Here is a 72,089-nt window from a genome sequence, read left to right as displayed (position 1 = left end):
TCAGAGATTTTTTTTCACAATGTTCCCATCTGTAGTACAGCAAATTTGAGCCATATCATAGAGGATGGGACACATAGATGCCAATGTAATTTCCTTAATTAAATATACTAATAGAATGTAAACATCTGTTTAAACAAATGCTGTTTATAGCATTATAGAAAGGAATTGTGAACCTTTTAACCGAGTATACGTAGTGTTCCTTTTATACTGGTCATTGGTCTTTTGTTTTTTCTGGTTACAACTTTCTTTGTTTTATTTATTTATTTTTTTAAATAATTTTTATTTGTTTTATTTTGAGATTATAATATAATTACTCTCCCTCACCTTTTCTCTATTGAATCCCTCCAATAAACCCCTCCTTGCTCTATGCACATCCATGATCTCATTTTTATTAATTATTTTTGCATGCATATATGCATACACACATATATATGTATATATTCCTAAATATAACCTGCTCTGTCTGTTATAAGGTTAGATGTATGTGTTTCTAGGGCTGAGCATTGGTATTGGATAACAAGTTGATGTCCTCTTCCCTGGGGAAGACTATTTCTCCAAACACTTGTCATTCATCTTAAAGCTTAATCATCACTTTTGAAAGTTTTGAATCCAAGTAACAGTTTTTACTACAGCACCAAAATGATGAAGAATTTTGTTCTGTTTTTGAAATGGATTATTTACCTGCTGTTGCTGATTTTTTACAAAGCTTGTCTATGCCAACAACTTCTGTAACAAGAGAAAAATTCCCAATAATGCATATTAAAACCTTTTGCAGTAGTGGTGCTGTCTTAGATTTCCCTAAGCCCTTCATCTCCATCTCAATGTTAAGTTAGTTTATTGCAGGAAATTGCCGTTTTATTGTAGAATTTTGTGTGCAGTTTTCCAAGACTATTTATTTATTGCAATGTATTATTGGCCCTTCCATATCATAAACAAAGTGCTTACACTTTGAAGCACAAACTGTACATTTTATTCCTTACAAAATGAATCTAACAACCACATTAATTGTTGTATGGTCAGGAAGCAAAGTTGTTTTTCCTTTTTTTTTTTTTTTACCATTTTTACATTCAAACGTGATGGCTTCTATCTTTAGATCACTGTTATTGCATTTATTATATTTAGTCATGATTGAGAAAATAACAGTTTGGGCTGACATATAATATGTTATACTTTTTCCTCTTTGTCTGATTGAGAAATGATTTCCTCACAGTTTTATAGCTATTTCTATTTAGAATTCTAAAGACTTCAATATATATATAACATCTCACATGGAAGTAGGAAATAAAACATCACAACATTTATATGCATTGTTCCATATATTTTTTTAGTATATAGTGGGAGTTTGTAATCTTGATTTTCAGGTAGAGTTAGTATGTCAGTGTCCCTGAGAATATTGTTTTCTTGTTGATATTAAGTGCACCCTTTCTTTGTGGTCTAAGAGTTCAGAGCTATGGTAAATAGGAGGTAGGAATTTGATTCAATATAGCAGAGGATAGTTTTTCATTTAGTGCACATTCACCTTTCATATTAATTATTAAGCTCTATTGTTTAGTAATATTTACATTTATAGCATAAATTCCCAGTACCATTCTAAAGAGAATTCATGATCAAAACATAAAATTTAGCCTGTGTGGTTATTATGTATACCAGAATGTATTTTCTACCATTTCCTCTGTTTCTATCAGAGAACTCATGGCTCAGCAATCATTTTCAGTTAGGTAGCCTTAATTATAAACACAATGTCTTAAAATTGACGCTGTAAATACAGGAGAATATTGAGTCCATAATGAACATGAGATTGTAATATTTGGCCTGAGGGAACTGTTTTCAATTTTACTTTACATGAGAGAAAACTTTATCTGAATTATTTTTGTGTGAGAGAGCAATTGCTATTCTGAGTTTTTTCTGTAATTTAACTCTGAAGTGAGTTTACACTGATATAAATATGAGATTCCCAAATAAATCCAGGATTCTCAAAACAGAAAGGAAATTCCTTCTCAAGACAAGAGAATAAACCTAGTTAGATCTTAATTCAGAGTAAGATTTTAAACATAATAGAAATAAAATATTTTAAAGATAAAGTGATTATTATAAACAGAGAAAAAACCCAGAACAGTTTTCTACATAACCTCTAGTAAGGACAATTATTGACCACAGGAGGTGGGGGTGAATCTGAGCTGCTACTGATAAAATATATTCAGGATAACTTATAAACCAGTGAATTATTTTTCTACAGGTGATTTTACTTATTCATTTTTCAGGTGAGGGGGTCAGGCGGAATGAGAATAAACAAGTAAAACATCAGTCTTCATTTATAAGAATACTTGTTCTAATTTTTCTGCAAATGAATAGTATGCATAGCAATTTTATTTATACATTTTTCCATTTGTAAACTTTTTGCTCTTTTTTTTTTTCTTTGAGACAGGGTTTCTCTGTAGCTTTGGAGCCTGTCCTGGAACTAGCTCTTTTAAACCAAGTTGACTCAAACTCAGAGATCTGCCTGCCTCTGCCTCCTGAGTGCTGGGATTAAAGGCGTGCGCCACCACTGCCAGCCCATTTGTAAACTTTTATTCCACTTACGTGAACTTTAATACATGAGTTCTTACCAATTATGTCTGGATTGTTCATGAAAATTTTATAAGACATTAAAAAAAGCTAGCCGTTGTCTCAAGTTATTTTCTTGTTAACTATTTTTACAGCTGGTGCTTTTAGGCAAGTATCAAAAGGATTAAAAAAAAAAGCAAATCAAAACAAAGTATTTTTTTTTACTTATTTATTTATTTTTATTCTTTTTTAATTAAAATTTCCACCTGCTCCCCATTTCCCATTTCCCTCCCCTCCTCCCAAATATTGCCCTCCCCCACTTCCCTCCCCCTATCCCCACTCCTCTTCTCCTCCCCCCACTCCATTCCCCCTCCCTCTCGATACTGAAGAGCAGTCCAAATTCCCTGCCCTATTTTTAAAGAAGTGAAATACATGAGATTTTGTTTATTTCTGTGCCTGATAAACGTGGAACAATGTACACCAAACAATTCATTTTTATTGCATCTTTGCTTTTGCAGTTGCTCTTAGACATTGAGAACATATAAATAAAAATAAATTGTGAGGCAAAAATAATGAAAGAAAACATCTGATCCACGTAATCTTCGTTTCTACCAGACTTACAGTTGTTACAAACCTCACAGTAACCACCATAACTATAGTTAAAACTGAAGCCAACTCTCTTTTTCATTCCCAACAAGCCAATGTGTAGGCAGTTTTTCTTGCTTAGATATGGAAGCAGTTTTAATAGGGGTTCTTCTGAAGCCACAATGTACCCAAAGTACTGTCCAAAACATATAACTTGTATAAAATTTCACATCTCCCTATTTGCCACCTCAAGGTGAAAGTCAGTAACTCCCTAAATTTAATTGGATCTTTTCTTCTAATATTAAAACATAAAAGCCAACCTGTAGAAAAAATCCACAGTTTTTCTAAAGTTATTTCCTCCTCAATACTATACCTACTTTAATTTTAACACTTAGACCATGATATATAAAGGTGATTAAAGAGAGAAAGTTTACTTGGAATTAATTCTTTGAATGTAGTCCATACAAATTTAGTCCTTACTTGCATATAAGAAGCTTTAAAAATATTAATGTTCACAACTTCCTAAAATACCACCATAAACTTAGTATTCAACTCATGAGTCATCTCGCAGTTCCCATCTTTAGTTTTTTGGATAGTTTCTAAGTAAAGATGATTCCTTTTTTTTGGTTTGATTTTGAGACAAGGTTCTTTGCATAGCTCTGTCTATCCTGGAACTCACTCTGTAGACTGGTCTTACCCCAAACTCTGAAATTCACCTGTCACTGCTTCCAGAGTGCAGAGATTAAAGTGTGCACCACAATGGCCAGTAAACCAGACATTTCTAATGAAGTCAATTTTATTTTTTCTTTCCTAGTCCCTAAACTGATGAAGACCTCTCTCCCACATACCTTTGTGATCATATTGTTTACTACAGACTTGAAAGATAGCAAACAGCACCTTTGCTTACAGCAAGGAAAAGCCAAACCTGAAGACAAAAATAGGAAAAATCATTCCTTCCTACCAGTGGGTAGTCCCAGTAGAACAGTGGTGACTACCCAAATAATGGAATGTAAAAAACTAATAGATGTCAGTTAATGCTATATCTGTATTTTCATCATTCCCAAAATATTTGTTAAAGGTGGAATTTTACAGCTGGGTTTTGGAAATTACAGTAAGGTCACCATATTAGTTATTATTCTCTAAGAATTTACTTTTTACTATAAATATCTATATTTTTGAAATACAAATATCTAAATCTATAAAATACAAATTTAATTGAGGCTGTGTTATATAGAGGTATGTGGCTGTCATGAGATTACCATTACAGGATGGTTATGAATTACTTTCATTTTATTTATTGTTAATGTTATTATTTGTAAAATAAACACTAAAAATCTAACCATGTGCCTAGGGAAAGCTAAGTACATTCACTACCATTAGCATCCCCTCTGTCTCCCAAATTCATTTCAGAGGTTGAGTTTATTTAAAAACTTTCTGTATAAAATATAGTGACATATATGAGTGATGTCCCATAGTTTATCCTTTCATTGTTCACCTGCAAGTTTCAGAACAGCAATAGTGCAAAAATTGTGAACTGAAAGTTTTAGGCAATAGAATCTGGCAGTTCAGCCAATGGAAGATCCTAACAATCACTGAGCCTGAGAATGTCAGGTAGATAAGGGTGGGGAAAGGAGAGGAAGGAAGGCAAGTTGAGATGCTTCCCTGCGTTTTGTTATTCCTCTCTTCTCCCTTGAGAAAGGCTTCACCATATACAGCTACATGGTCTTTATTTTTAGATTTCTTTTTCCATTCCTATTAATTTAATCTCAGTAAGTTGTATAAAACACTACTATATAATAGCAAAGCTACTCTTTGTAAATAATCCATTTATCAATCCAATGTACTAATTTCTGGTTTAATTATCATCTTGTCTATGTGTGTAACTTAGTATTGTTGTTCTTTTGGATAGAAAGTGGATGAAAACATAATTACAATAAATGACTTTATCTTGTCTTCTGTTATGTTCTACCACAAAGAGTGGCAAAATAAACAAACAAAAATAAGAGCAAACCAACAACCACAATAAGAAATAATGGAAATAAATAAATGAACCTTCCTGCAGGAGGTTGATTTTGAGAACCAGTATTAAGAAAACATGAATTGAAAGGGTTCATAAGTCACTACTCTCTGAAATTTTTTATATTTATTTTTTTATTGAAAAAAAATTTCTGCCTTCTCCCAGCCTCCCATTTCCCTCCCCCTCCTCCCACTCCTCTCCACCTCCCCCCACTCCTCCCCCCCCCCCCTCCAGTCCAAAGAGCAGTCAGGGTTCCCTGCCCTGTGGAAAGTCCAAGGTCCTCCCCCCGCCATCCAGGTCTAGGAAGGTGAGCATCCAAACAGCCTAGGCTCCCACAAAGTCAGTACATGCAGTAGGGTCAAAACCCAGTGCCATTTCCTTGGCTTCTCATCAGCCCTCATTGTCCGCCATGTTCAGAGAGTCCTAAAGAAGCTAAATAAGAAGGTGAACCCAAAGAAAAACATATAGTTATCCTCCTGGATATTGGAAGTAGACAAGATTGCCAGGCAAAAAAAAAATGGGATCTTGGGGGTAGGGTGGGATGGGGGTAAGGGGAGATGGGGAGAGAAAAGTGAGAAGGGGAGGATGGGGGGAACTTGGGGGAATGGGATGGTTGGGATAAAGGAAGGGTGGATATGAGAGCAAGGAAGTATATATCTTTATTAAGGGAGGCATCTTAGGGTTGGCAAGAGACTTGAACCTAGAGGGGCTCCCAGGTGCCCACGGCGATGTCTGCAGTTAGTTCCTTGGGCAGCTGAGGATAGGGAACCTGAAATGGCCCTGTCCTATAGCCATACTGATGAATATCTTGCATATCACCATAGAACCTTCATCTGGCGATGGATGGAGATAGAGACAGAGACCCACACTGGAGCACCGGACTGAGCTCCCAAGGTCCTAACGAGGAGCAGAAGGAGGGAGAACATGAGCAATGAGGTCAGGACCGCGAGGGGTTCACCCACCCACTGAGACAGTGGGTCTGATCTATTGGGAGCTCACCAAGGCCAGCTGGACTGGGACTGAAAAAACATGGGATAAAACCGGACTCTCTGAAATTCTTATTTAGTGTGTGTTGAAATTTTTATTTATTTATTTAGAGAATGTTTGATTGTTTGTGTGTGTGTTCATTGTTTGTTTGCTTAATCACATTTTTAGGAAAAGGGTCCAGAGGTTTTGCTGGGATTACATCCTTAATCACTTCAATCTTTTTTTTTCTTTTATTTTTGAAATAGGGTACCTCTTTGAAGCTGGAAATTGTATCTTTAATAGACTCTCTGACCAGAGTCCTCATGGTATGTGTCAGTTTCCACCTCTTCCTCCAATGTTGAGGCAGATCACAGGTGTGTGCTGTTATGCCCATCTTGTGTGGTGTTGGAATTTCAACTGTTGTCTTCATAACTGCACAACCAACACTTTACCCACTGAGCAATATCCCCAACTCTAACACATAAACATTCTTACAAACATTTCTGTCAAATTTTACAGCACTATTCATCAATACACCACCACATTATATGAAACTTAAGATAACAAAAATTTTTACATATTTGAGATTTATACTTCACAAATAGCCTTTGTAGCTATTTCTACTATTAATATCCAGGTTATGACTATCAATAGATGACAATAATTAAAGCTCTAATTAAATAACACTGCAATAAACATTGGTTTCAGGTTCTCTTAATAATATTTATCTATTAAGAAAAATGTGCTCCAAAGTAAATGCTGGTTTTATTTTTCAATGATCTGTAAGTTCAGTATGATGTCTTTAGTAGGAACTTCTGTCAAATTCTGGATAGTAATTTATAATATTGTCAATAGTGAATAATGTTTGGGGTATTAGAACCCTGTTTGCAAAAAAATATTCATAAGGAGTTAATCCATTTTATCTGCTAGGATGTCTTTTTGATGAGCTGTTCCCCTTTATAGGCTAACTTCAATAAAACTTATTAAATATACATATATATATATATATATTTTAAGAAAATTTTATAGTAGTAGACTTCAATGTAGCTTTTTCCAAGGGTTTTTGTTTTGTTTTCGAGACACTGTTTCTCTCTCCTGGAACTTGATGTGGGATTCCCCTCTGGATGCTGTGAATATGTTTTATTACCATTGGTTGATAAAGAAGTTGTTTTGGTCTATAGCAAAATAGGCAGAACAGAGCTAGGCAAGAAAACTAAATTGAATGCAGGTAGAAAGAAGGTAGAGTTAGAGAGATGCCATGTAGCTATCAAAGGAGCAAGGCACTGGAACATTATCGATAGCCAGAGCTTCATGGTGATACACAGATTAATGGAAATGGATTCATTTGAGATTTAAAAACTAGGTAAGAATATGCCTAAACTATGGGCCAAACAATTGCAATTAATATAGTTTCTGTGTGATTATTCAGGTTTGGGTGGCCAGCAAATGACTGAGCAGTCTCCATTTACAGGAACTACCTCTTGTAGACCAGGCTGGCCTTGAACTCCCAGAGATCCACAGCCTCTGCTGTAGTAGGAGCTGTGGGCTGTGTTCCTGCCGCCCCAGCTCCTGGTCGCCTGGCTAGCTTATGCCCCAAAATAACGACATACAAACTGTATTCTTTTAAACACTGCTTGGCCCATTAGCTCTAGCCCTTACTGGCTAATTCTCATATCCCGATCAACCCATCTCTAATAATCTGTGTAGCACTTGTCTTACCGGGAAAGATTCAGCATGTCTGTCCTGGCGGCTGGCTGCACTCTGTCTCCAGAGTACTAGGATTATAGGTGTGCACTACTACCAAAGGGTTTTTAGTAGTAGTCATCCCTCCTGTACTTCTTTTTCTGGCTGTGGTGATATTTTGTTTATGCTCTAACAAAAAAAAAAAAAAAAAAAACTTGTCTAGACATCAGAGTGCAGAGCTAGCCACTCCTTAGCCATAGAGGCCAGGGAGTCAGGACAGACACCTTTAATCCCAGCACCTAGGAGGAGGTAAAAGGAAGTAATATGGCTGAGCATAGAGAGGAAGTGATAAGGTAGGGCAGAGACAGGAGGTTAGTGCCCTTGGGCTGAGATATTGGTGAGGTAAGAGGTGGCTGTGCCTTGTTCCTTGTCTCTCTGATCTTTCAGAATTTGCCTTGCTGACTCCAGGTTTTTAAAATTAAGATCAATTAGAATTTGTGTTCCATCTAGCCTTCCCTCTAATCTTCTTCCTCAAGTTATCTCCCTCCCCTCCCCTCCACTTCTATATCCCTTCTTGTTCCACTGTTCTCTGTTAATCCTGATTACACTGGTGCTTTGTCCCCCTTTGTTGGAACATACGTATCTGAAGATTCAAACCTAACGTCCACAAATGGAAGGAAACATTTTTCTGAAATCGACTTCTAACATTCTTCAAGTTATTTAATCTACCATAACCCTACTATATTTGTCATCAGCATATTCAATATATATTATATCATCCAACAGACCATATTTTGCAGTCACCTTCTATATTTCAATATTATTTCATCTTTCAATAATTGTGTCTCTGTTTGCATCTCAGGTGTTTCTCACTTTGGAGTAAGTTCAATACTCAAAGTCATTGGCATGCTGGATAGGGTCCCATCTATCCAGATATAGTAGAGTGAAATGAGAGCTATATGGCAGCATTAAAAGTAATTTGATTTGTCAGCTCTCCCCTACCCAATCTTTTCTGCATGTTCTGGTACTATGTACTCTCATAGGACAGAAAGCTGGGGATTTTGCTATCGACTCTGTTTCTTATATACATCTATATCTCTACCTGTAGTCGCTAAGGGAAAACAGAAAGAAGTTTGACGATCATGTGTCTATCCCCATTTTCTTGGGACTAAAGCTTTTCTGAGTAGAGAGACGAGAAACTTGTGGTCACTCTCAAGTCCAGAAGAAGCTGACAGTCATTTCTAGTTCCAGACAGAAGTGTTTGGTGTCTGGGTCATAAAAATATAATGAACATAGAAAGTGGCACACATATGAGGAGGTTTCCACAAGAATCTGATCATTAACAGGGCATGCTCTACTGCCTTTAGCCTGATCCATGGCTCTTCTTGTGTAATTCCATCTGTGCCTTATTCGCTTATGAACATTTGAAACACTGATTTCAACTAAGTGATGGCAGAAGAAATGAAAAATGACAAATTCATCAGTTGGTGACTGGTAGTTCGAAATCTTGTTTCTCCGCAGTCCTCTCTATTACTCCTTTGATGGCTATTTTGTGTGCTCTACCCAGCATTTATGGCTATAGTGGACGGAGCTGGATAGAGTGTACTTACTTTATCTTATCCTGAATTAGAGCAGGAACTGTCAGCTTTAAAGTGTATATATAACTGAGTTGCAATCTTATATCATGTGGGACTGAAATAGGCGAGTCACAGCTTCAATAGGATTATACATTTTAGGGGAAGCCTGTTTCAGGGCTTTGAACTAAAATGCATCTTGGACTAATACATCCCCATGGAGGGGAGCCAACAGCACAGTTTTACTAATGCAGCCAGTGAGTTGTAGCCATGGATCAAAGGACCAGGGCCTAACTCAATCTTAAATAAAATGATACCCAGCATCCAAAGTAGTCCCAGTAAACTCACAGTTTCGAGTTGTCCTCTTGACCTTCTGCCTTGGAAGTTCTGGTAAAGAACACAATAAATACAGGAATATTTGTTTGTTAAATTGGAAAAGGACATTTTACAAAAAAAAAATTCAGACAGAGCATGAGTTTCACTGTTTTCTGCCAACACGCAGTTTCTTGAGACACCAGATTCCTTCGGATGATATATACGACTAAACAAGAAATAAAAACTCATAAAAAATTTTATGCTGTGTTATTCTAATGAAGAATGTTTTGCGTATATCGTGATAAATAAAGGCTTTACTTTGTAAAAGTATTTGAGATCTACATCAGATTCTATTATGTAAGCTTTTTAAAGGTGCAGCCCTGGACACATAAAATAGCACTGAGTTACGTTTCAAGCATATGCTTGCCGGAGAGATCTGGATGCAGAGATACCAATGAATGAGCAATGCAAAGGACATTATTGTTGCTGCTGTCACTTTGTCATTGTGTTTCTGCATGTCTCTGTGGGTCCATGACTTCACAAAATCAAATTGAATTTTGTTTTCTAACAAATCACAGGGAAGGACAAAATCTGTCAACTTCCAAGTTTTAATTCCTTTGTATTTATTTGAGTATTTTCCCCACTGAAAATATCTTTGTGTTTTACTACAAAAAAGTAAAAATTAAATACTGAGTAAAACAAAATTTGAGTTCATTTTGTTTAGTTTGCACATACTTTTTCATCAGATTCTGTAGATGGATCTGTGTGGGGAGAAAAAAATTATTTTTGATGTTTATTTCTTTATCCATCCTACCAAGAACCTTCCTATTGTTATCTTTACAAGTAAAGAGTTTGTCATAGAAAACAAATCAACTTTCAGGGTAAAACACTTGTCTGAAATAAAATGTCATATTGTAACTTGCAGATGTATTGTCAAATTGAAATATAATGAAGCAATTAAAATAAGACAATGTGATATATGTTGTTATTTGATCCAAAATCAAATATTTATTTCTATAACTTGCAGTTCAAATTACCACATCGTGAAGTTTTTCACACAATAAAATAGTTTGTTACAGAATGAAAAATTGGGTGAAAAATATGTGTGGAAAGCATGAGTAGTGTAGAGGGGAAAACTTTTTTCAAGTAACCAGGGAAACGGTAACTGCAAAGATTGCAAATATCTTAAACTTTAAAATTTTTAAGCAAGAAATTGAAACGGGAAGCTTTCGTTGCACTTGTTAAGCTCAACAAATGTTCCAGGTGATTTCTGACAAATATGTGAGAAAGCATTTCACTGAATGAGTAAATCAACAAGAATAGGTTTTCCACTTTTGTTTCTGATTCTTTATAATAAAATTAAACAAGTTCCTGTTTCTCTCGGGTGACTGTCAAGATATTTATCTTGAAATTCACCTAAAAAGAAAAACAGCTTAAAATGTAGGTATATACCTTGCAAACATTGCTATTCTGTTTGGTTTAAGGATCATGTGTCAGTATAGGTGGAAAAGTAGACACCCCTGGAGGTGATATTTCTACAACAATAAAGAATAAAAAGAAAGCCCCTCTAATGACCACTTACTGAGAGAACTCCTCTTTGCAGAAAAATCCACATGTGGATTCTCTGCACAAGTTGAAGCTGCTAGTTAATGTGAATAATCCATTTCAAATTAGGACTGTATAAACTATAACCATCACAACAGAAAGATAAAATTCTTTTAAAAGTACAATTTCCAAATACCATATCATATATGATTCACCTCAAGGATGCTTATACTAGATTTATCTCTATCATAATTAAAGTATATTTAAGTAATCATTACTTATTTTCCTATTTAGTACTCTCCATTAGCGTCAGAGGTTCCCACGGAACATGTACAGCTACATTGATTTCCTGGAGTTATCATGTAGCAATTTTGCATTTATAATTCCATTAAGTTTTTCTCAGATATAATTGGTGCAGTTTTGAGAGTCTGTGCCTCTGTATCTACCCATGATGCCATCACCATAGCTGAATTAGTGAAGATGTCGTATATTTCTGATAGTGCTGTTGGGTCTCTAAGTGTTAGTGTCATTGTTGGTGGGTCTGTGTTTAAGTGTGATAACCAAGTGAAATGATAAGGTCCCTTTTAACATAAAGTAAAGCTTATATCTCTAATGTAAACTTTAGTTATTAAAATATTTCACAAAACCCGGCTTCCCTCATAGACTATCAATGTACAATCATGTATCCACCATAAAAAAATATGGTGTTTCTTCAGATAGAAATAGGAAAAATGTTGAATTGTTGCATGACCTAGAGATTCCACTACTAGATTTATGTCAGATCTGGTCCTCACAGTTTCACTCACAACATCCAGATTGTGTAAGTAGCCTAAGTCCCCATTGGGAGGTGAATGGGTGAAGAAAATGTAGTTTGTACACGCAGCGATTATTCAGGTTTGTAAAATTATAACAGAAATTGATAGTGTGGATAACTCTTGAGATCAATAAGCTCTGTGAAATAAAGCAGCTGAGGTTATGACTACTTACAGTAAAGGAAGCCAGAGATATGCCAAGGATGATAAAGACAGTTGAGGCAGTGTCTGGATGGCACCAAGTGAAGGTGTCTCGGAGTCCTTTCTTAGTGAGATCCCTAACATGCACAGAACTTAACACATGTGGAACATTAGCCTCGCCCATGATGCTAAAGATCTGCACATCCTGAAAAGATAATCAATTCTGTCTAAGGAAAATAATCTCATGTCCACTGTGTTAGCTCATTCCCGTGATCAAGAGAGGTGAAATTCTCTGTAGATTGTGCTAACTTCATACAAGTTAAATGTTTGAAACTGAATGTTTTGCCTTACCACGCCAACAGCAACAGCACAATATTATTAAATATTTGGCAGAGTCAAAATGAAGATGAACGTGTTTCCAGGAGTACATAGAGACAAATGGGGGAAAAAACAGTGCGGGTACAAAAACAATAAGGAAGGAGTGCATATTTTAGTCTAATTAATATTTTATTATAGTAAGTCACATCCCTGGATGTGTTTGAGAGAACATGCCATAAATCCAATATTTTTTCTCTGTTTGGAGGCAGACAGAATTATGAAAATGAATATTTTGTTTTATTTTGGCATAATTTTAAAAACTATAGTACAAACATGGTGTAAAGAAAGGAAAACTGTAAAAGTGTTATAAAATGAATATCACACTTTTATTTAGCTGAACATTCTACTATAGAACAAAATTTATAGTAAAGTGATATCACTAGAAAGCACAGGAGAAAGAAGGAAAAATAGTGAATTTGATTTTTTTGTATAGTTATTGCATGATGTTTAAAGGTCATAATAGTAAATTGTCAGTTAGTGATTATTTCTCTAAAGTTTCCACATAGCAAATGTCTTCAGGTAAGCTTGTCATTTTTCTAGTTTCATATTTTATCCTAGTATGTACCTACAAATGGTGGTGAAATTCCAAAATGCAATAATGTAGGAATTTTTCATCTATGATATAAAATTGATATGTATATTTAAATCTTAATTATACCTTCAAACAATTTGTTTTATTAGAAATACAACAGTATGTAATAATGCAATATAAAAGGATTAAAAGTTGCAATATTAAAGTATTTGTACTAATATAATCTTCAGATAAAGTAAAATTCTTATCAATATTCAGATTGAATATTTTTGTGGAGAGTTAAAAGTTGATATTCAAGTTTATGTAATATTGTATGGAATTCTAAATAACCCAAATAACTTCCTAAAAAATAAAGGAAGACTCACATTTTCTAATTTTAAGTTTTATGAAAAGTTGCAGTGGTCTACACAGTGTCATCATAGCAACGGGCATAAACGTCGCATGTATCAGTAGAGTTGAGTTGATATCCCAGCTGTAGAGCCAAAAGCCTACCTTCAATTATTTTATTAAGAGGTACAAAAGCCATAAACAGCAAAAAACTAGTCACTTCAGTTGTTCATAATGGAGCAGCATTTCTCTAACAAAATGAGTTGAATTGTTGTCTAACATAAAATATGAAATTAAATAAATGATAACGCTAGCATCAAAGGCTAAAAATTACAAAAGAACAAAGTATTAACATATTCATAGAATTTTCTCTATAGTACAAAAATAAAAGACTGAATAAAAATAGTTGGTTGGCTTTTACTGAATTACAGGTGCTTTTATTTCGTTCAAGGAAATTAGAAAATAATCTTAATTGGTGACAATAAACATGTTTTTAAAAAACTGTCCTATAATTACTGAAAAGCTGACAGTTTCCCACTGTACTTAGATATGTCAGATTAATTCTATTAATACACTGTGATGTTTCTATATTTTATACGTAATACCATCGTCAGTAATCCATACGTGTTTGGTTTTCAGTTATATCTATGGATCTACAAGTCATGGTGAATACAATGTATTTCTGTTGAACATTGCTATACTGTGATATGCATGTAATGAACTGTATGAGAAATGATTTTTTTTAACAACGTGATTGCTGACATAGGCATGTGAAATGTTCATAGCATGATGAGTGTGGAAACAAGACCAAAGTAGTTCTAAAACGAAAAGTACATCACAATAACCTACAGGGTTGTAACACAGATCACTCAATCTCGTCTTAATTTATCATATTAGTGTGTGCATTTGTGTGTGTGTGTGTTATGCACACGTGTACTCCTGCTTATGCACATGTGTGTTCTGAGGCTAAGGAAGGATTTAGATGCTCTACTGTATGATTTATAGGTTATTACTTTGCAATAGTGTAGTGTCTCTCATCAATCTGGAACCCCCACTTTCTGCTAGACTGAATTGCTAGGACCCCCAGTGATATTCCTGTCTCTCCATAGCTTCTATGTCAACACTAGGATTACAGTTCATGTGACTGTACCTGACTTTTTACATGTGGTCCGGATATTCAAAATCTGTTCCTTGTATTTGCATGGCAAGCTCTCTTACCCAATGAAACATCTCACAAACCCTGAGTCTGTTCTTTCTGATTCATTAACGCTGAGGTATCATTTAAAAATCTTACAGTTCTAAATTTTGACAGTGCTGATGTTTCTGGCTGCAGGATTTTACATTTTGAAGACTGACCAAGAAATGAATGGATTCGTTATCTTTAAAATAATTTTACACTTGAGAATTTACACTTTCTATGGATATTCAGTGATTGTTAAGGTGACATCCTTCCCTTGACCTACTTCCTTGACAGAATCTATATATTCCAAGATGACATTTATAGTTTGTCTGTTTGAACCCTGAGGTTATGATGGTACCAAAGTTATCAGGTCTTAGTTGAGGTCAGTATAAGCCAATCATTGTCTTATTATTCTCCTTGCACAGAGACTGATGGAGAGAGATAGAAAGCACAATTAGTACACACTGTTCCACACGCCAGTAATTGTCTTAAATTTGTCCAATTGCAACAAAAGCCAGGCATTTAATTTGATGAGTGTTTGGCAAGAAAAACTCTCTCATTTTGTGCATGAACAAGGTGCATCATACTCATGTTTGCTACTTGAAATCAGTTTGAAACAATGAAGCAAAGCAACCTGAAAATAAAGCAAAGGGGAAACAGGCAAAAATAGAGATTGTCACCAACACAGACAGGATACTTCCATGCCGGAAATACTGTTTAATGAAACAGCAAATTATGTTTTGTCCCAAATTTTAATATTGAATCAATGAAAGATAATGATGCCACACATTAATTAAAATTAACTTACTGTTTCATGGCATTTACTATATGAGTTGAAAGTGACATTGAAACAACAAATGCATTTCTACCCTCTTTTTTTTTCTGTCCTAATTTCATCAGTCTTTCTCTAGATCTACATGTTTTGAGCATGATAATTCGCAGTCTTGTAGATTTTTAAAACTATCATTACATGTGTGAAAATTCATAAAGTCATATATCCTTTATGCATGTTTTGCTCTTATTATCTTGATATTAGGAACCCTGTTATTTCTTTGCAATTCCATCCTTTAATATTATTTATGTAAGTCTGGTTTACTCAATGGAAATAGTAAAAATCAATGTAAAAGGCTTATAGTCATTCTATTTGCTATCCACTTTGCAGACATAAATTTTGTTTCCAGATATTTACTTACAGATAATAACTTTAAAACGGACAATTGAAGCACACTTCTGTCTCCAAAGAGTATGTCTCCTAACCAATGCCATGCTTTGGGTGTAGGATCAAGTATTTCCTTAGTCTTCAGTCAGTGGTGTTCATTTCTTATAAAACTGAATAGGATCATAAATAATACCAAATACATTTTGGAGATAGATCAAGGCATGAAAAGTATGACTAAATAATAGTCACCTAGATGCATATAGGGGCATTTCAGACACCATCTGCCTGACTAGATGTGTCTGCAGTATTGCATTCTGGCACACTGTACCTGACTCACACCTGGAGACCAAGGACCACGAAGACTGATGTTTCCAGGAGCATGCTGCTTTAGCTGGAACCAGGGACTCACTGAAGCAGCAGGCGAGCACTTACTGTGCCAGAGCAGTGTGAGGCTTGATGACCACATGCTGACTCCATCAACACCCCAAGGGGGTTAGGTCTTCTATAACTAATATTCAATTTTGACAAAAATATACAGCAACTGAAACTCTAAGTTGAATTATCTTTAAAAAATACTCGTGAAACACTTTATTTTTTGATTTAACAAATACCTGTAATGCAAAATAACACACAAAGGTAATTTGAATCACTTTAATTTTCATACCAAAACAATTTTAATCACTTTTGTGACAAGATTTGTTTAAATATTACTCATTGTTTAATTTTTATTTTGTTCATGCATGGATACACAAAGAACATGTAATTAATCTTTTTCTCCAATATATAATTTAAATCTTTAATGACATTTAGGTCATATTAATTTTTTGAATATTATTGTCATTGGTGAACTTAAACTTGCTATCTTGTTTGTATCTGGAAAACTTTCTGTAGGGTCAGAGCATAGAACAACACCTATTTGTACTAATTGTTTATCAGTTTCTAACTTGCTGTCATGATGTTGTCAGATGAGTACTTCTGATTTACACAGCCTCCAGGATTATCCATGATCTGCTCTTCCTCCACGCAGCACAGGAGTATACAGTGTAAGGAGTATGAAAACATATCTCACTGTAATTACGATTGCCTGATTAGAACTGAGGAGGTAGGATCATTTCATAGATGTATAAAAATATCTGTCTACTTTGGGAGGTTACTGATTTATGAATTTTGACACTTTTTCTGATTTTTTTAAGGTTGACAAAGAATTTATTTATAACTTCTCCATAAAAGGTAAATGGAATTTATCGTTTTATATTTTAATCTTTACAGTTTTTAAAATAGATTGCTATTCATGCTCAATACCGATCTTTTACAAATACAGTCCATAGGAAAAGTTTTCTCTGTGGGTTTTCAATTGTACAATAATCATTAATTTTAGGGATTATAATTTTGTTATTGAATATGCTTATATTTCTGTTTTATACCTGTTTGTTCTTCAGTGATTTTGCAACTGTTTTCATTGATATGTGAATAACACATTGCATATATATATATATATATATATATATATTATGTCAGGGTGTTGCTTTATAAACAGTTTCTACTACATTTTATTAAGAGTACATTGACTTTGCTTGTCAGTTACACATACAGACACAAAACACCATCACCATTGACAATAATGCAACATCAAACACCATCAACAAAAGAGAGTCATCATTTTAATTTATTTCAGTTGAAGTTGCAACAAATTAAAATTATAGATCACTGGAGGGATTTTTAACACTGTAATAGTAGACATTTTAGATCTCTTTTTTGTTTCCTTTAATTAATCAGTACAATAAATTTCTCCACATGATAACAGAACTGTTATTTTAAAAGTATATGTTTGCAACTCTAGTTCATTTTCAGAATTTTCTAGCTTTCATTTTTGTTTGATAATGAATTGCTATTGGCTTTCTAACTCATCTGAATTAGTGTAGGCAGTGTATTTCTTTTTTGCTTTTTCTTATGTCTTTTTTCTCTTATGATTGGAGTTCTGCAGTTTTTGCCTGTTATAATTATTGTTATGCTATTGACAGCCAATTAGCCAATCCCTTTTGTCTGTTTTTTATGTAGTGCCATTTCTCTATTTCTAAACGTGTGTCTGGTGAATATTACTACTATTCATCCTAAATCCTTTTCTCAATGATACATACTTAAACCATTTATGTTGTTTGTATATTTGTCTCTTTTCAATTACTATTCACAGTCACAATCTAGCAATCTTATCTTCTTATGGAATCTACCTGATTTTTTAAAAATCCTATATATTTTTTATTTAAAAATAATATTTTGTTTTTCCTAATTTTTGCATGGCTATTGATAAAGTTGACACCCATTGTCTTATTTATTGGGTAATCCATGAATTGCTTGTAGATAAGGCATAAGGAAGACATATTTGAAGGATGGCATAAATATATTAATAGCTGTGATAACTTATACTAAAGACCTTTGTGGTTAAGCATTTCCTCTTTTTTTTTTTGTTTGTTTGTTTTGGTTTTGGTTTTTCGAGACAGGGTTTCTCTGTGGTTTTGGAGCCTGTCCTGGAACTAGCTCTTGTAGACCAGGCTGGTCTCGAACTCACAGAGATCCGCCTGCCTCTGCCTCCCGAGTGCTGGGATTAAAGGCGTGTGCCACCACCGCCAGGCAGCATTTCCTCTTTTAATTGTGTTTTCCATGTAGCATGTCTGCAACCCCTTTGAGGAAGAAAAACATCTGAGAGGCTGTAAGTCAGTCTCTGTCTCTGCTGATGTATGTTACTCGTTTACAGATATTAGGGATTCTTTTTGTGAAATGTAAGATTAAAATGATAGAACAATGTTGGTAGTACGTGTGTGACCAACAAGTCTAGATATTAAATATGTATTTATTTAATTGCATCATTAGCCTTTGACCAAACATTAATATATAAACATAGTTTCACAGGTTAAAGAGAAGTTGCATAACTTCTCCCAATTTTGAAAAAAAAAAAAAAAACCAGATCAAAGAAATGACTGTCAGAGCACAAGCATAGGCAAAGCAGCCAGTGTTTCATATTTACAAGACTCAGAATTGGCATGTGCTACCATTTAATTGGCTATCTTCAGTAATCTTACCAAAACACAATTAGTATGCAGTGTTCAACTTTTTTATCATACAGTGCTCAATCTTACTCAACTATGAAAGAATAATAATTGTGCTATTAATATATTGGAATACTGTGAAATATAACATAATCTCATATTTATTAAGCTAAAATTTCCTTTTTCATCAGGTAACTCATTTTACTTATAATAATATTAAGCCTTTTAATGATATAAAGAACAGAACACACACATGCTCTTAGAATAAATTTAAATCTGTGAGACCAGCAACACAATTATTCCAGGTAGAGGTAGACTCATGTCTACCCCATTAGCTCAAATAGCCCTCTCCAGTCCACCATGCATAGATAAATAACAAATAGTGCATGACACACAGAAGGTATAATTGTAGGTTTCATACATAGAATTGGAAATTTAGAGCTAAGTATTCCAGTGGTTGACCTGGAAAACAAAATATTCACTTGAGTAATAAAGTAGCTCAGACTCATGCTAAGTGCTCAGACTAAGGCAGTGGGGACATTTGCATAGCAGATAACAAGGATGAGGTATCAAGACAGACAACACAGTCCTGGACATTCTTCACAAAGAGCAGCAACGTGAAACTAAAAATACACTGAAGTAAAGGTATTCCAAGTGTACCTAATGCTGAAAAGTGAAAAGAAAAGGCCATTTTACATAGACAAAGAAAGAACAGACTTAAAACCAAAACATTTTAATCGTAATGATTACAACTACTTTGACCATGTTACATGAAATATTGTACGTTCTTTGTCCATATAATAAAAATTATTATTAAGGTCTTAGCAAAACAAAATAAAAATAAAATGGAGAAAACTAAAAACTAATTTTTTCATGAATTCTATAAAATGTTCCTCATCTGCTATGTGTTCATGATTACTTTGTATAAGTGCTAGATTTATGGTCATAAATAGCTTCTATGTCATAAGTGCCTCTAAAAAGTTGATATCTGTTTTTATTAAAGAGTTAGAAGTTTTAACTGAGTGATAGGGAAACTTCAGTATTTTAATTTGGCTACTTTGAAATTTAAAGAGCATTCAGTTTAGTAAAATAAAAGTTATAGCATCCCACATAGGTCCACATTCCCTTTAACCTGCAGAGACAGGTGTTTGATTGTTTTTGTTTCTTATTCTTTTTTGAACAATTCATTGCCATGTACCATACATGGACAATTCAAGCCCTTTAAAGCTACAAATAACAAGGTTACTTGTTTGAAGACAGCTTGAGTGAAGCACGCAGTTACAAGCAAATCTGGAAGATGAATTAAACTCCTAAAAGAGAGAAGAAAACAGTCTATAATACTGTCATTAATTATATCAACAGAAAGAAAATATAAGTTTTGAGATTATAATATTTATTAAATATTAAGACAGGATAATACTATTTTAACTTATCTATTGACTTATTAACCACAGAGGATTTATTAAGGGTTAGGATATTGTTTAGCAGACCAGAACTTTTATCTGCAAAGCAAACACTACTTGAATTCAGAGCAGTATTACCCTCATAAAAACCTATAATTGTTGCAATTGTCTGTTGCCCAGAATGGTGGGTAAAGACAAGGAAATCCTAGGAACTTGCCTGTCAGTAATTCTAGCAAAAATTTTTGGCTTCATGTCAAAAGGAATAAAAGAAAGGGTGATAGAGCAGGAAGCAGACAGCTTGAGCTTTCTTACACATGCCCACAGACAGACATATTCATGCCCACAAGTAGGCAAATATTCAACATGCCTGATAATTATAAATCAGAAAGTTTATATAGAAATCATGCTAGTGTTCTAGTCATTTGCTTATCTTTTATATTAAGCAAAAAAAATCTTACAACCATGTAAGAAGTAGACATATAATTTCAAAAATATCATCTCCCTATATTCAATCTTCTTTTTTACTTACACAGGTTATGATTTATCACATATTTCTAGTAGGCTTTGGTCATAAATTTGTGATCCTGCAGAAGCAAACACAAAAATTCACAGATTCCCAACATAATGAAAGTGCTTCAGTGATAAAGAATAGTAAATCAATAAGTATATGCTCAGTTATGTTCATAGCAGCATTGTTTGTAATAGCCAGAACCTGGAAACAACCTAGATGCCCTTCAATGGAAGAATGGATGAAGAAAGTATGGAATATATACATATTAGAGTACTACTCAGCAGTAAAAAACAATGACTTCTTGAATTTTGCATGCAAATGGATGGAAATAGAAAACACTATCCTGAGTGAGGTAAGCCAGACCCAAAAAGAGGAACATGGGATGTACTCACTCATATTTGGTTTCTAGCCATAAATAAAGTACATTGGGCCTATAATTCATAATCCTAAAGAAACTAAATAAGAAGGTGAACCCAAAGAAAAACATATAGGCATCCTCCTGAATATTAACCTTCATCAGGCGATGAAAGGAGACAGAGGCAGAGACCCTCATTGGAGCACCGGACAGAAATCTCAAGGTCCAAATCAGGAGCCGAAGGAGAAAAAGCATGAGCAAGGGACTCAGGACCGCAAGGGGTGCACCCACACACTGAGACAATGGGGATGTTCTATGGGGAACTCACCAAGGCCAGCTGGCCTGGGTCTGAAAAAGCATGGGATAAAACCGGACTCGCTGAACAAAGCGAACAATGAGGACTACTGAGAACTCAAGAACAATGGCACTGGGTTTTGATCCTAATGCACATACTGGCTTGGTGGGAGCCTAGGCAGTTTGGATGCTCACCTTACTAGACCTGGATGGAGGTGGGTGGTCCTTGGACTTCCCACAGGGCAGGGAACCCTGATTGCTCTTAGGGCTGACAAGGGAGGGGGAGTTGATTGGGGGAGGGGGAGGGAAATGGGAGGCGGTGGCGAGGAGGAGGCAGAAATCTTTAATAATAAATTAATTAATTAATTAAAAAAAGAAAGAAAATACATCAACAGAAGTAAGTGGACCCTATTTCTCTCTGCATGATATTATTTTTGAATCTTTTAATTTAGTATAATGCAATTTCTTTAGACTAGCTTGTTTTATTCTGATAATCAAATAGTGGTTCAGCATAGTGTAGTTGTCATCAACTTTATGAATAAACTCTAATTTGTTCACTTTTTGTGATGAGTAGTATAAAAATTTATACCTAGAAATGAAATTAAAACACAAGAACTGAAAAATGATGTAGAAGCCAAAAATACACCTCAAATATTTTGCATACCAAACTATATGACTTCACACCCTGTCCATATATAGTCATGTGCTGACACTGATACACCTGCTCTTTCTGTGAGGAAATTCTAATATATTTCTGGTATATATTAAAATAAAAGAGGGTTGTATTAAATAAATTCTCAATGTGGTTATTAATTGAAAAAAAAACTGGAATATGGAAGCCTAGTTTATGGTTTAGGATTAACTACTGAGGTTCTAAATTTATTAGATATACAGAATCATAAATAATGGATAATTATTTCTGGTTTTCCATTTGAGAAATTATAGGCTTGGACTTGATGATATTCATTGATTTGTGAAATTATATAATTGAAACAAGAAAATTATGAGGTGTACTAAGTGATAGTTAAAATCATTCACAACTGAAAAATATATCTGTGTATGTGCATACTCATAAAACATGTATATGATTTAAAAAATCCAAAAAATGCTGCAACAACTAATAAAATTATGTAAAATATAGAATAGATAACACTGTTATTCTTTTGTTGGTATATGTATTATGTGCCTTGTAAAACAGGTTTTATTTTGCAATGATCTTATCCTTTGTAATCATAAGCCATCATTTTGATAATTACATTTTATTTGCCATTCAACATACCTTGAATTATTTGTGTAAAATGAACTTCAATCGTGATTTATCATCAATATTATACTTAAGCACACATGCAGGAACTTCCATTTTGATAAACATGAACATTTTAAAAGTTTGACATTAGCATTTGATATTTAAATTTACAGTTAAAACTGTTATGTTTTAGTATTATGTGACCATTTTGAAAATCTTCAATGAGGAAATAAGACCTCAAATATGAACACACACAACTGCTGCATTTGTGAAATAAATTTCTATATGTGATAGAATAACTAATGATTAGCCTATGACTGCTTTCTAAGTTCTGGATCTTGCCGGGCGATGGTGGCGCACGCCTTTAATCCCAGCACTCGGGAGGCAGAGGCAGGCGGATCTATGTGAGTTCGAGACCAGCCTGGTCTTCAGAGCTAGTTCCAGGACAGGCTCCAAAGCCACAGAGAAATCCTGCCTCGAAAAAACAAAAACAAAAACAAAAACAAAAACAAAAACAAAAAAAAAGTTCTGGATCTTATATTTCTTCAAAGACTCAGGTTGAAGGCACATTTGTTAGGAAGTAGAAGTAAAATTTTTAAGATGTAAAATTTCTTCTTCTTCTTCTTCTCTTTTCTTTTCTTTCTTTGGTTTTTCAAGACATAGTTTCTCTGTAACTTTGGAGTCTATCCTGAAACTAGCTTTTGTAGCCCAGGTTGGCCTTGAACTCACAGTGATCTGCCTCCCAAGCGCTGAAGTTAAAGGCATGTACCACCACTGCCCAAAAAGATGTAAAATTTCTGAAGAGTATGAAGTGTTCTTCTCCATTTCTTCTGATTGACTTCAGTATGAAGTCTATTATGTTTGATATTAGGATAGCTAAACCTGCTTGTTTCTTAGGTTTATTTGTTTGTAAGATCTTTTCTCAACCCTTTACTCTGAGGCAATGTCTGTATTTGAGGTTGAGGTGTGTTTCTTGTATGCAACAGAAGGATGGATCCTGTTTTCATATTCATTCTGTTCTACTATGTCTTTTTATAGGTGAATTGAGTCCATTGATATTAAGAGATACTAATAAGCAACACTTGTTAATTCCTGTTATTTTTCAGTGTTAGTATTTGTGTGTTTCCCCACTTTGGGCTTTGCTGGTGTGAGGTTATCTGTTGCCCATATTTTTGTGGGTGCAGCAAGCTTCCTTGGGGTGGAGTTTTTATTCTAGCACTTTCTGTAATGCTGTGTTTGTGGAGAGTTTTGTCTTTTCATGATAGTCTTCTATTCCAGTATGTTTCTTTCTTATAATTTTTTTAATGTTTCATACTCCTTGTTTGTATGCGATGCTTTTATGAAGTCCTGATAGTCTATTTCTGCTCAATCCAATCTACTTGAGATCAAGTATGGGTTTATGGGACAGTTTGGAAGGAAGCAGTTGGAGAGGAAATGACTTAACTATATTGTTGTCTCAAAGAATAAAAGAAAGAATAAACAAGAGATGAAACCCAATAAATTAAGCTTTATCATTGAACTAGGTGCTCCTTTCTAGACTCCATAAGGTAAGTAGTTTAAGTCACCATGGACCCAAAAGCAAAAGTGGTAAGCAGAAATGGACAGAAACCATTGAGTCTATTACTCAAAATGCCTTGTCCATTATTTTATTATTTTATTTTCTCAGGCACTGGCATTCCTGTTACAGTAACAGAAAACTGACTGACATAATGGTGACACAATTCTGTGGCATAATTTCTATTAGTCTAATCACCCAATTAACTTACTTATATCTTAACCCTTTAGGTTTTTCATAATCAAACAGAATAAAACATCACCAGTAACACTCAGACACTTCGAGTAAATGCTCACCAATATATACTCAAATGTTTAGCAAGATAATAAATTAGAGATTCTCTTATTAATTAGAGTCTAAATAAATCTCTGGATTATGATGTACATTTTCCCATGAGTTTATTTATTTACAACAGTATAATAATTAAAAGAAAAGCTTTGTTGAGTAGAATAGTGGATCCATTTCCTTGGTTTCTGTACTCATGTACATAAATTCTAAAAGTATGCATGGATGAAATATAATTGTTTATAATCCTATGATCAATTAATCTTGCGTGATATGGTTGACAGCAAGTCTGTGTCACCCTGAGCACCATCTCCAAAGGCCACTCGGTGGAAGGAGAAAACTGACCACCATAATTTGACATTTGATTTTCATGGCTGAATACCATGCAATCTATGTTATCTATATTATACACTATTATCTATATAGAGCTAGATCAATAGATAGATAAAGAGGTAAGTAGAATGATGCCAGACTATTGTGTAGTCTTTCAATAGGCTTGTGACATGGCATACATTTTATGTGCATCAAATTATCTCTTTTAAAATATTTTCTCTGTTTTTGTCTTTATTCAAAGAGATTGACAACACCAGTTCTATGGCTTACCATGTGCTAAGAAAAAATGATCACTCTGTAGCATTATAAATTTTATGTAAAATGTGTCAATATTTTTTACTACAAGCTCTTAAGCTGTCACTTCACATGTATTATGTGGTTTCTACAATGATTTGATGGTTTCCAATCATTTAAATATATATTTAATCTTACTTTTTATCTTGTCTACCAAATATAACAAGAAACTTTAAAAAAGCAACACATTCATGCTTATAACTTTTCAAGGTGATACACACACACACACACACACACACACAATTGAGAAGACTCAGACCTCTGTGTCTGTAGATTATGAAGCATAAAGTATGGACATTATATCAGCCATATTTTATCTAATTCTATTTTCTACATTTTGATACTTTACCATTTATGAGTGAAAATCTTATGTGAATCTAGCAGAAGAATATGGTTAAGAAGACATTAAAAATTTTTCCACCTTCCACCATTTATCATCAACAATAAACAGTTCCTAAAGAAATCAAATAAAAACCTTGAGCTTAACATGACTAGTATTTAGAACTGTGTTGTAAAAAACCATTTAAGACAGACATTTTATTATACTTCTTTCATATATTTCTTCTACAACAACACAAAAACTCAAAACCACTTTCACAAAAAAGTGATTCCTTAAAATGCTTTTTTTCTAGTGATAAAAATTAACTAGTAATAAAAAGAAATATTCTGCCTCTTTTGCAAATCAAAACATTAGCAAAATTGAGTGCACTACACCTTAATTATTTTAAGTTAAAATATATTCTGGAAAATATATTAATGTAACGTCTGAAATTGGGAAATCGCTATCGGTAAACTGCTTAATTCTTTACTTCCATGATTTAAATTCACTACAGCTTTGTTTACTTCTTTTAGAAAAAAAAAAGGCCTTATTCATTTTAATCCACTATTTTATTTTAAATGTTATGCCTTACTTGAACTAAGTTTCTGTTTTCAGAAAAAAAAAAAAAAAAACAGAATGGAAGAATGGATAAAGAAAGTGTGGCACATCTACACATTAGATTACTACTCAGAGTTAAAAAAAAAACAATGACATCTTGAATTTTCCATGCAAATGGTTGGAAATAGAAAACACTATCCTAAGTGAGATAACCCAGACCCAAAAATATGGATATGGTATGTACTCACTCATTAATGGATTCTAGCCATAAACAGAGGACGTTGAACCTATAGTTTGTGATCCTAGAGAAGCTAAATAATAAGGTGAACCCAAAGAAAAACATATATAGATTCTCTTGGAAATTGGAAGCAGACAAGATCACCAGGCTAAAGTTGGGAGCATAGAGGTGGGTGGGAAGGGGAGAGGACGAGAGAGAGGGGATAAGGGGAGGATTGGAGAGGTCTTGGGGGAGTGGATGGTTGAGATGGAGGAAGGATGGATAGAGGAGCAAGGAAGAACATATCTTAAATGAGGGAGCCATTTTGGAGTTGGCAAGAGGCTTGTCTCTGGAGGGATGACACCACCTAAAACCCTGGGCAGTGCCTGAACTGGCCTTGTCACCTAGTCAGACTGATGACTATCTTGAATATCACCATACAACCTCTGTCCGGTGACAGATTGAGATAGACAGAGAGACCAACATCAGAACACTAGACTGAGCTCCCAAGGTCCAGTTGCAGAGTGGAAGGAGGGAGAAGATGAGCAAGGAAGTCAGGACCACGAAGAGTTGGTCCACCCACTGAGACAGTGTGCCTGAGCTAATGGGAGCTCATCAAATACAGCTGGACTGGAACTGAATGAGCATGGGATCAAACTGAACCCTCTGAATGTGGCTGACAATTGAGGCAGACTGAGAAGCCAATGATAATGGCACTGGGATTTGTCTCTACTGCATATACTGGCTTTTGGGGATCCTATTCTATTTGGATGCATACCATCCTAAGCCTGGGTATAGGGGGGAGGGCTTTGGATTTCCCACAGAGCAGGATACCTTGCCCTCTCTCAGGGGGAGGGGGAAGGGTGTGGGGGAGAGCCTGAGGGAAGTGGGAGGAGGGGAGGAAGTGGAAATTTTGATTGGTATTATTTATAAAGTAATAAAAAGAAAAAAGAAAGAAAAAAGAAATTGATTTTTAATTCTAACTAGAAAAGATTTTTTTCCCATCATTTTAAATCATCAACTTGCCAAGTGCCTCTTTCTCCATCAATCTAACACAATGACAGCAGCTAGACATAGTCTAAGTTCTGTCACCAACTGCTTTTATACAGTCACAGAATCAACACCCAGCTACTGAGACTAGAAACCAACTCGGTTACAAAACTCGCAACTTACAATCTGTTTTTCCTGCAAGATGTGCTGAAACAATGGTGGCATAGAACCTGTGGGTGTGCTCAACCAATGTTTGATTTTATTTGAGGCTTCCACAGCTCATGCCACATCGCCAGAAACTGGAGACTGGTTAGACCTGAGACTTAGGGTGGAAATAAATATGCCTGAAAAAAAAATCAGTGAAATGGTTTTTGATGAAATTTTGCTGTTCATATATCTGTGTCTTGACTAGTGGTCATCAGAGAGACTTTCTTTGAAAGCAGATAAAGCTATTGTAGATATCCACAGTCAGTTGTTATGTGGAGAGTGTCTATATTGAAGGCATTCATCTATTCTCACTCCTCCAAACTTGGGGAACATCATGGAAGAGGAAGAAAAGATTATAGGAGCCAGAGGGGATGGAAGATTGCAGGAGAACATAGCCCACGAAATCTATGAAGTTGGGTTCACAAGAACTAAGAAACTGGAACCACAAGAACCGAGGCTGCTTGGTGCTGTGCCAGATCTTCTCCATAAATGTCACAGCTATTCTGCGGAACTTCTAACAGTTGGAGTGGGTGTATCTCTGACACACAAGTCTTGATCTTGGGATGCTTCTCCTCATCTTGGGTTACTTCATTCAACTTTGATATGGGGGCTTCTGCCTTATCTTATTATATCTTTGTCTTACTTACCTGTGATCCCTTGGAGGCCTGGTCTTTTTGGAAGAGAAAACAGAGGAAGAGTGTAGTGGGGAAGGGGGGAGGGGGGATGTAGTGGTGAAAGATGGGAGGGGTGGAGGTGGGGGAAACTTTGGTTGGGATTTATTTTATGAAAGAGGAATTTATTATAAACAAATAAATAAATTTCAGATATAATAAGTGTTATGCACTGTGCATAAGGTGTTAATCAATGCAAATGAGAAATTTCTGAGTATTTTAGTTATGTTATTGCAGACAACCTTTTTGTAATCCATTTTACTTTTACTTTATTACTCTTCTCATGTGATGAAAGAAAAAAATCTATAAACTATATGAACTACAACAAAACTCTAAGGAAAGAGTTATAGGAAATTAAAATATGAAAATACAACCACAATAGGAATTACAGACTTGGAATTTTGAAATATTTTCAGAGTCTTGAGCTACCAATCTTAACAACTATTTATATTATGACTTACATGATTTCATGTACAGCAATATCAACTCAATATAATTTATTATGTGCTCCAGCTATGAACAGGGAACAGAGAAGTGCTAAGGCAAGCACATTATCTGTGAGAAATGTCTAGTCATAGAACATGATTTTACACAAATAAAAATGTAACTTTATTTTTAAATAGGATATTTAATGAGCCAAGAAGAAAAATCTTTACATCATGAACCTATAGTTTATGTTCTCTGTGCAAAATGTTTATTATGCCCACTTGGTGGCATTTCCATGGCTTTTGTTCCAACATTTGTTTCTGGTGGCTATGAAGTTTGCCTTTTATTCTTGTTACTAAAATGTTTCACAGGTAAATCCACCCAGGAAATCTATTGTGCTTTCTGATCAAAGGAGAAATGATGCCAGGCTATAATGAGCAATTTAATTTTTAATGAGCATATTCATGCCCAAGGTCAAAACAACTTATAAAAAATTTGAAATAAACTACAGCAAAATACTAATGATAATGTCCTAAATATATGGTTGGGGCAAGATAATATTAGGCAACATATACTCTCAGAAGGATCTGTGGTATTTTGCTTTATTTTCTTTTATTTATTTATTAAAAATTTCTACCTCCTCCTCTCCTCCAATTTCCCTTCCACTCCCGCTACTCTCCCTCCCACTCCTTCTCCAGTCCTAAGAGCAGTCAGGGTTCCCTGCCCTGTGGGAAGTCCAAGGTCCTCCCCCCCCTCCATCCAGGTCTAGGAAGGTGAACATCCAAACAGAGTAGGCTCTCACAAAGCCAGTACATGCTGTAGAATCAAAACCCAGTGCCATTGTCCTTGGTTTCTCAGTCAGCCCTCCTTGTCCTATATGTTCAGAGAGTCTGGTTTGATCACATGCTCTATCAGTCCCAGTCCAGCTGGTCTTGGTGAGCTCCCATTAGATCAGCCCCACTGTCTCAGTGAGTGGACACACCCCTCGCTGTCCTGACTTCCTTGCTCATGTTCTCCCTCCTTCTGCTCCTCATTTGGACCTTGGGAGCTCAGTCCAGTGTTTCAGTGTGGGTCTCTGACTCTATCTCCATCCATTGCCAGATGAAGGTTCTATGGTGATAATTAAGATATTCATCAGTGTGGCTATAGGATAAGTCCAGTTCAGGCACCCTCTCCTCTGCTGCCCAAGGAACAAGCTGGGAACATCTCCTTGGGCACGTGGGAACCCCTCTAGAGTCAAATCTCTTGCCAACCCTAAAATGATTCCTTTAATTAAGATATCTACTTCCCTGGTCCCATATCCACCCTTCCTCCATCCCAACTATTCCATTCCCCCAAGCTCTCACCAATCCTCCTCTTCTCTCTTCTCTCTCCCCATCTCCCCTTACCTCTACCCCCGTGCTCCCAACTTTTGCCTGGCAATCTTGTCTACTTCCAGTATCCAGGAGCATAACTATATGTTTTTTTCTTTGGGTTCACCTTCTTATTTAACTTCTAGGATCACGAATTATAGGCGCAATGTCCTTTATTTATGGCTAGAATCCACTTATGAGTGAGTACATACCATATTCATCTTTTTGGGTCTGGGTTATCTCACTCAGTAAAGTGTTTTCTATTTCCATCCATTTGCATGCAAAATTCATGATGTCATTGGTTTTTACCACTGAGTAAAACTCTAACGTGTATATGTTCCACACCTTCTTTATTCATTCTTCATTGAGGGGTTTCTAGGTTGTTTCCAGGTTCTGGCTATTACAAATTATGCTGCTATGAACATAGTTGAACAAATGCTTTTGTAGTATGATTGGGCATCTCTTGAGTATATTCCCAAGAGTGATATTGCTGTATCTTGAGGTATGTAGATTCCAAATTTTCTGAGAAACCACCACACTGATTTCCAAAGTGGTTGCACAAGTTGCATTATCACCAGCAATGGATGAGTGTTCCCCTTGCTCCGCAACCTCTCCAGCACAGGCTATCATTGGTGTTTTGATTTTAGCTATCTGACAGGTGTAAGATGATATCTCAAAGTTTTTTGATTTGCATTTCCCTGATAGCTAGGGAAATTAAACATGTCCTTAAGTATCTTTTAACCATTTGAAATTCTTCTATTGAGAATTCTCTGTTCATTTCAGTACCCCATTTTTCAATTGGGTTATTTAGAATTTTAGTGTCTAGTTTCTTGAATTCTTTATATATTGGAGATCAGAGCTTTGTCTGATGTGGGTTTGGTGAATATCTTCTCCCATTCAGTAGGTAGCCTTTTTGTCTTAATGACAGTATCCTTTGCTTTACCGAAGCTTCTCAGTTTCAGGAGGTTCCATTTATTCATTGTTGCTCTTATTGTCTGTGCTAGTGAGGTTATATGTAGGAAGTGGTCTGCTGTGCCCATGTTTTGCAGGCTACTTCCCACTTTCTCTTCTATCAGGTTCAGCATGGTCAGATTTATATTGAGGTCTTTAATCATTTGGACTTGAGTTTTGTGCATGGTGATAGATATGTATGTATTTTTATTTTTCTACAGGTTGACATCCAGTAAAGCCAGCACCATTTGTTGAAGATTCTTTCTTTCTTCCATTGTATAATTTTAGCTTCTATGCCAAAAATCAGGTGTTTATGGGTTTGAGGATTAATATCCGGGTCTTCTATTAGATTCCATTGGTCAACATCTCTGTTTTTATACTAATATCAAGTTGTTTTCCTTAATGTAGCTCTGTAATAGAGTTTGAAGTCAGGGATGGTAATGCCTCTGGAAGTACCTTTATTGTATAGGATTGTTTTGACTATCCTGTTTTTTTTCCCCATATAAAGTTGATTATTGTTCTCTCAAGGTTTGTAAAGAATTATATTGGTATTTTGATGGGGATTGCATTGAATCTATCAATTGCCTTTGGCAGAAGTGCCATTTTTACTATGTTGATTCTACCATTCCAAGAGCATGAGAGATCTTTCCATTTTCTGGTTTCCTTTTCAATTTCTTTCTTCAAAGACTTAAAGTATACTGCTTAATGTGTTCCATATAATAGAAACAGAAGAGTCATTGCCAAACTTGTTTCATGAAGCTACAGTTACCCTGATACCAAACCCACACAAAGACTCAACCAAGAAAGAGAATTACAGACGATTCTCATTCATGAACATTGATGCAAAAATTCTCAATAAAATACTGGCAAACTGAATCCAAGAACACATCAAAACCATCATCCATTATGATCAAGTAGGCTGCATCACAGAGATGCAGGGCTGGTTCAACATGTGAAAATCTATCAATGTAAGCCATCATATAAATAAACTGAAAGAAAAAAAATATGATCATTTCATTAGATGCCAAAAAAGAATTTGACAAAATTTAACATCCTTTTATGAATAAACGTCTTGGAGAGATTAGAGATAAAGTATCATATCTAACCATAATAAAAGCAAAAAATATACAGCAAGCTGACAGATAACATCAAATTAAATGAAGAGAAACTCAAAGAGATTCCACTAAAATCAGGAAGAACAAGACAAGGCTGTTCACCCTCTCCATATCTATTCAACATAGTGCTTAAAATTCTAGCAATAGCAATAAGACAACATGAGGAGATCAAGAGGATTAAAATTGGAAAGAAGTCAAACTTTTGTTATTTGCAGATGATATGAAAGTGTTCATAAGTGACCCCAAAAACTCTAACAGAGAACTCCAAAGCTGATAAATACCTTCAGTGATGTGGCAGGATACAAGATCAACTCAAAAAAATCTGTAGCCCTCCTATACACAAAGGATAAAGAAGCTGAGAGGGAAATCAGAGAAACATTATCTTTCATGAATAGCATAAAGTAACTAACCAAGGAAGTGAAAGATCTATTTGACAAGAACTTTAAAATTCAATATCATATGAATAAATGCATTATTCGTGTTTTATTCAAGTTGTTAATGTTACAAATATTTATTTTCCTCAATGAAACACCTATGAGGATGGTGGTGTGTGTAAAACCAGGTGCAAGGACAGGGAGGAATGATTCAAAAGTTGAGGGGACAGTGTAGGTTGCATAAAGAAAGCCAATCTCAGAAGCAGCAGAGCACAAACAATATAAAATTATAAAACGTTTTGTATTGTGATAAAACCAATAAGTAAGGCAGATAGTTTCTAACAAGTAAGTGTTGCTCAGAAAAAAAGAATAAATTAATTATAATATTGATTAGAGTTTAAATTCGGGTAATGAGTTATACTTCTATTCCTGATGACTAAATGAATTTCAAATTTGCATTCCTGATACAAAGTAAAGGAACATGAACAAAACAAATACTGTCATTTATGTTTGCATGCACTCGAGCTGCATGTATTCTCATACACACAAAAACAAAAAACTCAGAGAAAATGTTATAGTTTGGATTTTTATTGCTCTGAAGAGACACCATGATCATGGTAAATTATAAATGAAATTATTTAACTGAGGGGGCTCATAGTTTCAGAGGTTCACTCAATTATTATCATTACAGAAAGAACGATTGTCTGCAGGCAAACATTGCGCTGAAGCTGAGAGAAATAAACCTTAAGGCAGAGTGCCCAGAAAGTCTACTGAAAGTCACAATGAGGAAAGCCTGAGCAAAGGATACCTCAAAGTCTCCAGAGCAACATACACCTCCAACAAGGCCACATCTCCTATTAATACCACGCCCTTTGGGGGCCATTTTCTTTCAATTCACGACAGATACTAGCTCAATGTATGGTCTAGGGTATGCTTCTTTCTAGTCTCTTTTATTATCCATTACCTAAAATGTAAATACAACTTATTACTATTTTACTACATTTAAAAGTTAATACACAAAATTTAAATAATTTTAATAAAGTAGTTTACGACAGAAGACAGAGAATAAAGATGGGCACTCGAGGGAGACAGAATGTGTTGATTAAGATATATTTTCATGCCGGGTGGTGGTGGCGCATGCCTTTAATCCCAGCACTCGGGAGGCAGAGGCAGGCGGATCTCTGTGAGTTCGAGACCAGCCTGGTCTACAAGAGCTAGTTCCAGGACAGGCTCCAAAAAAACCACAAAGAAACCCTGTCTCGAAAAACCAAAAAACAAACAACAACAACAAAAAAAAAAGATGTATTTTCATAAAGGCGGCATAGGATATTGAGGTTCCATACTGACACAGAACTGATAAATTTAAAGTAGATATGAGTGTATAATATTGATAATTATAAATATTTGAATTTTATATTTTTAATTAGTATATTTTGTATGTAGAAAAAACAAAACCTAAATGGTGATTTAATTAATGATAATTCACTTAATTTTCACAATTTATACTATATTACATTTGTCCTTAAATACAGATGGATGAAATATTTTATTAAATTATCAAAAATTTACATATTATGTATTTGAATATATATATATATATATCACATATCACAGGTATAAGTGAACCCTTAAGGACTTTGTTTCCTCATATTCTGGTTTTCCAATATTAATTTAGAGTTAACACAGTATGACACATTTATCTCCTTTTACCTGTGAGACATTGACAGAAAAGTTAGGCAGGTGACCCAGGATAATCTTTCTGAAAACATGCTGATAATTGGACCTCTTGGCAAACAGACTAATTATATTGCCGTGAGGAGGGATTTTGTCTGTGGAATGCTTAAACAGTTTGCCTGGATTTTAACATTGCTTTGGGAAGACAAAACCAGTGCTCTCAGTTTATATCTTTCCTAGAGAATATCAGGAAACCTTTATGTGTACAACAGCTATAAAATTAATCAGAAATCTTCTTACTTTGAGTAAGGCAACCAATGCTAGATACCTTTTTTATTATGCTGATGATTTAGTACATGACCTACAACTAAGTTGTTTTTCACATCTTAGCTCATTCCTGTTTTTAAAGCATGTTGTTCCTTGTTACTTCGACATGATTATGAAATTGCTTATAAGGACACAAGTTTATGTGTACATCCGGTATCACAATGAAACTAATTGTTTTAACTATATACATATATATCAATGTGTTTATAATATTAATGAGTTTTTGGTGTTTGTGTGTAAATATATAACTATGTCTGATACATATGTATTTATATATCACATTTTAGATTAAATATATAGTATGGCTTATATATAGAAAAGCATATCTCACATGAAAAAATAACCTTTTATTAATAATTTATACTACTCTGAGTTTTGCATCCAGAATAAATAAGTGTAGGGCACAGGAATACGTATAAGTATGATGAATGTCATAAGATGAAAATAAGTGTGTATCATTATGATCTATTAAAGCCTTGGAATTGTTTAAAATAAATATAAGTAGACTGATAAAGGGTGACTATAAACAGTAAGGGTTTACTTTCATTTTTTAAAACAAATCAAAAAATAAAGTAACATATCAATAAAATTAATAAACTTAAGTTCAGGTTTACCCTGGGTAGTGATATTAAGGAAACTTTATTTGAAGATAAATAAACTGTCGATCAATCCATAGGAAAGGATAAGCCAATGTATTAAAGAAATCTATAGTTGTAATATAAGAAGTTATGGAATCAGATGTTGGTACTGAAAGATAAATAACATGTATTAATATAAAATACACTTGGAAAAGCAAATTATTTATACCGATAATTAAATAAAATATTCAGATCAATATTTTGTGATTTTCAGAGAAGAGAGATGATTAAAATCTACTTGTTAAGGAAGAACTCTTATAGATACATACATAAAATAGTATAATGCCAAGTTGTGATAAAGAATGACTCACAACTAACACCATGGTAACCTCTAAGGAAATTTTTGAGATGGTTTTCTGTAAATTCCTCCAGTTGATCAAAAGTAACTCAGAGAAAGTGGTTGTTGCTACTTCAATGTAAAATGTGCAAAATGCACTTAAGAGATTGAACGATTGTTTCAAATCTAGTGTTTCTGTTTAAGATGTTTGTAGAACCTTTAGACAATGGTGTCTCGCTGGAGGGAATGGGCTGCTGTTCACAGGACTGATATTTTATTATTCAGAGTTGCTTCTTATTTCTCTCCCTGTCTTCTCTGACTGTGGATGAGATGAAACCAGTTGCTTTATACTCCTGAAACCCAGTTTTCTCTGCCATAATTTGGCCCAAATTAACTTTCTCTTCTTTGTTTAAGATCTTGTCAGGTATTTGATAATATCAATGAGCAAAATAAATAATAGATCTAAGGTCATGCTCCTGTTTAAGTTATGCTTGCATGTAGTAAAGAGTGGTAAGAAGAGATTATCACAAAATTGCTATTATTTTCTGTGGCGCAAAGTTCAGATTTATATCTACTGCAGAGAATATACTTTGTTTATTCCTAGACATAAATTTGAAGTCTAGCTTGGGTCTCACAGATATACTTCTTCTGAAAGTGACACTGATCATGTTTGCATATGAATAGAAGCTGTGTTGTTTTACAAGGGATAAAAATGTCGGCAAAATTATTTGAATTTGTTATCTCCGTGCTATTCTTTATTTTATTTTAACATTATTTATTTTAATCTTGACATTGTCACTGTGGTGCAATAAATGATGGACCTTGTTAAAGCATTGGGAACCGGTAATTATTTGTGGGATCTTATAATGGGAAATGATTTTTTTGGCAGGTATATATAATCATTGGTGTTGTAGTATATGAAGGTGTGTTCCATTTGTTTATGTTGTGGAACATTTGTTTTAATGATGCAAAAATGTGTTGCATTCTTTTCGGTTGCAGTTTCTTAAACTCTGTGAAGCTGTGTGTCTTTGTTTATCAAAAACACCCGATGGTCTAATAAAGAGCTGAATGCCCAATAGTGATAGGCAGAGCTGTCAGGCAGAGAGGATAAATAGATGGAGAAATTTTGGTGGAGAACAAGGAACAAGAGATCAAGGAGAAAAGCACATCAGAGCCACCAACCCAGCTACATAGCAAGCAATGGAGAAAGAAGTAAAGAAAGGTATATAGAAATAGCATACTTGGTTTTTCATTTTTCTCTATTAAGTTGAGTATTATCTTTAAAGGTCTGTAAAGAATTGTGTTGTGATTTTGATGGGGACTGCATTGAATGTATAGATTGTTTTATGTAGGATTGCCACTTTTATTATGTTGATCCTACCTATCTAAGAGCATGGGAGATCTTTTGATTTTCTGGTATCTTTTTCAATTTATTTCTTCATTGACTTAAAGTTCTTGTCATATAAGTTTTTCACTTCTTTTGTTAGTTACTCCCAAGATATTTTATGTTGTTTGTGGCTATTGTGAAGGGTAGTGTTTCTCTGATTTATTTCTCAACTTCTTTATAATTTGTATATAGGAGGGCTACAGATTCTTTTGTGTTGATCTTGTATCCTGCCACATTACTGAAAGTATTAGTCAGCTGTAGGTGTTCCTTCTAAGAATTTTTGGAGTCACATATCATCTCTAAATAGTGAGAGTTTAACTTCTTTTTTTATTTAATTAATTTATTTAAAATTTCCACCTCCTCCCATCCTCCCATTTCCCTCCCATTCCTCCCTCTCCCCCTCTCCCTCCCTTTGTCTCCAGTCCTAAGAGAAGTCAGGGTGCCCTGCCTTGTGGGAAGTCCAAGCTCACCCCCATCCATCCAGGTCTAGTAAGGTGTGCATCCAAACAGACTAGACTCCCCAAAAGCCAGTACATGCAGTAGAATCAAAATCCAGTGTCGTTATCATTGGCTTCTCAGTCCACCCTCATTGTCAGCCACATTCAGAGAGTCCAATTTGATCACATGCTCATTTAGATCCAGTCCAGCTGGCCTTGATGAGCTCCCATTAGATCAGTTCCACTGTCTCCGTGGGTGGATGCACCCCTCACAGTCCTGACTTCCTTGCTCATGTTCTCCCACCTTCTGCTCTTCATCTGGGCTTTGGGAGCTCAGTCCAATGCTCCAATGTGGGTCTCTGTCTCTATCTCCATCCCTCGCCAGATGAAGGTTCTATAGTGATATGCAAGATATTCATCACATATACAATTTAGAGTTCTACTCAGGGATAAAAACCAATGACATTTTAATTTTGCATGCAAATGGATGGAAATAGAAAACACTTTACTGAGTGAGATAATCCAGATCTCAAAAGAGGAATATGGATATACTCACTCATAAGTGGATTCTAGAGAAGCTAAATAAAAAGGTGAACTCAAAGGAAAATATATAGTTATCCTCCTGAATATTGGAAGTAGACAAGATCGTTGGGCAAAAGCTGGGATCAGGGGGGTGGTGGTGGGTTGGGGGAAGGGGAGATGGGGAGAAAGAAGAGAGAAGGGGAGGATTGGGGAGAGCTTGGGGGAATGGGATAATTGAGATGGAGGAAGGGTGGATATGGGAGCAGGGAAGAAGATATCTTAACTAAGGGAGCCATTTTAGGGTTGGCAAGAATTTTGACTCTAGAGGGGTTCTCAGGTATCCAAGGGGATTTCCCCAGCTAGGTCTGTGGGCAGCAGAGGAGTATGACTTCTTCCTTTGCAATTTGTTTCCACTTAATCTCCTTTTGTCCTCTTATTGCTCTAGCTAGGACCTCAATAACTACACTGAATATATATATATATATATATATATATATATATATATATATAATGATATATAGTGAAAAAACAATCTTTTACAACAAAAACTATAAGGGGCTCTCTTTTAGGCAATAGGTAAGGCAAAGGAATTCCAGATTGTAGAGGGCCCACTTGTTGAATTGCCTTATTGACAGCTCTTAAATCTGTCACCATTCTCCATTATCCAGATTTCTTTTTAATCACAAATACAGGAGACTTCCAAGGGCTGGTTGATTCTTCAATATGCTGAGCATCTAGTTGCTTCTCTACAAGCTTTTCTAAAGACTGCAGTTTCTCTTCTTTTAAAGACCATTTCTTAACCCATATTGATTCATTAGTTAACCATTTAATAGGTATGGCTGTTGGTACCTCTGAAGGTTTGTTATTGTTTTGAGTTTTTATACATTCTGAATGACTGGTGACTATTTTTATAGTACCTTATAATATCCTTCCCAGAACAATGAGTTGGTTTATATTCTGTTTCTGAGACTGAAGGAATGTTAATCTGGACATTTCATTGCTGCAGCAGATCACAACCCCATTGATTTCCTATTATATTAGAAACATTTGGCCTCAGCCTTCCTCTCTCTCCTTCTGGACTTACACAGTAAACCCATCTTGTACTTTGCTTTACTTGAGATAGGGTTCCACTTCCTAGGAAATGAATATCTGCCTCCTAAAAATGTCAATTCAGATGACATGATTCTGGAAAAATAATAATCACATCAGCATCCATGTCCAGTAATCCTTCCATTACAATGTTATTTATTCATACTCTCAGTTTTGGTCTTTGATTATTTATAGATGTCTGTCAATATATGTTTTCTCTTTTCTATTGGGTATTTTAAATTCATTTTCCATGTTTTTTCTATCATCCAGAGCAGTATGGCTTTTTATAACTAGCACTGGACTTTTTTTTTTAATTTTTCTGGTGAGACATGTTCTCCACAGTGACTGGGAATGACTAGACTACGTTTGACCTAGGGAACTATGAGGCACACCCCTAGGAATTTCTCAATAGTAATGGGATGCTTTGTTTTCTATTGTTGATCTACATTCATTGATCCAATGTTGGACTTTGCTGTATATTCAACATAATCCAGAAGCCTGGGTTTTTCTATTTTTGCTATTCCCAGAGGAAATTGTATTTATAGGAACACCTTGTCTACAATCCTTCTCAGATGTCCTATTCTACCACAATTAAAATATTTGGCATTTTGATGTGTCTTCATACTTTTGGAAATTGCTTCTCCTACCCAAGTATTAAAATCAAATTAAAATCAAATGTCTCAACACTGACTATGTGTATGTTCCATTCATCCATTGGTGTTAATCTGACTTTTAAAGGCCCAAGTATCATTTTTCATTCTAAGTTTGCATCTTTAAAAGTCAGAGATTCAATAAGTACTCATCTATCTTCTGGATAGGTTACCCCTATTTGTATAGATTTAGCTAATCTTTGTAAAAAGTTACTAAAGTGTTCTTTTGGGCCGTGTTTAACCTTAGTATTGATTCAATTATTCTTTCTGGTTCTTGAATTTTGTGCTAAGCAATTAAGGCTGTGGTATGGAATAGGGACAAGATGTGTTCATTATTAAGAGCTCGACTCTTATCAGCATAAGAACCCTTGCTAAGTATTTGATCTAAGGAAGCCTTAAACACTTTGACTCTTCCTTTCTAAGGATTTAGCTTCCTTTTTCAAATAGCTTTTCCATTGTAGCTATAGCCCATCTCCTAGCACTGCTGAGACTAAATGAAGTCAATTATGTGAAGTAATCTTATTGCTTGAAGTTCATGTTTTTACCATCTCCCTAATAAATGTCGAGGTCATGCCTTAAGATACTACTGCTTGCTTAATTTTTTTAGATATGTCATACCTATGTTTGTATTTGCATTCTTTGTATCCATTTGTATATTGAGTATTTGCTGCATGTTCAGATGAAATAACAGGATAAGTAGCTAAAATGCTTGGCAAATCATCTCTGACTCTGAGAGGTACTGGTGAAGCTAATTCCTTTGCCTGTACCTCTTCTTGGTTTATCAACTCTGACAAGTTCCTCAAACATTTCAAATCTTTTTTATCACTGTCTTTTGTAAAGCCTGAATCTCTTAAGTTGTGAATATTTCCAATGATTTCATCAAATCAAATAATTTCTGGTTTTCATTCTGCACATGTGATTCCAAGGTATTAATTTTTCCATTAATAATATCTTCTTAACCTTGTATATTATTTGGAATATCTCCTTTCTGGGGAGATATTCTATCTGCTATCTTATCATAACTTTTTAAAAATATTTTTATTGTCAGCTTAAACAGTATGAAATCTTTCAAATAATCTCTTAGTACCCTTTTGTAAGGTTTCATAATTCATTGACAAGGATCGACTTTCGCCTGTCAAATTAAGGGCATCATTTTCAATAGTATTAATCTTTCTGCAAAGACTGTATCCTTCCTAAAAGTTGTGCATTCTTGACTCTGTTATCAGACCATTTCTTTATGGATTTAGTATAAAGAAAAAAGCTAAGTGCCATGATCACAGAAACATATGTATGAGGTAACTCCAGCATTCAAGGGGTCTGCACATGGTTTTATTTTTTCATATTTATTTATTATATATACAATATTCTGTCTGTGTGTATGTATGCAGGCCAGAAGAGGGCACCAGACCTCATTACAGATGGTTGTGAGCCACCATGTGGTTGCCGGGAATTGAACTTAGGACCTTTGGAAGAGCAGGCAATGCTCTTAACCACTGAGCCATCTCTCCAGCCCTGCACATGGTTTTATATCTAGATTTATAGTACAGGAGACCATGCCCAAAGTGGGCTAGTATCTTAAAGGCTATTGGCTGAAGGAGTTCCCATTATTCTTTACACTTGATTGGCTTTAGTATCTTTGAGATTAATGGCACTTTCCATGTCATCTCCACCAATGCCCCATATTTCTAGTGGTCATGACTTAATTCCTGCATTCTGTTTTCTAACACTATAGATCTCTAGAAGCAATGTATTAAATCTGTTGAAAATGTTATGAAGAAACCATTTATAATATTTACAAAGAAATAATTAAGATGTCAAGACACAAGATTCAGTTAGAGACCAAACTAGAACCTTGTGTCTTGACATCATAAGGTTAAAGAAAACACCAATATCTGATCTTGAGACTCCTTGCTATTTGTTCACCCATGAATCAGCTTCTATTTTTGAAGGCACATTCAGCATTTAAAATAGAGTTAATGTGCCTTTACAAGTTGTGATTCCTTGTAGGAGTACTATATATAAAGATGAAACACTGAAAACATAGATGTGTTATAATAACCTCATGCATGAAAAAGTGTTACTTTGCAGTCTACTAGCAATATAGAAAGTAAGTTGTCTTGAGTACTTGAAAACAAACATAGACAGTGTGAGGCAGAGATACCAATGTAAAAATGTATATACAATTACCACAGCGATTTCTTTAGTGTTTAAAGAGTCCCTTCTGTAAGAAGTGATGGGGGCTCCTGGTGTTCAGGAAATAAAAGTATTTCACATGTCTGAGAAAGCTGTAATACAATGAAGGGGATTAAAGATGTATAGGTAGACAAGCAGCAAATGTAGGCTCCCAGAGGGGATGACTTTTGTCCTCAGAATGTAATACAAGAAGAAAAGTGGAAAGATAAGAGGGCAGGTTCTAATTATGACCAGCACAGGAGATATAGGTAACCAGGGGCCCTATAAAATACCAAAGCCAGTTTTTAACTATTTAAGGTGATACTAGACATAGAGCTAATCCAATCCCAAAGTGATGAAGCTGTTATCTTCTACATCTCTGTCACTTGAATGTGGACATTTCATGAAGCTACAAAGAATAAAATACACTAAATATGGCAACTATGATACCAATAAATTTATCAAAATATAGTGTAAAATACCAACATTGTCACATGACTCAAAACATTTAAGTATTTTGTAGTCAAATAACTTTATTCACTGATTATAAATTGCAATGTTAAAGAAATAGTTTCCAATGTCCTTTGAATAAGATTTAGCCAAAGATTTTAAAAAAAATCAACCAAATAATCATACAGAGAAAGAAAAGAGAAAACTCATTAGTAGTATTATTTCACTAAATAGAATTTTAATTTTAAAGAAAACATTGAAGAAAGTAGCAGCATAAAGAAAATCACAAAACCCAGGTTATTAAACTACACAGAACATTAACAAATTCAGTTCAACAGTCACTTTAAGTAAAAAATAAACTTGGCTGCTTAAAGTATAATAGTCCTATTAAAGGATTCACATAAAACTGTAACTTAAGTGGTATAATATGAAACACACCAATTTTAGATCAGAGACTTCTGTTCTGCATTGAATCAGATAGTCTCAAAAATGAAAATGAAAAAGAAAAGAAAAATGAGATGTAGAATGGAAACCCAAACACCATGGTTTTGTTGTCTCCCAAAGTCCAAATTTTTCTTTTCAAAGTGGTACTTTTAGGAGGTGTAGAAATTCTGAACCTTATGGAAAACTCTTAAATAATTGGGACTGTGCTCCTAAATGGAATTGTGGGATTCCGGGAATCTCCTTTTTCTTTCCATATTTTCCAATCATGTGAACATATTTCTCTTCTCTACCTTGCCACTTTGATTTGGTACTCTTTCAGCAGAATTAAATTAAGAGGCCAAACTATTTTGGACCAGACTGTTCAAAACTGTGAGCTAAAATCACATATTAGGAATGAATCATTCTCAGTATTTCACAGTTGTGAAGTTAAATGAATAATTGCTGTCATTATTTTCAGATATTAATGCTACTAATATTCTTTATGCTGCATATTTTTGTGAATGTCTAATGTGAACTCTTTAAAATAATACAAATATCAAAAAATTAGAAATTTCAAATATTGTAAGCTAGATTTAAATATGGTATATTTTTATTTTTAATATAATCTTTGATAACCCACTTATACTCATGTTTATGCAAATGTTAAAGTCTAAAAACTTTGTTTATTGTCAGATTAAGATTGAAAGCAAAATATATTCTTGCCTAGTGCTTCAAAATACCTGAGTTTGTATGTATCATATAGCCCACTGAATACTAATAAAATAAGGCTTTCTTTTCAAGATAGAGTATATTTATGCTAAAATTAATATGTCACTGAATGTTTAAAATCTCTATAATTAGTAGAGGTTAAGTTTTTAAATTTATTTTTAAAACAATCTTTTCTTATTTTACATACATATCCCAGATCCATCTACCTCCCCTCTTCAAGCTCTCCCCCACCTTCCACCCACTCCATCCTCCATCTACTCGTCAGAGAGGATAAGGCTTCCCATGGGGAGTCAACAAAGTCTAGAACAAAATTTGAGGCAGGACTAAGGTCCTATATCTAGAATGGGCAAGATATCCCTCCAAAGAGAATGGGCTTCAATAAACCACTTCAAGCACTAGAAATATGTTCTGTTCCCACTGACAGTGGCTCCCCAGACTTCCCCAGACTTAACAACTGGTTACCCACATTTAGAGGGCCTAGTTTAAGCCTATGAAGGTTCCCCAATTGTCAATCCAGAGTCAGTAGACAACACTAACCAAAGAAGTGAAATACCCGCATGACAAGAATTTTAATTCTTCGAAGAAAGAAATTGAAGAAGATACCAGGAAAGGGAAGCATCTCCCACGTTCTTGGATAAATAGAATCAATATAATAAAAAGGGCAATCTTACCAAAAGCAATCTACAGATACAATGCAATCTCCATCAAAATTCCGGAACAATTCTAAACAGAGCTCAATAGAACATTGTTAAACTTTATATGGAAAGACAAAAAAACCCAGGATAGCCAAAACAATGCTGTACAATAAAGGTACTTCCAGACACATCACTGTTCCTGATATCAGGCTCTATTACAGAGCTAAAATAATGAAAACAGCTTGGTATTAGCATAAATACAGACATCTGGACCAATGGAATTTAAATAAAGATCCCATTATTAATCAACACACTTTTGAACACCTGATTTCTCAGAAAGAAGCTAAAATTTTACAATGGAAAAAAGAAAACATTTTTAACAAATGTTGTTGAAATAACTGGATTTCAAAATGTAGCAGGATGCAAATAGATCCATATTTATCCCCATGTACAAACCTCTATTCCAAATGGTTAAATGGTATTGTTAAGAGCTTTGATTATAGCTATGAAGAGATTTTCTTCATTTTTATTCTCTAATCACCTTTAAAGATGAAGAATCTTGTATAAGGTTTATATTATTTATCTTCATTTTTGCTATTTTTTAAAACTGGGATACTATCATTGATAACCTTAAATCTCTAAAACATGTAGCTGCTTCAAGTGGTTTGTCCTGCTTTTTGATGGAATTTCAGACTCAGTTATTTCACAATAGTACTAAACACTCTTTGAATCTTGTATAGCCTTTCCCATATTTCAGCAATGGTTATCTTAAATTTTCTCACCTTGGATGTCAATGTTGTATCTCAGATCTTTGGCCAGATAGGGATAGAGTATTGGTCTTGCTTATGTAATTCAAATTCTTAAGAATTAGTTAGGACTTCAAAATTTTTCCATTCAAGCAACAGGTACATATCTATGATTTCTCTTCCAAAGAAATTATTCAAAAACATGTTCATCCAAGGTCTTCATTGTGCCTAGAAAGAATAGACCTTAAACGTAAGATTTTCCTTCTATAAATCTCATTTAACTATGTACGTTTCTATTCTGAGATCATGAGTATTTATGTGTTATTTTAAAAGTAAGGTATGAGTGGTATTTATATTAAAACTTTCTATGTACCTTGAAGATCCACAAGAAAAATATTTCTATATACTCTTTTTGAAAAATAGGCTTTCTTTTAAAGAAACTCTTATTCATTTTTATATAAAACTTTAATTTTTATTTCCATGTTTTTTGGTTTTGGTATTCTGTTTGTTTGTTTTTGGATACAATGTCTTTTATTCTAGCTGTGAATTTTGAACTTCTGAGTCTCTGGTCTCCACCTTAAGAGCCTGCCAGTGTTAGTTTTATCCCACCAACTCAGGATGCACACTTCTAAAGCTGGAAAGGGATACCTTTTGAGAGCAAGGCAAGCAAGACTGCATGCATTCCTTTTCCAGAAGCCACTCTTTTTAGAGACTTTTCCATGTCTTGCTACAAATAACTCACTCTTATTTAATCTTTTGAATCATTGCTTTATCTTTATTCTCTTTCTAGATGTCCTTTTAAAATTTCTGGAATAATTTATCACCTCATTTTATCAATTAATTTTCAAAATAATTTTTACTTTTTCACCTGCCCACATATATTTCACTTTAAAAAATTTATATTTGAGACACTAACAGAGGGTTTACCATAATATAACTTGTGTTATTTACATTATTAGAAATTATACAGCCATAATATACAAAGATTATTCTATATTATCATTCATTATATACTCAAACTCTCAATACAATTAAATTTAAATTTTCATTTTTATTGCTGATGAATTTTGTACTGCTAAAATATTATTTAAAATGTTGTGATCATTTTTCAATGACATTCCAGCAAAAAATCCACTCAACTTATTCAAAAAATTTGCTTCAGTTTACCAAATATTTTAAAGTATAGAACATAGCTTTTATGTAAATTTCAAAAAAAACCCTTTGAAACATAACTGTACAATTTTCCTTTATAACTTTAGATAACTCATAAGCAGGGAACATGATGGAGAGGCACATAGCTTTGGCCTATGACTTTTGAACAAGGTTGCCAGTGAATTTACCCCTCATTGTGAATATACCACTGATTATATTAGTAGCCTCAGCCATAACCTCTGGACTTCTCTATTTGTCATCTTAATTATCGAACTAATAACACTACTTTCTAAGGATGGTGAGAATGAATAAAAATTTTGTTTTAACACAAAGGAGAAACATACAAATGTTAATGCAAGATCTCTTTTTGTATTATACTTTTTTCCTTTTAATGCTCAATTTTAAAATCCAAATCAATTTTCATCAAAAGATGAAGACAGACACTTAGAAGATATCCCACACTAGCTCAGAATTGAGAGTAATACAGGGTTATTTATTTAGGGATAGACTCACAGATTACAGTCCTCTGCTCAAACAGAGATCAACAACTGAATCCCACAGCTGGAAGAGAGACCAGACCCATGCTTTACATCTGCACATATAGTATACGAGACGGTGTCCAAATGGGATGGTAACTTAAAGACTATTGGATAGAGAAGTTCCTACAGCACCTCCCCCTTTTGTTTATATAAGAACGTTCAAAACCTAATACAAAATTATACACAATAAGAACAAATTTAATGTATAGAAATTGGAATTACAACCAGCATAAACAATATCAAGCAAGAAACATGTGGTAAATGTTTCAATAATTACCTATCCTTATTAGTTTAATTCTTGTATAATAAATAATTTGGCCAAGTCATGAAAGATAAGTAACTACAACTATCTAGTTTCAACGCCATCAAAGACCCAAGAAGGGAAATAATATTACTTGAGTAAGCAGAAAGAACAATCAAGCAACTTCCAAAACAACAGAGACAACTGGCTACCTGAGCAATCCCTCAAAGTCTCATTTGCAATGTTGAATAAACCAACTTTGGCTAAGGCCTAGAGTAACTGACAGACTAGTTTTAGAGGCGGGAAACTTTTCAAAACTGTCTTACCCTGTCTTGGCAAGATTTGACCATCTTTTTTCTTGTATCCTGCTTGTCTTGTCTGGACATCACGCATTTTGTAAGTGGTTGGTACATGGGCAGTTCCTTGCTCAAAGGCCAGTTTTGCCAAGAAGAAAACAAGCATCAGGTGAAATGTCTTCGGTGCTAAACATTCTGTTGGTTCTGATTGGTGCTGCCAGGAATAATCGTTTCTCATGTCAACAGAACCCTAAATTATTTAAATGCCATATTCTACAGCACTTTGAAGTGGTTGAAGATTACCTATCTATGCAGAATATAATCTCTATGTATCTAAAGAACCTGATTAGTCTAGCTATAAGTATGACAAACATGGATGACTATTGACCTATAAATCTTAATACCTATATAACTTAAAGACTAAGACTTTATATTAGAATATTAAACAAACTTTAAACAACTGTGCAAGAAATGAGGACAATGACCTCAAAATGTAAACAGTGTATAAATATTTTGATCAGAGGAAGGAATATATATTGCAATAAGATAAAAATATCCTAAAATTGTATCAATATACAAAATTTCTTAAGCAGAGGTATGAGCATGCATTCATACAATATGATAATATAACTTTACCTAGTTATTCAAATATTGTAGATGAAAATAGAAACATATTCAATATAATTTAAGTGTGTATCAATAAATAAAGATCTATACCAATGTAAATTGACTGTAAACAATAGTTTGCAAGTATTCACTCCGCTACTCACTATTACTATTAGTGTAAGCTCACACTAATCCATTATCTATCCAATTTCCTCTTTTTTTCAAAGAAATCCCTGAGTTTACATAATTTTTCCCCAAACTGTCAATGCTATAACAATTATAATCAATCACTAAATGATATCCCTAACCCTGAGGACAAGCTTTGTTGGGAGAGGGGACTTCATCTTCTAGAATTGTCATCACCCCAGCTGTCATGGGGGTGATGTTCTTTCTATAGGATGCTATGAAGGTAACATGATGGTTTAGTTCCAAGATTACTGTCTCTGAGTATTCAGTAGGGTTTTCTGAGATTCTTATTTGAAGTTCTGGCCAGAATGTTGTAAGAAAAGCACTATTTCATCTAATCAATTTGGAACCATCTTGAACAGCTGGTACCCAAAACAGGTCTTATAGTAGCACTATCAGTATCACACATAGAGGAATTATAAATATTAATTTTAAAATTATCTAGATATCAATGCTTTAATTTTCTTTTACTTAAAGATATTTCTCCCACTAGATACTGAATGCCAACATTTGAAATAGGATCTACATAAATGTAAATTGCAGTAAATGATACTCATGGTAAATTAAACTCTCTAAGCTTTATGCCATAAAATAAATAACCTTTGGAATTTGTATATTTGTAAATATAAAATTTTGTTGTATGCCTTTACACAATGATATAGTGACAGTTTTTTTTTTTAATTTTCTATATAAATACTTCCATTCCAACTTCTTTAGATTTTAAAGACTCAGTGTATTGGGGAGGGGAGGTGGGGGAGAATAGGTTTAGGAGAAATTATTATGAGGAAATATTGCATGAGAAAATAACCTATTTTTAATAAAAGTAAAAACAATGAAAAATAGAAGTAACAACTTTTGAGTGCAGCAGCTAGCTTTCTCAACATTATTTGGAATTATTTGAAATCATCTTTCAACTCGTATGACATCAATTTATTATATATTATTTATTTGGGGTACCAAAGGCAGCTTCACTGTGAACGTTATTCACAATAATTTTAACTTTTCAATCCTTTGCAACATGCTTCATATAATATGATATATAATATATTATATACAAGACAATTATAGAATACAGATAATATATTATATAAAGTCACATAAAGATAAATAATGATTTCATATATATTATTCATGTATGACTGTATATTATGTATACATTTTATATTTATGTATATTAAAAATCATTTAAAATGGAAAAGAACTGCCAGAAATTTTATACTTTAATGCATAAGAGCTCAAACTAATCCTATTTGATGCAAGCATCTAACTGAAGTACCTCTTTCTATTTCTTGACTCCACTGTAAAGATTTATCACTGTGTAACTTGCTTCAACTGCATTTATCTCTGCTTCTTTCATTTTTGAATCATAGGCAAACTATAGTCTATCTCTATTCAATGCATATTTTGCTTGAAACTGTGAGTATTATGGACTAGACTATGTCCATTATTTACTAAAATTTTCAAGGACAGGTTTAAACCTGATACATGGCTCTAGTGAGTCCAGAGTTTTACTCTGTATAATGGCAATAAAAAAAATGACCAAAAAAGATATAACACATATTTACAGCGCTCTTAGCAGTATAGCAGTATAGAACATCTTGACATTGGATTCCTCTAGCAAACTGTGCATAGTATAGAAAGAGATAATATCACGTAACTAATTCTACTCCTACTCACTTTGTGTTGTCTCTATAAAAACTGTGGTCATAAGGGCATCTTCATAATTCAGAAACTCTGTAGCATTAGTTTAGAATCCATTTGTAAAATAAGATTCTACTTGCATTTGGAATAGTTTTATACATGGTCATATGAAGGCCACCTTTCATACCATGGCAAAAGAAGAAGTCAGATGGGATTTGAACTCAGTTACCTAGAAGGCACTAGTTTTCAAAATTCCCTTTTATCTAGACACATAGTGCCATTCTTCCAATTTAAATTTTCTATTCTGGCTTAAGCAAAGTGGAAAATACAAGTTTAACTATACCAGAGTCAGACTTAGTCTAGTGAAGAGTCATTTAGAGAGGAAGTTATATTCACAAAATGAATACAGTGGCAATAATCACTTTGTTACTGCAAATTTTCTATGAAACTATAGGAAATACTTCCAAAAGAAGGATTCTTAAGATAATTCCTATTGAAAACCTGAAAAAATAATCTTTCTTTTGAATTATTAGTTTTAAAAATGAGTTTTAACTAAAAATTTGCCCCACATAAACATTTTCCTAGAGTTTGAATAATGTACTTAATTATCTTTAGGATATTTTCTTTCAAACATGCCCCCAGAGGCTTCTCCACTAATTCAAAAATTGTCATGGAAAGGTCAGGTCACCCTGGTGTCTGTGGATTCTGGGTTCCACTTAAATGTCTGAAAGTCAAAGAATAGAAAGGAGAATCATGATTTCCTTCTTGCAGAATAAATCTAGCTGTTCCCTTCTAAAAGTAAAATTTGTCTCCGAATAATGTACAAATTTATTCCACTTTCTGAATGATAACAAGTCAAGTATTTCTATGTGTGAATCCATTGACTATCAAGACACAATGGCCAAAATACTCCACGGAATAGAAGAAAATCACCCAGGGTACGTGATTTTGTTGAAATGAAGGTACATTGCTGAAAAATTCCATTTTATTTGTATCATACAATTACAAGCATGGTGATTAGAATACATCACACACTTACAATTTTATCAAAATGATCTAAAAATAAGCAAGTAAATAATAAGTTACAACCTAGGGAACATGCTGCAGTGCTTGCATGAATTAACATTATTGGCAAACATTGGTAGATATTAGAAAGTTTCAGTAACTATGAGTAGAAAAATTAGTTTATAAATATGTGAAGTAGCTCAGGGAATCAGTGAGAAGTTAAGGAATCCACATTATAAAACCTTGCTATTTTGGCATCCATTCAGCTACTGTGTGTCTATTTATTCCGGGAATTGGGTCCATTGGCATTCAGTGATATCAATGACATTTGAAGGTTAATGCCTGTTATTTTGTTAGTGTTGCTGTTGTTAATGTTGGTGGTGGTGGTGGTGGTGGATTCAGTGTGTGTATTTTTCTTCCTTTAGTTTTGTTGGTGCAGGATTATTCATTTTCTGTGTTTTCATGTGTGTAGTCATGCTCCTTGGGTTGAAGTATTTACTCGCATTTTCTGTAGTTCTGGGTTCTTGGGTAGATATTGTTTAAATTTGACTTTATTATCGAATATGTAGTTTTCTACATCTACGGTGATTGAAAATTTTGTTGGGTATAGTGGTTAAGGCTGGCATCTGTGATATCTTATAATCTGAAAGACGTCTGTCCATGCCCCTGGCTTTTAGGGTCTCCATTGAAAAGATGGCTGTTTGGGTTGATCTTCTTATTTAGCTTCTCTAGGATCACAAACCGCCTGGATAGGGGAAGTAGACAAGATTGCCGGGCAAAAGCTGGGAACTTGCGGGTGAGGTGGCATGGGGCTAAGGGGAAATGGGGTGAGAAACGTGAGAAGGGAAGGAAGGGGGGAGCTTGGGGGAATGGGATGGTTGGGATATAGGAAGGGTGGATACAGGAGCAGGAAAGTATATATCCTAATTAAGGGAGACATCTTAGGGTTGGCAAGAGACTTGACTCTAGAGGGGCTCGCAGGTGTCCAGGGAGATGTCCCCAGCTAGTACCTTGGGCAACTGAGAAAAGGGAACCTGAAATGACCCTATCCTATAATGATGAATATCTTGCATATCACCTTAGAACCTTCATCTGGCGATGGATCGAGATAGAGACAGAGACCCAATTTGGAGCAACGGACTGAGCTCTTAAGGTCCAAATGAGGAGCAGAAGGAGGGAGGACATGAGCAAGGAAGTCAGGACCACGAGGGGTGCACCCACCCACTGTGACAGTGGAACTGATCTATTGGGAGCTCACCAAGGCCAGCTGGACTGGGACTGAATAAGCATGGGATGAAACCGGACTCTCTGAACATGGCGGACAATGAAGGCTGATGGGAAGCCAAGGACAGTGGCACTAGGTTTCGATCCTAATACATGAACTGGCTTTGTGGGAGCTTAGCCTGTTTGGATGCTCACCTTCCTGGACCTAGGTAGAAGTGAGAGGACCTTGGACTTCCCGCAGGGCAGGGAATTTGGACTGCTCTTCAGTACCTAGAGGGAGGGGGAATGGAGTGGGGGGAGGGAGAGAGGAGTGGGGGCAGGGGGAGAGGAGTGAGGGGGAGGGGGCGATGTATGGGAGGAGGGGGAGGGAAATGGGAAACGGGGAGGAGGCGGAAAGTTTAATTTAAAAAGGATAAAATAAAGAAAAAAAGTAAAGAAAATTTAAAAAAAGAAAAGATGGCTGTTATTCTAGTTGGTCTGCCTTTATATGTTTCTTGCACATTTTCTCTTGCAGCTTTTAACATTCCTTCCTTGTTCTGTATGTTTAGTGTTTTAATTATGTGGCGAGAAAGCCTAATAATGATTTGAAGAGGTGTTAAGATCAATCATTTCACAGTTAAGATCAATTCTATCTGTGTCAGAGGACTCGAGAGTTGAGATGCCAGAGCTCGCATCAACAGTCTCAGGGCAGGCTGCAACTCCAGCTCTGGCATATTTGATACTCTTTTCTGGCCTCTGTGTGGCTGCACACATGTATGTACATAATAAATATCCACAGACACATACCTATGAATAAAACTATTAGAATAAATTTTCAAGTAAAACCCGATTTTCTCCTTATTAAGCCATTACCGTGCACAGTGGCATTTTATTGACACTGTTACCTCTCATTGTAAAGACTTTAACAGAAAAGGCTGTCTATTATTGAAGTTCAGCGAGGATTTTCCTCAGCAAATAGCCCTTACCCGCTTAGCTGGAAGAAGTTCTATACAGAACGATATTCTTGCTCAAAGTACACAATGCAGTAAATTTAATAATGATTCTTTTCATTATGCAATTTTATATCTGCATAACTTTAGACTGAAACTCCTACTCATTTAAGTTGTCTGCAATTTAAATTATCAACGATACTGTTAAACAATCAAAGAACTTCCTATATTAGTTCACTTTGAAGATTCTGTATCTTCCTTCCACTTCAACCATCTACAGTCTATGGACAAGGTAAATGATGAAAAATTGAGAAGTGATTATAGAGAAGGATAAGCAAGGATACAAGCTTTTTCACAAACTAATATTGATTTATGATGATGGAATTTTTATAAATTTCCTATTATAGTCTAAGAAAAATATCTTCGGGAATATTCAGGATATAAGTAACCTGATATTTGTTTATGAATGTTTTTTACTTTCTATGAAATGTGGAAACAAGGTACTCACAAATTCAGTTCCTACCATGTATGTTGAAATTTGACCGTTAGAATTCTTACTTGTATTCAGCACAATCTTGAGAAGGACATTCGCTGCTCAAAGACTTGGTCTCACTGAGCAGTAGGCTAATAACCTTCGACAGAATTCACTCTGTAATCCTTATTTTTTATTTATTATATCATATAGATTAAAGCTTTTACAGGAGCTATGTCTCCTACTACTTCAGAAATAATAACCAACAGCCAAAATGCTGACAAGTGCTTGCAACTTGAAACAAGAATTCATTGCCTTACCTTCCCTTTCAAGGACATGAACTTTTCTAATGACCTCTGCAAAGCAAAAAAGAAAATGAAAAAGTCTTTAGGAAATGTATCAGAGACCAGGAAGAAAACGTCCCTCTCTAGACCTTGGAGAAATGTGTCATCTAGATTCAGAAGTAGCACCGGGATTCTTTTACACTAAAATAATAAATTCAGATGGCTTAAAGATTAGGCCAAATTTTACCCATGTCAGTGTTCAGTCTGCACATGACCAAGGACATTTTCAGTCAATTGTCAAAAAGTAATACCATTTTAACCCTAAATGTCCTATCCAAGTTTTAGGCATGAAAAAACAATTACACCTTACATGGTCTTTGTGAGAAACCATTTCAAATGTGGTTTACTGCTGATGGATAGCAGCACTTTAATTTGTCAAATAGAATTTTTAATCTTTGTTGTAATCAATCACCAGAGCGAATTGCTGGAATTTCTCTAAAGGAGTGTATGTCATTTGAAAAACATTTTCTTAAACACATCTTATTTGGGCGGTATTATGATGTGACTTTCTCAGCGTTCCTAAGTGATGGACAGCATTTATCTATGAGGCTCTTGGGAAGTGCTTGGATTATAATATAAATTTGAAGTGACAGGGAGAAGAGAGTGAAAGGAGAGGAGTAGTTATCTTTATTGGACAATTGGGGGAATCTGGGTGCTTTTGAGCTAAGAGTGATATAAAAAATTACGATGCTTCGTCTGACATTCACATTTGATATGAGGTGGCATGATCATAACATGGGAACTAGGGTGATAATTCTTCAGTCTATTACATTATTTCAGTTATTTAAGAATCAAAAGCTTGGGATAAGATTAAGTCATTTAAAGAGAAGACCAAATAGCAGTCAATGTTTAATATGATCACATAAAAAAAAAGTTCAGTGCATAGAAAGGTGGATTTTGGTGATAAGCAAATGAGAAAAAATATTGAAAATGATTCTGCTTATAAAGTCTCATAGGCAGTTATCCAATATGTAATACCAAGGTGAATAATCAGAGGAAGAAATACGACAGGAGTTAGTATTATATATTTCTATAGATAGTGTCCCTCTTTTTCCCCAGATGGTCACACAGTAATCATTTTTGGTTTTGGATTTTTAATTCTCTCTAATTCATTGCCGCCATCCAATTTTGGAGGCGGGTGGCAAGACTGAGAAAATAAACATGCATGACTTTATTCTATGGCATTTAATTTACAAAATAAGGAATGGGATGCTTTGATACAGGAAGAATGATTTGCTGACCTCTCCCTCCTCTCTGGTTACCAGTTCCAAATAAATTGTATCAAATGGTGTAGGTCTATCTAGTTAGTACAGCTAACCAGAAGATCAAAGAATAAAGAAAATAGTTAATTGTTAATCTCTTGAATGTAAGTGAAAATCAATGTCTTATTTAGAGGTAATTAAAACATGAATATAGTTTATATTTAGTTACATTTGTGAACACGTACCTCAACTATGGGTATAGATATGAAATTGCTTTGCATGAGAACGAGTAAATAATAGGAAGAAGACATGGGCTGTGCACTGTCAGAACTGAACAGTGTCCAGAGTATGTGTGCTTTAATGATATTACTTTTTGGCAAGCGTTGTAGGAAAATCTCAGTTCATTCATTAAACATTCTTCTTCAAATCAAGCTTCTCGATTTTTTTTTATATACCTCCCTCCTCCATGAAATTGCTGCATTGTACTTCACCTGTTTTGCACCAATCACTTACTTTGATTTTATTGAAACTGGGAAACAAGAGGTTGCACGGGCATGATCCAGTCACAGAACCGATGTATTCAGAAACTGACGTACTGGTATTTTTACTCCATTTAACCTGTCTTTCTAATTTCTTTGCCACTTTTAGCCTTAGAATTAAATTCTTCAGTACCAGAGAGCTGTTGTCCAGCTAGTTTGTTCCAATGCAGAGTACCAGAAAGATATAATAAAAAGTCATTCAATGATTCAATTTTTTTTTCATTCAATACAGTATGGTCACGGTGTCAATGGGAGCAATACCACAATGGTGACAGACCAGGGCAGACTCTCAGGTCCCCTTACAAAGCTCTATTTTTTTTTCAGACAATGAGGTTTCCTCTACTCAGAATGCTCATCTCTCTCTAAACATACTTACTCTATCTCTTCCTGTCATAATCCTTCTCTGTTGCTTGCTCTATATCTGAGATGCCAAACATAGCACTACTCAAGAACTGCATTTATTTATTTATTTATTTATTTATTTATTTATTTATTTATTATTTTGTTGAAAAAATTTCCGCCTCCTCCCCACCTTCCCCCACTGCTCTCCCCCTCCCCCCCACTCATCTCCCCCTCTCCCTCCTCCTCTCCCCCTTCCCCCACTCCATTCCCCCTCCATGAGTCTGAAGAGCAGTCATCCAAGGTCCTTCCCCCCCCCATCCAGGTACAGGAAGGTGAGCATCCCAACAGGCTAGGCTCCCACAAAGCCAGTTCATGCATTTGGATGGAAACCCAGTGCCATTGTCCCTGGCTTCTCATCAGCCCTCATTGTCTGCCATGATTCACTTTTATTTGATAGACTTTGGAACCAGTCTCTCCCTCACCTAGTTCAAGCAAACATAGCACCTCTTACTGTGACCTCCCCTGACTCAGCTAATTAATATAATTCCGGCTCTCTTCTACCCACAGGACTCTTTCATCTCCTTTTCGCTATGATCAGCCATTGAGATATTTCCATATTGTAGCATACCACAGTTAAAAAAAAACACATAAAGGTATTAGAATTTTATGAAAACTCATGTGGCTAAATCCTAGCATTCAATAACCATCTGGCTATTTATCAAATAAACAATATATGACACTTAGTAAGTAAATTCCAAAGTAAAACTGTATAGAGGAAGTGCTTTTAAATGTAAAGGGAGAGGATTAAAAAATTTTAAAAAATCTGTGGTTGGTATATATTTTACATACCACCCATAGTTTCCCCTACCCCCTCTCTTCCTGTTCTCTCCTCCTACCTCCTCTCTTCTCTATTCTCCCTCCATCCACTCCTCCTCTTTTTTTGTTCAGAAAGGGTTAGGCCTCCCATGGGAATCAACAAAGCGTGGCACATCAAGAAGCAGGGTAAGCTCTTTGTCCTTATATCAAGACTGGGCAAGGCATCCCACTATAGGGAATAAGTTCCAAAGGGCCAGTTCATGCATCAGGGACAGGAATTGGTTTCACTGCTACAAATCCACTAAAGACCAAGCTATGCAACCATCACCCACATGCAGAGAGCCTAGATTGGTCCCATACCGACTTCTTAGCTGTGGGTTCAGAGTCCTTGAGATCCCACAAGCTCAGGTCAGCTGTCTCTGTGGGTTTCCCTGTCATGATGTTGACTCTGCTCTGTTCCCCAAGGCCACTCATGTGATTCCTCCTCCCTCTCTTCAATTGGACTCCCGGATCTCGGTCCGGTGCTTGGCTCTGGATTTCTGTGCTATTTCCTCCAGTTACTAGATGAAGGCTATGTTAGGACAATTGTGAAAGTCAACAATCTGATTACAGGGGTAGGCCGGTTCATGCCCCCTCTTTGCTATTGCTTTGAGTTTTAGTTGGGGTCACTCTTGTGGGTTCCTGGGAGTTTCCCTGGCACCAGGTTCTCTCTAACCCCTTCATGGCCCCCTTTAAGTGCCGTTGTTCAGTCAAAAATGTAAAAGAAGAGAAAACAAGTCATGTGGGTTCACTCACAGTTGTGTTCTGGGTCTAACAAGTCAATAATTCAAGATAACACACTGGAAAGAACCAATAAACAAGACAGGTAAATTATCAGTCACTGTTAATAATATAACAACTGTATTTTACCAAGAAAGAAACTGAAATTTTAATAGCTATAAAACTGTTGTTTTTCAGTTGCCAAATGGAGAAAAAACTAAATTGAGAAAAATATCGCATTGATTTTTGAATGTTGGGTTTTCATAAAGTGGAACACAAATAAATCAGAACATAGTCCCAAATGTTAAATGTTCCAAGTAGTCAGGTGGTGATGGCACATGCCACTATTCCCAGCAGAAGCAGGAGGATCTCTGTGAGTCTGAGGTCAACCTGGTCTGCAAAACCAGTTCCAGGACAGACTGTTTACTCAGAGAAATCCTGTTTAATCCCACACTCTGCTTGCCCCTCCACAAAAAAAGAAGAAAAAAAAAGTAATTGAATGTGATAAGGCGTTTCTTAGAAGGCAAAAGGCAAAGGACAAGAGATTAAAAAGCAGACAAACAAACAAACAAAAAAGGAAGAAAGAAAAGAGGCAAAAAACAAAAAACAGGAACAAAATCTCCTACTTTCTAGGCCTAAAGTTCTACACATTCATTCAACCACAAGTCACAGTGATTATTGAAAACATTGTATCAGAAATGTCCACATAATTTTTCAGTTTTACTGCCACGGTTGGAAGTCAAGGCTCACTCATACTAAAGATGTACCATAGCATTGAATTATACTCTCAGCTATTCATGTGAATTAGAAGTATATTTTTGCATGTGTATGGATCTGTTTTGTTGTGTCCACAGTGTGATCTATGTAGTTTTTTTTTTTTTTGTGTGTGTGTATCAAATAGAAAGAGCTAAAGAGCTTAAATCTCTATAAACCAACACATCTTACTTTATAAAGGTCATGATATCAGAATAGAGAGCATGGTCAAAGATACTTTTCTAGAATACTTTTTCCATTTTATGTTTCTTTAAACAGAAAGATGGTTTGTGTCAAAATACAAAAGAACAGAGTCATGGTGCTAACTCTGTCCTATCCCAACTTTACCTAAGTGCATATGTAACAAGTTACAAGTGTGTGTTTATGTGTTTGTGTGTGTGTGTGTGTGTGTGTGTGTAGGGGTGTGTGTGCACATTCCTATATATGTGTAATTCACAAGGCACTTTAGAAAGAGGAAACAATAGCAAGAAAGCTATTGTAATGATTCTCTACAGGGAAAAAAAATGATTTGAATGGATTTCAGAGACTGGGATTGCATAAAGCTTACTGTAATAAATTATTCAAGATAACAGTAGTCTTAGGGTACTCATAACTTATTTTTAAATACAAGCCTGGAGCAAAGCTGTATATCAAAATACGGCTAACTATTTGCTTTGGGCAGAGATTATACTGTTAAAGTTAAATAACAATTATGTCATTTTTCTTAATTCCATTTATATTTACACATTTAATTCAACAAATCAATAAATACATTTAATTACATTAGTTAAGTAATAATGTATTTTATACTGTGAATTCTCAGTCAATATAAAATTACTTCATGTAAAGTCATTAGTAGAAAATAGCTTTATACAAATTACCTGGTATCTACAAATCATATTTTTTAAAGAAATGCTTTAGTATTTCCTAAAAATTTCCATTTTGAAATCTCCAATTAACCCTCCTATTTGACCTCTAACTTAAGAGATGCATGTGGAAAAGCCTTCAAGGCACTGGTTAATTGGATACACAATTTCTAAGGTAGAAGTCTGATAAAATAATTTTATAGCTAATTTTCACAGATAGGCATTTCTCTATGAAAGTGCAGGCTTTGAGTTTCATTTTTGTGTGCTCTATAACAGGGAAACTTTATACCTTTTGTTTTAAAAATCATTTTTCATGTTGTGTCACTTCAATCAACAAATATGATATTTGTCTTACAGTTTATACAATTTTTTAAAGAATCAAGGATGGGCTGAAAGTCAATGGCATTGTTACTTTCTTTATGAGGTAGTTTCTTCTTTTACAATAAATAAATGTTCAGTTAATAGAAATATTAATTGCTATGCTGGTTTCATTGTGACAAAATTAGCTTAGATGTTTTCTTTAAGAAATAATACGGTTTTCTCTAAATATTTTCACGTTTAAAACATAGCAAGTCGGAAGAATGGATGAAGAAAGTATGGAATATATACATATTAGAGTACTACTCAGCAGTAAAAAACAATGACTTCTTGAATTTTGCATACAAATGGACGGAAATTGAAAACACTATTCTGAGTGAGGTAAGCCAGACCCAAAAAGAGGAACATGGGATGTACTCACTCATATTTGGTTTCTAGCCATAAATAAAGGACATTGAGACTATAATTCGTGATTCTAGAGAAGCTAAATAAGAAGGTGAACCCAAAGAAAAACATATAAGCATCCCCCTGAATATTAACCTTCATCAGGCGATGAAAGAAGACAGAGACAGAGACCAACATTGGAGCACTGGACTGAAGTCTGACGATCCAAAGGAGGAGCAGAAGGAGACTGAGCACGAGCAAGGAACTCAGGACCGCGAGGGGTGCACCCACACACTGAGGCAATGGGGATGTTCTATCGGGAACTCACCAAGGCCAGCTGGCCGGGGACTGAAAAAGCATGGGACAAAACCGGTCTCGCTGAACATAATGGACAATGAGGACTATTGAGAACTGAAGAACAATGGCAATGGGTTCTTGATCCTATTGCACGTAATGGCTTTGTGGGAGCCCAGGTAGTTTGGATGCTCACCTTAATAGACCTGGATGGAGGTGGGTGGTCCTTGGACCTCCCACAGGGCAGGGAAACCTGATTGCTCTTTGGGCTGAGGAGGGAGGAAGACTTGATTGGGGGAGGGGGAGGGATTGGGAGGTGGTGGCGGGGAAGAGGCAGAAATCTTTAATAATTAAATAAATTAATTAAAAAAAAACATAGCAAGTCTAGGCAAGCTACTTTTAGTAAGCCAGATTCAGAATCAATAGTATTGTAGATTGACAAATAGTGGTTTAAACTGAGTATTGTACTAAGTATGCTACAAAAATTGATAGAAGGTTTATGTATGGCTTATTGAGGAATGAAGAGGGATAAAGTTTTCTTTGTCAGATTTGAATTAGAGATACTCCAGAATAGTATAGCATCTTCTAAGTTCTCAGTAAGTAGCCTAGAGCCACTAAACTCAGTGTAGGAAATAATGACAATATGGTGACAGTCCACAGCTGCACCTACTAACTTTGAGATTCAAGGCGTAACATAACAGTATTTGCAGATGGCTGGGAGAGTATAGCATGCAGAGAGATGGAGCTGTCTTGTTGATAACGTAGGGTAAAACAAAGCTGTCATCTCTAAACATATAAAAGAGAAACTAAATACAATTCTTCCAAATTGAAAAAGGTAACCATGGGAATTTAAAAATACCCAGAATTGATAGGATCTAGCTGGAAAAATAAGGCAACATGTTGAAATATAAAACTGAAGAATCACACTAAATAAGAATCTAAAGACAGGGACTGGAGGATTGGAAGAAGAATAAATTCAAGAGATAATATTTCTTTTTTCAAGAGAAAATAAGTGGAAAGAATGACAAAATATTTATATAAAAGCTTAAAACTCAGTATTTTGACATAAATTCTAAGAAATGTATTACATTAAATTAACCACGACTGTAAGAATAAAAGAAAAAAACTGAACATAAATAATAATAAGACGAAGATCAGAAGTGCAAGCATACAAGATTTCTGCAAACAAATTATGGACAAAAGAAATCCATTTACTACCATATAATAATTAATCATTTAAATTATTGTTCGTGTATCAATTAATATTCTGAAATAATGGAGCTAAAATTATGGTGCTATAAAAGTTGTTTTTGATTTATTTATAATTACATTTTGAAGAATTGATCAGGAGACACAGTATAAAGTTCTGCTTATTCTAGTATTAAATAGCAAGGAGCCAATTTGATCATTTCATCACAATAAGCAACAAAACATGTACAATAATAGCAATTTTTCTGCATGAAGCAACAGGTTCATTGAAAGTATAGCAGTGAAGAAAATAAGTACTTTGAACTAAGAAATAAAGAAGAGCCATAGACTTGTTCCAGCTTGCACTTAGATCTATCTCAGGTTGTGAAATAGGGCGGAACTATCAAGAAAGAGATTCATGAAGCCAGAGCAAGGAATTAGAGTGTAGGCCTGTCTAGTAGAACACAAAATATGATCCAGAAGGTACATTGAAAATCTAAAATTGAATGGAGATCCACACTGCTGTAGAAAATATTTGATAAAAGTTATTTTTCAAAGTATACAGGAAAAAGGTTATCTTATTTAAATGGTTTTTGGTTCTTTTAGAAAGGTTTAAAAGGCTTAAAAGTAATCTGTTATGTTTTAATAAGTTGAAAATGTACAGCAAGAACATCTCTCTCTGTCATGACCTTAGTGTGTGAAATATGTGATGGTGAAGATAAGCCATATTACAAGAGCTTCGTTAGCTTCTCTTCTGATTGAAGATAGAGAATATGCACCCTTTCAAGGAGTGCTCTACTTTTCAAATGAGATGCAGTATGGTGAGATATATATGAATGATATAAGGAACAATTAGATAGCAGCCAGTTACTCCCTCAAAAATGCCATGAAAAAACTGTTTTCCACATATGCAAATGTAGTAAGACACATTAATTGGTTATGATTTTTATAACACTATAATGTTTGCTGAAATTTTATATATGTTATAAAACCAATGTCAGTGCTCATGAGACTTTTTTTTATATAAAGAATATTTCATTTTGAACGTGTGTCTATGTAAGCACAACCTGGAATTTATCCTCACTAACTGACATACTTGATTTATTATTAGATATTTGCTTCATGAAAACAAGATATTTACTTTTTAAGATGTGTGAGTGTATGTGTGTGTGTGTGTATATATATCCTGACTGGGTCAGTCAATGATGACAGTAGTAAGGTCAAATCTTCTGGAACTGGTGATACAAGCATTTGTGAACTAAACAACTTGAGGGTTGCAACTACACTTAAGTCCTTGGAAAAAGTAGAAAAAAATATATAGGAAAATGATGCTATATATTTTTAAAAGACTTTTTAATATTTTTTGAACTTCTTATTTAATGAAAAAATTAAACAGAATTAAAACTTTAGAAATAACAGGCTGGCATTTCTCATTTTACACTGTTTAAATTTCTTTTTTTAAAAAAGTTTATTTTTATTATTTATTTATTTATTTATTAAAGATTTCTGCCTCCTCCCTGCCTTTGTTTTGTAATATTTAAATATAGGAAGCAGCTAGTAAATTTCTGACAAATGTATACCTAATTTTAGCCATGTTGTATTTTTTCTAAAAGTTTAAACACATTCCCTCTCACACATACAAAAAAAATTGTTTCTTATTAGAGAACTATTAATAGCTACCCTCATCAGTGGTAAAATAGCTTTTTCAAATTAATCAGTAGTAAAATACCTACACTCTCAACTAGCATTAAGTAATCAGGATGACATTCTCAGATAACTAGAAAAGCTTGAAGTGGCAACTTCTGCACTTGTAGATTAATTTCATGTTGATAACACAGTCTTAGGAGCAGCAGATGACTATAATCAATAAGATGACTCAGGGATGAGGATATGAAGTTTGGGCTGGTGATTATCAATCTCAACCCACAAGATATAGTTTTAGAGATATTTTCAGCAAGGGAAGAAAGTGCTTAAAAATGAATAAACATTTAATGATTTTATAATATGGTTTGATACTAAGAAACACATTTTATAAAAATTGTTAAAATGTTAGTTTGTTTTTTAAGAGTATGGTTATGTATTCAGTGATGTTACTCCAATTTAGAGTAACAGGCTGAAATTTAGAAAGGCATTAGATGAGAAGAAAAGGAAAATGTCTCGCTACTCCAAGACACAGTCTCAATAAGCTAAAATCTTCCACTAAGTCGAACTATGGTGAGCAACTCTTTCTACAATGCACAGACCTTTGGTAAATTCTAGAGGGAACTTGTAGTATACGAATATACATACACACATTTTTAAATCTATTATTATCTGTCAGAAAGCTTGTTTTCACATCATGAGTATAGATAATAGTTCTACTACAAATATGAAAATGTGAGTATATTTTTAGAATTAATTGTTCTTGCATTTAGCCAGCAAGGAACTATTGGATAGTATTATCATTTTATTTTTTTCTAGAAATCTACACATTCTTTACAAAAAAAAAATCTATTAATTTTGTATGTTTTCCAATAGTAAACAAGACTGTCTATTGTTTTATAACTCATAAAATAATTTTTATTTCTTATCAGTTTTACAAGATTCACTTTAAAGGATGTGAGATGATAAGTTATTTGGTTTGGAATTCTACTTCATAGAAGCTTTAATTCTGAGTAGAAAAGTTACATTTTAATATGAAATACAATTTTTAAATTTTTTCTTGACACATATTTTAAATTGTGTTTTCTTAGTTTCAAGGTAGTATCATACTACTTCATACTACTCTCTAAAGTACATAGTCTCCTGTTTATAAATCTTATTTTTATTGTTGAAATATTATTTTATTGATTACATATCATATTATTTTTATTATTTTTTATATGACTTGTAATTATAGTGTACAGGGTCCAAATAATATTATAAAATTATGGACAAAATCTCAAAACTTGTACTTGTGTGAGTGAGCTTAGATGCAGAAACATTGCTAATAATTTCTGAGTAATTCAAGCAGCAAATACCTATTTATTGAAACACAAGTTTTGGACAGACCACATATATGAGGATTCATCCACTTTTGAAAGTTTTTATCTACTTTTTTCTACTTTTTACATACTGTACACTGACACACACTAACACATTATTCACATTCTGCCCTTGCCCAAATCTCTCACCCATGTGTCTCTTTGCTATGTTTCGTGAGTCACTCAATATAATCAGGATTGCCAGTGTGACCATGAATTTGGAGTTGGTTTGACACTTTGGAATTCACCAATGGCTATACCATTGAAGAGAATAATTCTTCTTCAAGAATTTATTGCTAGTCAACAATTCAGAGGTAAAGAGAGCTGCCTTTTCCTCTTTCGTTTCCTTAACTATTTGTAGGCTTGTCTTGTGTCAATGCAGTAAAGGTAACCACAATTGTTGTTAGGATAGGTTTACAATCATTGCCTGAAATCTAAGGACAGCTTTTCATAGTTCTTTGTCTCATCTAACTTACCCCATCTATGAGATTCACTCAGCATGAGAATCAGAGTTCAAGACCAACTTCCATGTAATAAACTTCAGTTTCGTAAAAATAATTACCCAAACATTCTCTATGTGAGCATGCACACACACACACACAGAGAGAGAGAGAGAGAGAGAGAAGAGAGAGCACACACACACACAGAGAGAGAGAGAGAGAGAGCGCACACACACAGAGAGAGAGAGAGAGAGAGAGAGAAGAGAGAGCACACACACACACACACAGAGAGAGAGAGAGAGAGAGAGAGAGAGAGAGAAGAGAGAGCACACACACACACAGAGAGAGAGAGAGAGAGAGAAGAGAGAGCACACACACACACTCAGAGAGAGAGAGAGAGAGAGAGAGAGAGAGACTGTACATATGAATACATACAAACTCACATAACTAATAAACACACTAAAATTTCTAAGGATAAATTACTTTTACAAATTATTATACTTTGAAAGTAAAAATGTTTCCTTTTTGTGGTGATAACTGTATAAAAATGAACTCTTTTTTTTTTTTTTTTTTTTTTTTTTTTGGTTTTTCGAGACAGGGTTTCTCTGTGGTTTTGGAGCCTGTCCTGGAACTAGCTCTTGTAGACCAGGCTGGTCTCGAACTCACAGAGATCCGCCTGCCTCTGCCTCCCAAGTGCTGGGATTAAAGGCTTGCGCTACCACCGCCCGGCTTAAAAATGAACTCTTTCATCCCATTACCTTGGACAGATCCCTATTTGTCATTTGATAATCCTTCTTATTTACTAAGAAAATAAATCTATAAGGGATTTGTTGCCATAGGAGAACAAATCAAAACAACTCAGAGATTCCATCGTACACCTATAAAAATGGCCAAGATCAAAAACACTGATGACAACTTATGCTGGAGAGGTTGTGGGGTAAAGGGAACACTCCTGCAATGCTGGTGGGAGTGCAAGCTGGTACAACATCTTTGGGTATTAGTTTGATGATTTCTCAGAAAATTAGAAAACATCCTTCCTCAAGACCCAGTAATACCACTTTTGGGTATATACCTAAAGGATGCTTAGTAATATCACAAGGACATGCGCTCAACTATGTTCATAGCAGCGTTGTTTGTCATAGCCAAAACCTAGAAACAACCTAAATTCCCCTTGACCAAAAAACGGATAAGCTAAATGTGGTACATTTGCACAATGGAGTGTTACACAGCAGAAAAAAATAATGACAAATGGATGGATAAAAAACATCATATTGAACAAGGTAACTCAGACTCAGAAAAATAAATATCATATATTCTCACTCATAAGTGGTTTTTAGACATTAAGCAAAGTAAATCAGCCTATAAATCACAATCCCTGAGAACCTAAACAACAATGAGGACCCTAAGAGAGACATACAAGGATCTAATCTACATGGGAAGGAGAAAAAGACAAGATCTCCTGAGTAAATTGGAAGTATGGGGACCTTGAGGGAGGGTTGAAGGGGAGGAGAGAGGAAAGGAGGCAAGCAGAGAAAAATGTATAACTCAATAAAATCAATAAAAAGAAAGAAAATAAATCATCCACGTTGCATTTCATGATAGTTATTTCTCACATGATATGATGTACATACTTATTTCTAGCCTGTGAGCTATAAATTTTGTTCACTTAATGTCAATAGATAGGATATTGACTCATGAAATTTTAGACTTTTAATACAAAAAAATTAAAATTAATCCTTACTCTTTCCAAGACTTGCAGCTTTTGAACACTCAAGTTCTTTTACCCTGATAAGCTTCATGACTTTATTTTTAATATGATAGAAATTGTAGTCCTTGTGACAGAAACATACAGCTATTCTAAGGCTCCAAATACAGCAATTACTAAAAAAATGAGAAATGTTAATTGTGTAGATTCATTTTAACACACACACATCTATCTATTGTTGTGCAAAAAAAAATTTCCTGGGGAGATGCAAGACACAAGTCTGCTCACCCCACATAGTGCATGACAGAACAAAGTTCCAATACCATTAAAGTTCAATTTAGTGAAACAATGATTTTTATTGGGATTATATAGGGCAATGCCAGTGCAGTGTTGCTTATTTGAACAGAAATGATACAAAAACAGTTGAATCACCTACGCTCACTTCAGCATGGATAACAGTTCTCAAAATCTTGAAACCTGTGCATGCTGAATAGCCTTCATGAGGCTCAGTTAGTTGGAGATTGTCCCTTCCAATGACAACTCTGTTCTAAACCTCTTGCAAACAGTTGAACTGTTTTTTTTTTTTTTTTTTCTTCTTCTTCTTCTTTCAGCAAGAGTCTTCTTTATAGGCTTTGCTTGTCTGAGGGTAATTATCAGAAGTTTTATTGCTTATACTGAGTCAGAGGAGCCTAGTGAATCTCATCAATTTTAGGGACTTCCTAAAGCTATTTTGAGTTCTTTACCTTCCTATTCAAGCAGGTTCCCTACTAGATGGAATAGTTGTATCTCAGAGGAAACTATTACCCAAAAATCATCCAGAATCAGTCTACACAATCAAATATTAACTAATCAGATATTTTAAAAGACAAATGAACTATAGAACTTGAAATATCTGATCTATGAAAAATGCTCAGTAAAGAAATTATGTTAAATATAAAAAGAAATACTGAATCGCTGTTACTATGGCTACCATTATTTTAATTTACTTTCTAACTTTTACCTTTTAGTGTCCTGAACACACATGCAAATGTATATATTATTATCTATGTAGTTAACATATAAAATATTTTCAATAATAATAAAACATATATTAACACAAAGATATAAAATATAGTATCTATACTTAACAAATTCCTTCTCCCCACAGTCACTGATAGTCTAATCTTGTATTAAAGATATACAGTAGATATAAATTTGTAGCATTTTTTTTTTGCTTTTCTTTTTAGATTCTCTTGAAATATTATTTCAGCCAGTGTTGCTTGGCTTACAGAGAAACTGACTGTTTCCTTTGTTATTATAACTTACCCACAAGTATGAGATACTTTAAAGGACTTCATCTTCCAGTCACTTAAATTTAGGTAAATCAACATTCTGAATTCTATTCTTTTAATTCTCCTTAGTCTCTTGAGTGCTGATGTTGTAGTTATATATCACAACAACCAACATTACAAGTTATTTCTCAAATCTAGCATGAGAATAAGTTATACAGTAATTTCTGCAGGAGATTAGCAAAAAGAAAGCTGTGTGTTTTTATAGTCTTCACCTGCATATATAAGAGATCAAATACGTGAGACCATAAAATAGGGTACAGTTGTATCCTTTCAAGAGGAATGTGTGTCTCAATCCAGGAAATAGATAAATAAATTTTGTAATTCTTACCTTTATATTGAGGGCTTATAATTACACTAACCTGGACCATGAGTTCCTAAATGAAATTTAAAATTTTGTTCCTTCTATTATTTTATGTATTATATTAAATTCTGTGTGTATATTTCAGCATTATATTATCCCGCTGAAATGTATTCATACGAACAATTATGAATCAATTTTGTCACACTATATTACATCAGTACAATTAAGTCATTATATTTATTTATTTTACATTTTATTCAGTAGAAGAAAATTTCTCATGTGTATTACATTTAATTGTATATCTATTCTGTATTGTTCAATGACACCTTAATATATTGTGCTTAAAGTACCATCAGGCATTCAGGGAGTTTTGCAATTTTAGTTGGTCCTAAAAAAAATTTGATGCTAAGGCAAGAGAACAGACTTTGGAAGTTATAAAAAATTAGAAATAATTGTTATTATGCTTTGATTAATTTTGGAAATCAATCATGCTATGTTAATCATGATAATGGATTTATAAATTATTATAATTTTCTATGCATACAGTTCATGAGTAAATAATTAGAATTTTCTTTCTCACATTTAAATCTTTTATTAATAAACTGTGAAGAGCTTCCTGAAAAAAAAGCACAAACAGAAGTGCCAATTAAATATGTATCTTCACACTAATCTTAATGAAATGAAATAAAGTTTTACTACTAAGTAAAATATTTGTATTAAAATTTTGGTTGTAGTCTTTATTTGACAAATAGCTTCTGATCCTTGTTCTGCAGAGAGCTTTTATTAAAACTGGATATTGAATTTCTTTACAATGTCTTTGCATGTATTATAATAATCCTATTTTTCTTGGGAATCATTTAATCTGCTGTTTACATTATGTTAATTTGAAATGTTGGACCAAACTTAAGTGGATTTAAAAGTAACATTTATATATTGTGTTGCTTATCTGCTAACACTTGGCTTTCCAGTTATTCTTTTATATCTGTGATTGCTAGTGGGCCATGCTGTTTGTATACTTATGGTTTGAGAATCAAGAACATATACAAATCTTACAACACTAGAGTACCTTCTTTCATCAAACTGGTAGAATAATAATGCAAAATTGGAATTGTATCTTATTTGAATGTGGAAGAAAATGCATATGAATTTGGACACTGCTAACTTTCTTCATGACAAGCTTTTAATTAGAGGTGAAATATCATCTATGATCCGGTGATAATTTGGGGTTACTCTTTTTATATACAAAAGCAGCATGAATAGCATTTTTCTATTCTAGCATGTATCTAACTTAACTTCAAACATAATTTAATGATTCAATTATTTGATTCATTTTCTGAAAGGTTTACAAAACTAGACACATTCTTTTCTCTTGCTTTTTTATGTGTAGTATTATGGGATTTCTGTATTTTTTGTATTTAGAAGACCAATTATATACTTTATTATCTGCTTTCATTGTTCAGTTCATGATTAAATTTTTTTCTAATTTCTATCATTCTGCCTGTTTTTATTAAATGATATATGAAAATCACTAAGTACACATTTCTCTTTTATTCTGTAAATTTTTGAACTTTCTTATGTATGAGTTCTCTATACTCACATACTTTTTTTTTTTTTTTTTTTTTTGGTTTTTTGAGACAGGGTTTCTCTATAGCTTTTGGTTCCTGTCCTGGAACTAGCTCTTGTAGAGCAGGCTGGCCTTGAACTCCCAGAGATCCACCTGTTTTTGCCTCCTGAGTGCTGGGATTAAAGGCGTGCGCCACCACTGCCTGGCTATACTCACATACTTTTAAGCAAATTTTCTTATGAAGTCACTTTCAAGAGCAAAGTATGCATTCTAAGTACCTGAAGTAATGAATATTTGGAAATACATTCAGCCTTATACTTTTATGTTCATTAAGTTATAATATATACTTTCCTTATTCTTGTTTTCCATTTGGTCTCCTCAGAATCAATCTACCTAACCCTAGGATATAATATTTCCTGGACTTTGTAACCAATAAGCTATTTTTATGGATGTTAATTTTATCTTTTTTATAGACTTACCAAGTTAATCTATATCACACTATCATGAAGAATGCGGTCTTTTAAAATAGGTCATATATTTTGATGACATCATTGTTAAGTGTCAGTCATTAAAATAATCTTTATTTTTATATATAATTTATCTAGGTTTGTTCTTCCTACAACCATTTTATCCATCTACTGTAATTTAGAAGTAAGACAACTTTCTGTCTGCTAGAAATTTTTATCTCCTAGCACTACTTTTGAAATGCTAATCCTGTTTTATTTATACTCTTTTGCTAACACCGACTATATTATTTATCTAATCAATCCTTAGCTAGGATAAATGTTACTCTCATTGATTTTAAGTTTTATTTTATGTTTTAAACTTATCTCCTGGCCTTGTTGTTTAGGTTTACTCTAATATATTGTACTTTATGCTTTTAATATTCTATATTGTTTAATCTAGTGTTGAGGTTTGGTATAATTTTAAACTTGTTTTTAAGGCAGATATCTTTGTTATTGCTTATTTGAAGTTAGAAAAAATCTGTTTTTGTCTATCAGATAACATCTTCCTTTTGGGCTTGTCTTTCCAAGTTCAGTTGTTTTGTTCTAGTGAGTTTCACTGATTGCTGTCATCTGCACTGACACGTGCTCTCTCTTAGTGCATTAAAGATCCTGTAATTTCATTTCCCTCACTTCTGAAATGTCTGATTTTAGAGTAACTGAAGTGATTTTGCTAGACAGTCTCTTCTCCTTTGAGTTGTTTCTAAGATTTCCGTGCCATCTCTGATTAACTGTTTTTAATAGTTGTGTCTAGATTAGATGGAGATATTTCTTCTATATTTCCTATCATTTTTCTTTTAATTCATTTTTATTTTTTATTGTACAGCTGATAGTTCTGTTGTCGCTCTATGTTTTCAATCTGATTTTTTAACTCAACTAAAATACATTTGGCCAGCTCATTTTTGTCATCCATTTAGCCTAAAAAATCATTTGCTTTCAGCTCTTACACATACTACATATAATACTTTAACATAATTTTATCAAAGTATATATGCATTGAAAAGCTGCTTTTTCCCAGAGATAATCTCATCTATTGTGCCAGTAGTTCACCTTCAAATGCTTTGTTTTTTGTGTGACTTAGCATATTTTTGTAATGAGTTGATGTTATTTAGACATAGTTCTAATAGTTTTCTAAATTCTTTTTAATTTATTTGCGTTATGTTCCTAGTGTCTTATGTAATTCTAAAGAAATATTTTGAGAGCACAATGATGGCAGTCTCAAAACTATGAGTTTATGAATACATTTAAATACAACCTCTCTCCTCCAGGCTTCTGTGAAATCGTACTTGATATTTCAAAATACGTAATCTTCATTAGCTGAAAACATCACATTTAATGTGTATGAAAGCTACAACATAACACTTTTTGTCATCTTTAACATTTATCAGCAATAATGTATAGCAATGTTCTTTGCATAAGACTAAAATAGTTTTTTTTGTTTTAATTCATTTGCTTTTTGTTATTTCTGTGTGTATATGCTTACCTTTATGTGCCTGTGTGTGTGGATGCATGTGTGTTTGCATGGATTTGTGTTTCCATAGAGGGCAAAGGCTTATAGGTATTTTCCATAATACTTTGCTACTTTGTTTTGCCAGAAGGGTTATTCATTGAGCGTGGAGTTTGTTGGCTATACTTAAGGACCAACAAACTTCATAGATCTTCCTGTCTTTACCCACCAAAGACTGATACTACCATATAAGTCTCTATGCTGGTTTGGTATGATGGTTCTGGTAGTATGAGCTTAGATCTTCATGTTTGCCAAGCTATCACTGATTGAAAGTGATTTCCTCCATCCTCATTTCATGAATTTCTTGATGTAGACCCATTACTTTCTTTAATTAAAAGAAATCTCTCAGCTTTCTGGCAGATAGCAGTTAGACTCATCTTAGATAAATGAAACAATAATAATAATAATCTTTTAACGAAGACTGTACAATGATTTTTGTATACAAAAGAGTTATTCTTGCACCCGAGATGAAGTTGTTTAATCCTGTTTGATCCTGTTTGAACTGGAATGATCAGATGAAGAAAAGGATGAGAGGGGTTGTCAGAGGTAACGCATGCAGAGACAGTGAGAATCAAGGGGCATTTGTGGAGTAGTATGGAAGCATTGTATAGTGGAAACTTCCAAAACTATTTGAAAGGGATCATAATGAATCACCAAATATTAGGGAGAAGATAGTTTCAACTGGCCATCTTTTATCACCAAAAGATTAAGTACTGGAACTGGCTTATAACTGAGTTGTTGGCCCTGTTGATCCCATGGAAATCCTCAATCAACCCAGGCTTTTGCAAAGTAAATAGATGCTCTCCAAAAACTGATGGCAAGGCTCCATTGCTGTAGACAACAACCACATAAATCATTGAACATTAAGAGCAAAACCTTAATTCCTATGTTCTAGTGTCTTTGGTATGAGAATGTGCTCTGCAGTCTACCAAAAGAGAAATACAAACATCAAGCCAGCCAAAAACCCTTTGCTCTACAATGCTGCTCTACCTCTTAAATATATTAGGGCAACAGATGAAAAAAAAATTATTGATCTACAGTCAGGAAACACAGAGAGAGAAAGAAACATTTGAATATTCAGTTATAAATCATATGCTTCCATTTAATCTCTCCCCTCAGAACTCAGAACCCTTTGAAAGAGGAAGCGAAAGAATGTAAGAGTCTGAGGAGATGGACTAGATCAAGAAAGTGAGGGCATCTAAATCAACTCAACAAAACTCATATGA

Source organism: Chionomys nivalis, chromosome 20, assembly GCF_950005125.1.
Source record: "Chionomys nivalis chromosome 20, mChiNiv1.1, whole genome shotgun sequence".
NCBI lineage: Eukaryota > Metazoa > Chordata > Mammalia > Rodentia > Cricetidae > Chionomys > Chionomys nivalis.
This window is presented reverse-complemented; position numbering follows the sequence as displayed.